Below are 72,089 nucleotides of genomic sequence, written 5' to 3' on the forward strand. Positions count from 1 at the left end.
ACACACACACACACACACACACACACACACACACACACACACACACACATAACACCTTCCCAATAGAGAAAAATAACAGAGATATGATTGTATATCCATGTAAGAAAATTAGTGCTTGGCAGCGAAGGGAAAGAGAAAGGGGACGGTAAGGAGTGTGGATAACAGTCGCATTCTAAGGCAAGGACACCAGAAGCTACAGCTGCACTTGCTTCATTTTATGCAAATAGAACTCTGGTGGGCAGTGGATACAATTACTCTTTAGGCATCCCCCGGGGAAAGAGAGGGAATTAGCAAATATTAGATACCTCTTATATAGCGAATTCCTTAAATTGTCCTATTTTAACTTCGACATGTCAAAGTAAAAAAAAAGTCAAAAAAAAAATTCCTGAAGATTAGGGAGGTTAACTAACTTATTCTCAATGAGGCAAGGGCGAGTATTTGTCCACATCTGCCTGTTTCTCTAAAGTCAGTTGTCACTAAAAGTTTTTGAAGATATAAAGCAGCCATTTTCAACACTCGGTGGTAAAGTTTAAGACGACACGAAGCCATCATAATCATCCAACTTGGGAAGACACTTCTATTGCCTATAAAGTTCCTTAATGCCTGCTGGTGGTTTATCTCTGAGTCTTTGCCCTGTGCTGGTTTTATAGAAATGGAATCATATTGTCATAAAGGCTCTAAGTTTTTAATCATATTGTCTAAAGTCACGTAAGTTTTTAAGAAATGCAAGCAGCAGTAGAAGTCCTGTCCTATTTGTTTTTAAGAGTACTCAGAAACTCCATCTCTTATTTTATAAGCAGCCAAAGAAACGAGTCTCTCCTACTCACACTGAATGTGCACATCTTCAATAAACAGAAAACATGGCTCTCGAGAGAGTTTCTAGTCTGCCAGCTCTATTAAACTTTTAAAGACAGAAAGATGAGAGATCACAAATCAAATTAAACATTTCCTTCTGGCTAATTGATTTTAAGTTATAAGGATGATTATTAGAATGTAGGGGGCACTCCCTTGTGCACCAAGCCAGAGTGATTGATGCAGAGACTAAACTTATACAGTGACTTAATTTCTCAGAACTTCAGGGACACTTGGTGTAACTGATTATTGATTTGAGGTGCCGACTGAAATAAGATCCTCTACATTTCTGAAGGAAAAAGGCGAATTTACAAGATGGAAAGCATTAGCTGCAGCATTTTGTTAGAGTGGTTTACTCTTGGTTTGCTTAATACAATGAGTTTGGGATAGAGAAACACAGGTCCTTTCCTATGGGCCCTGAATAGATTTCTTGACAGGAAAAACTCTCTAGGGAAGCATAGCTACACTGGCCTTTGTATACATGCTCCGTGTTCCATTAAGCAAAGAAGTTAGGCCACTGGCATTGCGGTTCCTTGCGTCAGCTGTTAAGAGTGAATGCGGATCCCAACAACCTGAGTCTTGGAACATTATCACCTTTCCCAGAGCCATTTGACTGAAGACATCTCCTTTGTTCCAACTTCATAAGCAGCACATTGTCTCAGAGTAACTTTCTTCTTGATTTCTCATGCTGTGGTTGCCAACACATTTATCTATCTGGCACCTGATACCTCACAGAGCAGCCATGCAGGAGAATACTCAGGACGCTCACCCAGCTTAGAGAGAGCAAACCTCGGGTGTCAGTTTTGCACGAGACGACAAGCCTGATGATGAATTACGTACTCTTGCTTTCTCTTCCTTAGCAACTAACAGATAAAACCTATTTCCCAGACTGATTTTTGTAAGGACTGTGTGGGGACGTAGCTGGGAAGCGTGAGTTTTGTCTGCCTCATGCTGGAGTCACGGATCTGTAGGTAAAAGTGTTTCTCCTCAGAATACAGTGATAGCACCTAGAGGCAGTGGGATGTAAACAGCTCTCCAGCCAGCAGAGAAATCGTTTTAGAGCAGGGCCACCTGGCAATGCAAGTAGCCTCTTGAATGCTTAGACCCAAAGAAACAATATTTTATGTTAAAGGTTTATTTCTTTTCATTAAAGATTTTAAAATTTATTTCATGTGTCTGTTTTGCCTGCATGCACGTCTGTGTATGGCGCCCATGGAGGCTAAAAGTTAGCATTATGGAAAGCTGAGAATATGTGCTCTTACATGTTCAGCCATCTCTCCAGACCCCGAAAGAGCTCGAGATGATTTTTTTATACATTGACTTTTGTTGCCGTTTATGATTTTTTTTTAATGGTATTCTCCATGTGCCTTTAAAATGTTTATCTCGCCATGAAAATTTAAGCCCCAAGGCTTATGTTTTCTTACCCGACTGACATCTTCTGGCACAGTACTTATTTTGGACTCCATAATCACGTGCCTTTCTCTACTTGTACAGCCCCTGAAACCTTATCTGCTAGGTCCAGCCATTTACTGTCCTGGAAGGCCTCCAAGTGACACACTGCTCTTTCTTATTTTTCTTAGAAGAAGGTGAGAAAATCAACAAGGTTGATTTGGCAATATATGTAAGAAGTTGTACTGGGTCGTTTACACTGAGACACTTTCTGAAGAGATTTATTTCATTTTATGAGTGTTAGTCTGCACGCTTGTGTGCTATGCACCTGGTGCCTTCAGAAGTTCAAAAGGTGTCAGATTCCCCTGGGACTGGGACTACAGATGACTGTGAGCTGCGTGGTGCAGGGAACTCACTGGAGTCCTCTGCAAGAGCCTTAACCACCGAGCCATCTTTCCAGTCCCTATATTGAGACGTTTTAGAGCCAGAACTCATTGCGCATTCTTGCCAATGCATAATTTTGTGAGGCGTTTACAATTAATATGTCCCTTATACAATGAAACGGGAGGAAGAGGTTAGACAGGCTGCCCCAGATGATGCAGTGTAGAGTAATAGTCCTTACTGGAAACCAGGCAGACAGCTTTGAGAAGAGAGCACGCCAGGCAGAGTACACACATCTGTAAATCCGCCATCACTGCTGTTCTCTAGCGGATCATTGCCAGTCCCTGGTAATGTATCTGTGTTTGCTATTCATCTGGAGAAAGGACTCTCTCATTCTAAGCTTTGACTATTTTTCTACGAAAGTGATCCTTTCACTCACTCTCGTCTTTTTCTCAGCTGTGAAAGGAGGGAGCTAACGGTGTGGAACTGGAGGTCATGATGTATACAAAGCAAGCCACCACGACCAGGAACACATACTCACGTTTCCATTCACACGTAAGCTAAAGAAGTCGGTGTCCTAGAACTACAGAGTGAAGGAGTGGTTACTGAAGGCTTGTGAGGACAGGTAGGATATGGAAGGTTTAAGAGACTGCTACCAAAATAGTCAAGACAGGATTAGTTCAAGTGTTCTACAGCATGGTAAGGTGACTATACAATTCTTACACATGTAATAATGAAGCGGACCGAAGGAGTCCAAAAGATCCCAGCACAAAGAAATGATGTTTAGAAGGGCAGAAACGTTAATTACCATTGCATCATGATACACTGTGCATATGTATCAAGTTATTACATGTGTGCATTATACATATATAAGTAAATGGGGAAAGGTAACTATTAAAAAATAAATTAAAAAGCTGGGTGTAAGGCTTGCCAGTAATCCCATAACTTTGGAGGCTAAGATAGGAGGATTTTGAGTTCAAGGACAGCTTGGGTTATATGGTAAATATTGACTCAAAAAATTGAAATAAACAGAATTATTTACTTTTCTCAGTTTTCTTTGGAGCTAACATTATGAGCATATATATATATATGAGCATATATTATATATTATATATAATATTATAATCTCACATTTAGAGGGCAATACATGGGCGATGGGATAACCACAGGAGAAAGGAAAGTCTGTATGTTTTCACAACCGGAAGCCACTGCTCTAAGCTGGTGGAAGACAAGGGGGATTACTTGTGCCACATTCACAAAGGTTTCCTTTGAGGACCAGCCTGCTTCCCTGGAGGACTGGGAGGAAGCTCAGGGAGACTGAACAGGAGGCTGCTGGGAAACTGGAGGCAGAATGTGATGGCAGACTAGGCTTGGGGACTGACAGAGTATAGGAATGCACACAGAAAACAGGAATCTGGACTCAGGTCAATGGCAGAGGGCAGACTATGGCACTCAGACAACTTGACTTCGAAAAAGAAAGGAATTGGTGGGAGACTACCAGCAGCAAACAGTCAGCTCACGATGTGTCCTGATACTAAGATAAGCAGGCAGTCCTGTGCATGGGATATGGGACCAACTCTGTAATTTACTGGAGAAAGACAATGGTTCTGCTAAACTAGATAAAGGTAGAACCATCCAAGTCAGTGGACGTTTTTATGCTTTATGGACCAGCTCAGCCCTATTTGGAAAAGACCATGGCCTCTGTGCACATTGCCGTGAAGTTATGTATGCTACCATAAATTATACTTTATTCAGGTTATTAATGGAACAATTCTCAAGGTATAAATATGGGCTGATAATGACTGTTCAATATATGCAGACAATAAAGACAAACTGGCAATAAGGTTAAATGATTCGTTATTGTTTCGTTTATTTGGCTGCAAGTGGGACTACATCAAAATTTGAAGTAATGAACCCAAACAGACTTGTTTTCATAGTACCTATATTGTATCAGAATGGAATTCCTAATTTTTAATATTCATTCTTCTTATTCCCCCTTCCCCCCCTTTTTTTTTTCTTTTTGAGACAGATCTCACTATATAGCACTATATAGTCCTAGTATTCCTGGAAGTATTCCTGATGTAGACCAGGCTGGCCTTAAACTCACAGAAATCTGCCTGCCTCTGCCTCCCGAGTGCTGGGATTAAAGGCATAAATCATCATGTCTGGTTTTTTTGTTTTTTTTTGTTTTTTTTCGGAGCTGGGGACTGAACCCAGGGCCTTGTGCTTGCTAGGCAAGCGCTCTACCACTGAGCTAAATCCCCAACCCTATGTCTGGCTTTCTTATTATTTTTAAATTATGTGTATAACTGTGCACATATAAGTACAGGTGACCATAGAGTCCAGAAGAGGGTGTGCGATCTCCTGGAGCTGGAGACGTTGTGAGACATCAGATGTGGGTGCTAGGAACTGAACTTGGGTCCTCCACAAGGGTACTATAATATCATAACTGCTGAATCATCCCTTCAGCCTCAGAATAAATTCCTCATAACTGGAACATATTCACATTGCTTGTGGGAGGTGGGGGTGGTTGCAAGAAGAGAGACTTTCCCCAGAACTATGAATTAGCAGCCTTGGGTTTTTGTCTCAATCCCCTATAAATACTCAAGTACTTCTGAGCCAATCCCTTTACGTTTATTTGTGCAAGGAACTAGGTAGGTTTCTTTCTAAGGCCCTGTGAAGTAAGGCATTAGTCTACTATTTTTGAAGGTCATCTTTGCTTTAAATGGGATTATGATAATCTTTGCGAGCACAAACTCACCCTTTGAACGTTCTCAGGGAAGCCAGCTCGTGGACAGATCAGAACACGGGGTCCAGGATATGATATTGTTATCTCGATGATCATAGGAACAATCCCTTCTGTGCGGTGGTGACTCCTGACATTGTTCACTTCTGTGAATGCCTGTGTCATAAAGACCAGGCTTGCTCCCAACACTTGCTTTTAATTCCTACCTAAGAGAATCGCTGGTAAAGTTGTTTGTTTGTTTTTTTTTATAACAATACATACGCTAATGACCATGATGAATAATTCTAAAAGACGAATATTGTTAAAGTTTTACATGACAAGCTAGTGCTATCGACTAGTCAATAACACCAAAGTAAACAAAATGAGCCGGCATCCTTCGGTTCAGAGTACCCCCAAATGCCAAAGGCTGTATGACTGTTATGACTGGTTTTGAACGGCTGACGTGTTAGCTTTCCTGAGGAGAAAGTTCTGATACTACAGGGTGTCGGAAATGGTTTCTGGTCCACCTGCCTCACATCTGCATGAAGAAAAGGAAGAAGAGGTTGGCAAGTGTATAAGATTGGGAGGCTTCCTTCTCTTGGCTCTTCTGACCTGAACTCTAATAACCTTGTGCTACTTACAGCTGTCACTAGAGATGGCCAATTACCTATTGGGAGTTGCCTGGCTTTTTCATCTGTTCTCCCAGAAATGAATGTCTGTTCTTTGTCTTTACACTTTTTGGCCACAGTGGTGGTGGTAGTGGTGTGTGTGCGTGTGTGTGTGTGTGTGTGGGGGGGGGGTGATAGTGTTCCCCTGAACCTGTTAATATGATTTCTGAGATTCCTGAATATGCAACCTCTTTGCCTTCCAGGACATTTAACTTACACTTAGGATCAAGGTCGGCCTTCATGCTACATACATGGCAGAGTCCTGCTTCTTCCTTCCAGGGAATCTACTAGCTAAGACAATTCGCCAAACCTGAGCCATCCAGGAGGTCGAGTTCAACTTTGCTAAGCCACCATCACTACACCGCTGGGTTCACACACCGTCACTCCAGCCCACAGAACTCACTGTCTCTGAGAAAGGAGCAGCTGCAAATATTATGCACTAAAATGAATAAATGGGAAATACGACTTGCTACAAGTAGGCCTTAATGACATCAATTCAGTGTGTCCCAGAAGTTTAACGTGTGGCAAGATTATCTTCCTAAATGTGTGGAGAGCTGAACTCAGAACCGGTTAGCTGGTTATAAACTTACTGGACTTGTTTATAGGATTAACAAAGATAAGTTCTGAAGACACTAACTACGTAGAGCAGCTTTCAGAAACCAAGAGTGAGGATTTTCCCCATGCGTTCAGGCAAACATAACATTTCTTATCTTTCTCATTCACGTTTTGACACACGTTTCAAATCTTGTGTGGTAGTTCAAGCCGGCTGAGAAGCTTCCAGCTCTGGTGCCAGATCCCAGTGACAAGCCGGTGTTTTCATAGATTTCCCTTCAGAAACTGGTTTTCCAAGTTTACAACTCTCTCCTTTTCTAACCCCATCCGCCAGTTCTTGTACTTTTAGGGTATTCATTCGTTTCTCTTCCCTTCATAATGTTAGGAGAAAGAAAGAATGTGCAACTATCTGTACATGGGACACTTGAAAGGTTTTCATTTTCATCTCTATTTTCGACACAGATGCGTACTAAACAAGCTTCCGTGAGGATCAGCCTAGGTAGACTGACATTTTCCATTGACTAAAAGAAATATCATCTGGTCTTCCCCACGGTTCCGTCGACCGGCTTTTCAAGGTAGGTGTGTTTCAATTTCGAGAACTTCAAACAGTTCACGGGACTGCAAACCCGGCCTTGAGTTTCTCAATTGCCCCGGCGACGCTCTAGGGTTTGGGTCTCTACGGCTAAAGCCCGCCTGCCTGTGCCGAAACTACCACCTTATTGGTTTAACCGTACGCCTGTTTCTTCACTAAACCAATCATAGCCTCCCTCCTTACCGGAGGGATTTGAGAAACCGGAAAGAACCTCCTTCTGGTTGCTGGCTGGAGGGCGGGGCCGTGAATGAGTGACAATGCTGCTTTCCAATACACAGCGCCATCGGTCCTGCTCGGTCTGGCTTCTGGGCTACAAAAGATCGTCGATGCCGGCGGTAGTGATGAATCCTCCCTGGCACCTGCAGCACGGCGTCGCTGAGGACTGGGTGCTACTGGTGGTTTCCTTGCAGGTGAGTGGCTTCGCTGTAATTGTTACAGTTGTGAGAATTTCTTTTCTTTCTTAAGTGGCTTGGTGTTCTATGGTGAGAAGGCCGGCTGCTACCCTGCCCGGCTTTAGTATCTGGTAGCAACCTGATGCCCGCTTCATTCGGGGACCCTCGCGGATGCCCCAGGTCTCAGCTGCTCCTTTCTCAGAGCGCATCTCTCAGGGACAGTGAGTTTTGTCGGCTGGAGTGATGGTGTGTGAACCCAGCGGTGTAGTGATGGTGGCTTAGCAAAGTTGAACGTAGCTACCTCTTGGATGGCTCAGGTGTGGCAAATTGCCTTAGCTAGTAGATTCCCTGGAAGGGTGAAGGCTAACCTTGATACTGAAAGTGTAAGTAATAAGGGGAACGGGAAAATGTCATGGAAGGCAGAGAGGTTACATATTCAGGAATCTCAGGAACCATATTACGGGATCAGGGAAACACTAACCTCTCTCCTTCCCCACCTCCACCTCCACCTCCACCCCCCACGAACGACCACCATAACCACCGTGACCAAAAAGTGTAATTTCTTTTGGTTCTAAGGGAGAGGAGGAAGCATTTCAGTACAGTAAGTCAAGAGATGCAAAACTGTAATAAAGTTTACTGTTAGACTATTATGACTCCCCCCCCCCCATCTCCCTTCTAAATTAGGAAGGATTTATAGCTTGTGAATGGTTCTAGAATGTTCACTAACAGAGTTCAGACTCCCTCGGAAGGAAATAAAAAGTAAACAGTTACATTTCACCAGCAGGTACGAAAGTTTCTATAATAAAAGAAGGAGAAGTCTTTGTCAATTTGTCTGTTAAACTGACCCTGAGTCCAGTGAGTAGGTTTTACCCATCTTCCTGTTGCCATGGTACATCACAAACCATAGATACTCCCAGAATGGTGTTGGAATTTTACAAAGTCTAATCCCAATAAATGGCATAGTGAGAGAAGAGTGAGTTAGAAGCCACGACACCAGCTTTAGTCCAGAAGCTGTTACTGTTTTGGTAATCTTAAGCAAACGCTTACTTAATTTTTACATTTAAAACATTTGTTTTATGTGCATGAGTATTTTGCCTGGACATATGAATGTATGTGTACTCTGTGTGCACCTGGTGTCTGTGGAGACCAGAAGAGGGCGTTGGACCCCCTGGAACTGGAGCAGATGGCTATGAGCCCCCATGCCAGTGCTGGGAAGGAAACAGGTCCTCTGGAAGAGCAGCCAGTGCTGCTAATCACTGAGCCATCTCTCCAGCCCAGTTTCCCCATCTTTTAAAAAAGAAGAAGTTACATTTCTAAGGCCCATACCTTTATTAAAGTCTACTTAAAGATAATTAGATAGTTTTTCACTATCAAGTCTACAAGGAAAATCTCAATGTATTGACCTGTGTATCAAGTCTGTAGCAAATAAAAATGCTAGGCCTCAATGACATTTTTTTTTGTGCCAATATTTAACCTGAACCAAACCAAGCAGATCATTGTAAAAGAAAAAAAATTTAAGAGTATAGAAATGTAAAAATAGCAAAAACAAACAAAACAAAAACAAAACAAAAAAACCCCAAAAACAAAAAACAACAACAGCCAAAAAAGCAACCCAAAATCTCATCTTTAATCTTATTACTCAGAGGCAACTACTATTAGTGTTTGGCTATTTTGTGTTTAGTTTCTCTTCCTCTTCACCGTTTATGGTCTGCTGAGATTAATAGGGTTGCTTCACTTTAAGAAGTGGTTGATACATCTAAGTTCATCATCCATAAATCCAACTTTGAATGTCTAGAGGACAAGACATTCAACATGCTAGTGGCTTCTTGGATGTTCTTGGAATTGAGGGCAAGCATGAGGTGATATATAGAGAAAGAGAACAGAGGTATTGATTTCTGGGCATGGTGCCGTGCTCCTGTAATCCCAGGATTTAGGAGGTTGAGGCTAGAGGATTGCTGTGAGACCGTGGCCAGCCTGGGGCACATAGCGAGACTCTGGGTCCAAAGATAGCAATAACAAAATCCTTTCCTTAAAAAGTTATGGTGGTAAACTATAGAATATGAATTTAACATTGACCTCTTTACTGACACATTTGGATTGCACACTCTAATAGTATTTGATGTGCTTCTAGGACTGCATTATTCCTCCCCCCTTCCCTTTCACCCACCTTCGATTGCAGCCTTCTTTCTTGTTTAAGTCTCCTGTTCAACCTTTCCCTTCATGTTATTCCTAGCTTTCATGTCTATCCATACTGTCAGCCAGTAGAATCCCTTTGGTGGGCCTGTGGTCTACAGCTGTCTTGATGAGTGAGTGAAAGCCTACTCCTTCCTGCCTCTCACTGTTTGCTAGAGTACCTCACCACAGTTCTTTCCACCCTTCCCAAGAGACTAGTGCTTTCCTCATTCTCATGCACATGGAACTTAGTGCCCCAAGAACTTAATGTACTCATTGTCAAACTGTTGCTAAGCTGTGCGGCAGCGCAGGCTTTCTACCTTTGAGCTTTTGGGCTTTGATGGGCACAGTTCGTATTGACAAGCCCACCGCCCTAGAGACGTAACCGGAGATAGAAAAGAAGGCTCTTGAGTGGGCGTTGCATGCTGTGCTGATTCCAAGCTGGCTGGAGCAAGTACTTGAGGCTCAGGCTAAGTCAAATCTCACTACTACACACGTGTAACTCCTTCAGGGAAAGAGAGCTATACCTGCTGTAATTTGTTGCCTTTGTAACCCGCTGTGTGTGTGTGTGTGTGTGAAGGGTGAAGGATGGGGGCAGGGGTTAGTGAGAGATGTTTGCGAGGGGCAGTGTCTGGTGCAGAAGTGTTCTTAGCACTGCACACACAAATGGAAAAGTTTCTATAGCAACCTTCAGGGAAGCAATAGGCAATGGGATCTTTAGTGCTGTCACGACTCAGTTTATATTTAAACAGCTTGGGTCTGGGGAAGGTGTGTCCTGTTAAGATACTTGAAACTCTTCAGGGTTTCATTTGCCTGGACAGCTGTTCCTTTGTAATTGATTAGCGATGTCAGCAGGTCTTCCTCGTCGTCCTCAAATACAGCCAGCTCATCTTCATAAGGTTAGCTGCCTCGGGCAGTGGGAAGTAAAGGTTGCTAAAAACTGTATGGGACAGTTAAAACTGTATGAAAAGACTTTTCACCAGTTACAATGAAGACTGTTCATTCTAACCTGAAGTTTCATCTCTATGTTGAAGTTCTAGATTATAAAACCAAAGTTTTTTTTTTTTTCCCCATTAAATGCCACCATCAAACTTAGATTCTTTGGACAAAGCAGAAACAGAACGAGCTGACAGGTGAGTGATTGGTGTGTAAAACCAATTGACTGAGGGGACGGGCTACACTGTCAGAGCCGTCTTTATTCTGAGGTGGGTTTTAAATGTTTAATTCTTAAAAGTAAGTTCCGGATTTAAGAGAGTCTGGTCCTAAATCCCTTATTTAGTATAACTTGACATATTATTTGCTTCTTTGAAAATGGAAGAAAATAGAGGTTTTGGCTTCTGTTTTACACTGTGATTTATCTGTCTCTTTTATAAGTTGTGATACAAGAGTCTTAGGTGTACTTCACTTTTCTAACACCGAGGGAAGGAGGAAGCAAAGTCCTAGCCGTGTTAATCTGTAAACAGAACAGGGAAAGGACATGCAAATGTATGTGGCTTGATGGTGGGCAGAAGGGGGAGGCAGTAGCGAGATGGGTGTGCACAGAGCTGAAGGCCCTTAGAGGCTCTGACGGGCAGCCGTCCCCTCAGCCAGTTGGTGTTACATACCAGTCACTCACCTGTCAGCTCGTTCTGTTTCTGCTTTGTCAAAAGAACCTGCGTTTGAAGTACAGCTTCATGGTGGCATTTATAGGGAAAAAAAAAACTTTGGTTTTATAATCTAGGTAGAATTTCAACATCTATATGGAATATAGAGATGAAATTTCAAGTTCTAATGAAAGGTCTTCATTATAACTGGTGAAAAGTCTTTTGAATCACCTGTTTGTTTTGCTTTTTGTCCTTTTCTGTACTGCCAAGACAACTGGATATGTCCCGCTCCTGAACAAATCCACATTGACTTTTAGTATGAAACACTGCAACATGATTTACCAAGAGGGTATGTCAAACGAGAGAGCAGGTTTGTGGGAGGTTAACAGACAGGTGAATCATTTTCCCATAGTTCCCCCACGCCTACCCCTCGCCCCTGTTCTTAAATACTGAATTAAGCACAGACTGGGTACTCTGACTTCAGTGTGCTCCATGTTTTTTATTCCTCACGGAATGAGGAATAAAAAGAATTGTGAATGGGATTCCAGGACCCAAGGTGCTTTGCATTTCTGGGCAAGGGTGGAGCTGGTGACTCCGCTTGTTTTGTTTTGTTTCTTTGAGACAGGGTCTCATTCTAAGCTGGCTGTTTTGTAATGTGGGGACTGTCCTCTGTGACCGGGCCCTTGGTTAAGGTGTGAAGAGTGCATTCTAAGTATGGAGCCTTCTGACCCTTTTTTTTTTTTGTAACCCACAAAATATGAATGGATTTTTTTCACTTTAAATTGTTGAAATTAGCTTACTAATAACAATACATCACATGGCAATGATGTGAAATTCTAATTTCGATGCCATCATCAAATCATATCCCATTTATTCACTCATGCATCGCGTACGGATACTTGCAGCTACGGAGAGAAAATTGTACAATTGTGCATATTAGAGAGCATGCAGTCTGCAAAGCCAAAGAAACTTCACTGCTTGGGTTTTTACAGGGACTATTGCAGCGTTAAAGTATTGCAGCTGTAGTTTCTCTCCCACTTCCATTTATCCCTTTCAGCAGCTGTCTTCTTGGCCCAGGTTGTCATTATGTTACCAGGGTTTCCTGCAAAACCTCTCACAGCTAATATTTGGACTTCCCTGTGAGGATAAATGCCGCTTGGCCCTCAGATGCGTGCCATTAAACCTTTAATGATGTCTCAGTGTTTATAGAAGAGTCTGCGTTCTTTGGCACGAGGCCCTCCTTGAGCCTCTATTCAGTTTTATCTTTCTGGACTAGTCTTCGCCTACTTCCTGATTACACCCTATAGCAGAGTGACCATATAATTTTCCAAATGGGACACTTAGGTGTGAAAGGGGCCTTAGTAATAATTATATTGGGGAAAGAAAAAAAAGCATAAAGCATTCCTGTTTTAGGCAAATCAGAGTGAATAGTCAGCTACGTCTAGCTCTTGCCATTTTGAATGGGCCTCCTGTTCTCTCCCTGCACCCGTTCCTGATTGTTACCTTAGGCTAGAACTCCATTTCTTTTTTATATCAACCTAAATTTAAATATCTTTCCAAATCCACCTTAAGTAACAATGTGTCCATAAAGAGAGATACTTTCTCCTTCCTCTTCCTCTTTTATGAATGAACAGCCTCTCCTAATGTTACTTTCATTTGTCAGGGACACAGTAGCAAGTGCACACAAGTCAGCTTTCCTCACTGACATTCTGAAGGCATGGTCCAAGCTGGAGCCTGTTTTCCTCCCAGGCTTGCCATTGTTCCCAAGTGGCGTTTCTGCACATCTGAAAAGTGAATCAGTTGACTATGCGGGGATGGCTGGTGAGGACTGGCTTGCGGTGTAGGAAGCATTCACTTTAATGTGTTGAAAGTAGTGAGAAAAAAATGTGAGGTTTCCAAGTTCGAGGCCAGAGCCTTGGGTTCCAGTGTGTCAGTGCAGTGGAATGGTTCAGGGCATGGGCGTATCCTTGGGGACCCCTGAGACTGCATTGTAGTTCTGCCACCTGGGCTACTTTAGGCAAGTTACTCCTTTCAGTTCTGCATCTGTAAAATGGGCACAATGGGAGGTACCCCATGGATAGTAGTTGAAGGTTTGAACATGCACTCTGAATTAACTGCTGTGGTTAAGACCACCACCACCACCACCACCACCACTACCACCACATAGCTGAGGTAGGATACAATGAAGATCCAAGACAGGAGTGTGAAAGTAGGAGAGCCGGAGGAAGTGCAGCACTGACCTCCTGGCAGGTTGTCCCCTGAGGAGAGAGTTGGCTTGGGAAGAGTCTGAACAGCAGATGAGTTGCCTTGAGAGAAGATGGTCTCCATGTAGAGTGACTGGACGCCATCTTTTGAGAAATCACTTCAGTAGAGTAGACAAGGCACACATATGCAGGTCCCTTCATAGAGGACAAAGAAAACAATGTCTAGGACTAGGAAGATGGCACAGATGTGCAAATATGGAAACCTGAGCTTGGAGCTCTCTCATTCATATATATAAACAAACAGGTAAAGGAATTGAACAAAACCACCCAGGATCTAAAAATGGAAATAGAAACATTAAAGAGAATACCACGGGGGACAACCCTGGAGTTTAAAAACCTAAGAGAGAACTCAGGAGTAACAGCATCACCAACAGAGTACAAGAGATACAAGAGAGATCAAAAAGATGGGGAATTATGTGTGCGTGCATACATACATACACATATACACACATACATACACACATACACACATGCATACATGCATACATAAACTTATAAGCTAGGCTTGGTGGTGTAGCCTATAATCCTCGCACTGGGGATGCCAACACAGGGGGATCCCTGAGGCTTCCTGGACAGCTAGTCTTGTTTAATCTGTAAGATTCAGGTTTAATATGGAGTCACATCTCATGATGATGATGTGAAAAGCAATAGAGGAAAACACATGGACGGTAACCTTTGGCCTGTGCGCACGCGCGCGCACACACACACACACACACACACGCACACACATACACACACACATACACGCACGCACACACACACATACACGCACACGCACACACATACACACACATACACGCACGCACACACATACACGCACGCACACACACACTTGTGCACATATATAAAGCATACACATATGTATTGTAGGATATTTGATTACACTGTAAACCCAGAAATTGTGCTATTTACTTAAAAAAACAAACAAAACAAAAACAAAAACCCAACTTTTTCTAGCTGTGTTGTGGCTCAGCCCTTAGCACACACCTTTAATCCCTAACAATAAAGGTAAGGTTTGTTTGTAGAAGGATGCACCCTAGTTTGGAATGAGTTCTAATTGAGGGGCAGACAAAGTGATGAGTTAGAGAAAGATTTGACAGAGTCAAATGAGTCAGAGCTAGGATATGCCCAACTCCCACAAGAAGAGAGGAAGGAGAAGCTACTTAGGAAAACAGTGTGGGGTAGGGGGTAGTTTTACTGGGACAGCAGTGCAGAGACAGGTGACAGAGAGAACAAGCTAGACACAGGTGAAGGAGGAGGAGCCGGAGAATGAAAAGGAGCCAGAAGGTCAGAACAGATTGCTAGAGTGAGGCCAAGCAGGGGTGTGAGAGAGAAGCCAGAGTGAATCAGTCAGCTTGGAGAGGAGCTTGGGCCAGAGCAGCTGAATAGAATCAGCCCGCCAGAGCTCAGAAAGAACTAGAAAAGGTGAGTTTATTCAACAAGGCTCAGAGGCTGAAAACATTCTAGGCCTAGATAAGACTGTACGGAGTCTAGAAGCTTCCAGGACTGGACTCAGTTAGCAGACTGAGGCAATGAGCCTCAGAGGGAACAATTGCTACAGGAAAATAAAAATTACATTAATGCACATGTCATGCACACATGTACCCTCAGATTATAATAAGGAAATGTCTGGAAAGGAGGGGAAACAGTGGAGAGGAAGGAAAGGGAAGATAAACTAGGGTCGGGTTTCTGATGAGCTATGTTGGTTTAATAAACTTTTTCTTCAGGCAGACCATACTCGGGAAGCTAAGGCTGGAGAGATGGCTCAGCAGTTAGGAGTGCTGGCTGCTCTTCCAGAGGTCCTGGGATCAGGTCTCGACATTCACATGGCAGCCCACAGCTGTGTGTAACTGCAGACCTGGGCGTCTGACTCCCTTTTCTGGCCTCTGGGCAGGAGATGTACTGTATGTGGTGCAGAGGCAGACATTCAGGCAGAACACAAGCTCACGAAGTGAACAACTCTAGAAACTCTAGGGAATGATAGCCCACTAACCTCTGCAGCCTCTTTTGACAATAAACTACTGACTGGAGGAACAGTGCCTGACTTTGGTGGCAGTAATTGGCCGAGGGATAAGGCAGCAGCCGGAAGAACGAGCCTCAGAGTGGTGGCTTTGCCCAGAACAAAGTGAATCAAGAATGAAGTCTGAGGTTTTAGAAGAATAGGTTTGATTTTAGGATGAGAGGAGTAAGTATATTCTTAGGTACAAAGGTAGCTTTTCCATACGTCGCAAAGACTACTTGGCCTGCTAAGGCTCGTTGCCAGCAGCGACAAGCGAAGCTTTTCTCCGTCCTTCTGTGTTTCAGTGCATTTTCTGAAATGGCTGTGTAGACCTGAAGGGACAAATTGTGACTGGAGGTGATTCTGTAAAATCCATGGAGCCTAGATTCCCAAGCCAAGACGTGCACGTACACACACGCACACGCACATGCACACGCACATGCACACGCACATGCACACGGGTTATAGAAAAGCTCTATATCTTCATAAGAGTTGCCTCCATTGTCCACACAGTGCTCAGCATTCAGCATTCCTGCACTGCCTGTCGCCCAGCCGCCCCTTGCTGGTATAGATGTTTGAGTTTGCAGACTGACAAGTGTCTCCTGTGTATTGCTAAACATTTGGTTGGCCAGCTTCAACAGATGCTAAGAGAGGTCTTAAAGCTTACAAACTCAACAGTGCCTTTTTGCACATGTTCGCCAACTAGTTAAATAGGAAACTAGTTGTACCAAATAAGAGTAGAAAGCTTAGTTTACCTGATACAGGTGCTCTAGTTCTGTATTCTCTGTTCACCTCCTGTATGTAAGAGTGAAGGAAAAGGTGTATTTGCATAGTTTTATGGCTGTAGTACCATTCTGCTACACTACTTGTATTTTTAATAGAAAGAAAATCAGAATTGTTTTGTTTTTTCAAAAATGTGGAAAGAGTTGTAGCAGATTAAGACACTGGGAAGCTTGGTGTAGATGTCTTGAGTACTGAAGCTTGGTGGTAGGTGTCTGAGTACTGAAGCTTGGTGGTAGGTGTCTGAGTACTGCTAAAGACATTGATATTTGTTTGGTTCCCTTAATATAAATTGTAATCCAAAACTGATTGAAAAGAGTTTTGCTCATAGAATTTGTCCACATGCCTGTCTTCGTTTCTTTTTCATTGATGTGATAAAATACTCAGATAAAAGCAGTTGAAGGAGAAAGGACTTATTTAGCTCACAATTCCAAGTTACAGTTCATCACTCGAAGCAAATCCAGGCAGCCGGAACGTGAAGCAGCAGTCACTTCACATCCACAGTCAAGAGCAGAGAACAGTGAGTTAACACATCTGTATCAGGGCGCTCTCTCTGTTTTCACATAGCCCTCAGGCAGGGAATGCCCCCACCCACAGCGGCTGAGTCTTCCTAACCTCAGTTACACAGTCAAGACCATCCCACAGGCATCCCAGAGGCCCATCTCCTAGGCAGCTCTGAATGTCAAGTGGACAGCTAACGCTAAGACGATGCTGGTCTTCCTCTGAAGGAAAATCCCGTCACTAACTGTTCAGCCTGGAGGCTTCTTACTTGGCATGCCAAATTAAAGGCTGAAGTAGAAGAACAGTTGATCGCATGCTTCTCATTTCTTACCCACAAAACAAAACACATGATTTGCAAGATTGGATATGGTTTTCAATAGGCTTACAGCATCTATTACTTGGCTGATGGAGACTTTTGAAAACAAGAACATAAAAATACCTTTCTTGGGGCCGGAGTGATGGTTTAGCATTTAAGAGCACCAGCTGCTCTTCCAGAGGACCTGGTTTCTATTCTTAGCACCTACATGGTGGCTCACAACCCTCTCTAGCCCTTGGATCTGTCACCTTCTCCTGGCCTTTAGCAGTACCAGCCAGAGACATACACACTGACAAAACATACATCCATCCCTCCGCTGATGAACAGAAAAAGGTCTAACTCTGTACCACACACATCCATATGAATTCATTGTCTGATCTTTCCCAGGTGAAGCCGGAACTTTATCAGTCTGATTATCCCCCAGGCATAGCCACTGGGCAAAGCACTGCCCAGATGACTTCCATCCCCTCGCTCTTGGCCACCTCAGTGCCCCCTAGAGTTTCCCAGCCTTGGCAGGTGCTTCCTCCTGAGCCTTGGTTCTTCTAGGCGCTGGGTGCATCTATGTTCCATGTGCACCCAAACACCAAACCTGGTGCTCAGCAAGAAAGAGAATTAATTTCAATTCTTGTAGCCTTTCAGCTGCTCACAAACCACTTCAGTCACCACCACTACTTATTCTTTTTTTTTTTTTTTTTCGGAGCTGGGGACCGAACCCAGGGCCTTGCGCTTCCTAGGCAAGCGCTCTACCGCTGAGCTAAATCCCCAACCCCACACCACTACTTATTCTTGAAGCCTTATTTTATTGGAGTGTTTCCCCTTCAGAATCTCTAGGAACTCTTTAAAAAGAGTAGAGTCAAGGTAGCGTCCACTAAACTCTGTCCCCGGTTGTTATGTAACTGTGGGTGAATCACAGCTCAAGCAGTACGGAACATCTCCAGTTACTGGAAGTTGCCCAGAATGGCAGAAGCCAGGCATGCCCTGGTGTTCATATAATCTTTGCTCCCCAGTGTGGAAAAAAACAGTGGGTTGGAGCCGGAGAGTGCCAGCTGAGCACCGCACCTCAGTGAAGCGCTCTTCCAGGGGTAGACTGATGCAGCCGGCTCTCCAGGTTCTCCGGAGACAGAGTAGACAAGGGCAACAGCAGAAGGGAGTTCAGACTCGCATAGCGTTGTTGTCCAACTTTATTAGATTCTCCTCACAGTATGTGGCTGATGTGAGTAGAATTTCTGCAGGACGGGGGGGTAGGGGAGGGAGGAGGCAAGGCCGCCTTATCAGTGCAGTTCCCTCCACTTGCAAGGACCTATTTCTGTTCATCGGTTCCTGCAGGCAGCATCTCTCAGCTGCTTACATTTGATAGCTTGTTTTGCACCCGGATTTATTCCTGCCAACAACAGGTGAAAAATTTGCTTCAGTGACTATTATATTCACTCTCCTTAAGGCCACTTTATAGCATTTATAACTTTATTCGAATGTCAAACTACACCTTATATATAGGGTCTGAGTGTCTGCCTGTACCCTAGATCTGTGAGCCTGTAGCATCAGAGAGCTGGTTGCACCCTGTCAGTATGATATAGATGTAGTACTCCATTGAGTTAACATGTTTTATAGCATCCACAACGAGGTAAGGCTGGAAAAACACTGAAAACCCCAAGGGAGAAGGATGCTTTCAGTGTAGAATCAGCTGCTGGAAGCTGGGTGTTCCCAGGTACTAGTTTTTCTTTTAGAGACTATAACTCATTCCATTTTGTCTTCTCCCTAATGAGCACAAACTGCCTACTTGGTAGAAACACACCATTAGAACAGAGCGTTGTCATTTTATGTCATACAATTAACATACTATCTAGCCATCAGAAAATCTATGTGGCTGTCTGTAATTACCTGAAGAGTATTCCAGTATGTGCCAAAGTGTATGATCACCGGCTCTGCTTGACGTCAAAACTGTTGAGAGGAATTTCAGTTTATCTTAGAGCCTGCTGTTGTATACTTAATTGTCCCCATTACTGGGTTGTCATTTGAGGAAGGAATGTAGGTATGTGACATGTGTTTCTGTCTTCTCGTTCCAGCTGTACTGCTGTTCTCGAACCTCACCCAATTGAGAACTCCAGGGCAGCCCAGCCACCAGCATGTCGAAGCACAGACTTATTATACTAAGACACGGAGAGGGCCAATGGAATAAGGAGAACCGATTCTGTAGTTGGGTGGACCAGAAACTTAACAGTGACGGACTGGAGGAGGCTCGGAACTGTGGGAGGCAGCTCAAAGCTCTCAACTTCGAGTTTGATCTCGTCTTCACGTCCATCCTTAACAGGTCCATTCACACAGCCTGGCTGATCCTGGAAGAGCTGGGGCAGGAGTGGGTTCCTGTGGAGAGCTCTTGGCGTCTGAATGAGCGTCACTATGGAGCCTTGATTGGTCTCAACAGGGAGAAAATGGCTTTGAATCATGGTGAAGAGCAGGTAAGGCTCTGGAGGAGAAGCTACAACGTGACCCCACCTCCCATTGAGGAGTCTCATCCCTTCTTCCATGAGATCTACAATGACCGGAGGTACAAAGTGTGCGACGTGCCCTTGGATCAACTGCCACGTTCAGAAAGCTTGAAGGATGTTCTGGAAAGACTTCTTCCCTACTGGAAGGAAAGGATTTCTCCGGAAATCTTGAAGGGCAAAACCATTCTGATATCTGCTCATGGGAATAGCAGTAGAGCCCTCCTGAAACATCTAGAAGGTACTGGTTTTCTGTCCTGCTCCAGAGCTTGCTAAGTGTTGTGGTTGGGTCTTACTCTAGAAATTGAGCTGTAGTGTTTCATCCTCCAGCACTTCCTTCCTCACACCCCTTGTCACTTCATATTTAAGAAGCCATTGTTGTAGAAACCAAAGCTTCCGTAGTTCTTGGTGCTCATTGTGGCTGGAGCAGAGGTTTTCAGACACCACTGTGCGTCACTCAGGCAGGGAGTTCAGTGTGAGAGTGGGGGTTTGGAGTTTCAGAGCCAGGGAGGTACAGTTAGGACCTTGCGTTTCTGAGCAGTTATGGTGTTAACTGCTGCTTGGGGGCTCTGCACTTTAAAGAGTTCTGATCTGAGGGGTCACATGCCTTCTGCTGTAATGAGAAGAGGCTAAGAAAGGAAGCAATTTCACAAGTTTATTTGAGCCTTTTAAATAAATTATCTAGAATTCAGTTTCGTCCGTTTTCCCATGTCAAACAACTGTGGCTGTGTTTTCAGATGTGGATTTCCTGAGCAATTCTTTAGTCCCAGTTTTCCAGACCAGGCTTAGTCACTGCTTGGGAGAATGTTAGAGGGAAGGAAAATCAAACTACAAGTGGCGTATTCCCATATCTCTGCTAAAGGCTTGGAGAAGACCAGGAGCCTCCGTTTATTTCAGTCACTCGATGCTGTGTGGCTCACCCAGAGTTCTGAGGTGCTAGTGACTGAGGGTGATGCTCCTCACCCCCACGGCTGTTCCTTTGACTGTTGTGCACCATGCTTTCCCACAGAACCGGAAGGGCTGAAGCTCTGTGAGCTGAGTGGAGCTAGGAGGCTGACCACAGAGCGATGTGGATCTCTGGGAGGGAACATTTTACTAATGGCTATCTCACCCTAATTGTTACGGCATTATCTAGACCTGATTGATCACTTGGTGATCACTTGGATACCCGACATCCACTAATCATGCAGAGACCTAGAATCTACAAACTTTATTAGCTATTACTAAACTTACAGGGTAAGATGGTGGTTATCCTTTTGTGTCTGTGTATACATTACTTATTCAAGCACATACAAGATTCTATTTTTAGTTGTTCAGAAAAATCAAAATGTGGTTAAATAATATGTAAGTGCAATTCTAACAGACTACAGTCATTTATTGTTTAAAAGATTGAGGGTCCTGTTAAAAGAACAAATTGAAATGTAAAATTTCAATGTTTCTGACAGAATTTGTATTCTGTGCCACCCCTTTTACAGAGATGAAACTTATATCATGTTTTGGCCAGGCTCCCTTCCACAAAGAAAACACCACTCTCCTTCAGGGGGTTCCTTTTCCCTTAGCAAGGTGAGCCCTGAAACCAAACAAAGAGGCTCTCTGCTGTCTAGTACCGTTCACTTCTCACTTGTCTGAAGGTTCCCTCGCTTTAAGATGCTTCTGAAGCCGCAGATGCCTACCCACGCCACCTCCCACCCCCAACAGCACATTAATGATTTACTATTGGTGAATGATGTTGGTAAGGGAGCTAGGAAAAAGCTCTTACCATTGGTGGTGAGAGAGGCAATTGCCATGATAGAGGTGAAGGGAAAATATCTGTTGAAGGCGAGGTTAAACCATGGTAGAGGTGAAGGGAGGCAGAGGCAGGCCAGCCTGGTCTACAGAGCAAGCTCCAGGACAACCAGGGCTATACAGAGAACCCTGTCTCAAAAGCAAAACACAAAAAGACCAAAAGACTTGTCTACAATTAAGGGAAATGTTTAATGTATTAATAATTTATTTTTAAAAATTATCCAATCAAACAGTATAATGTGTAGCTTCCTAAAGGGACCAAGTGCACTCCACTCAAGACCCAGCTGCCCCACGCCCACATCACATCACCAGTGTCCTGGTGTAGCTGTGAAGTGCCAGAGCAGGGCACCTTACAACGGAAGTTCCCTTTATGAGTCTAGAGTCGTAAGTTTGAAGGGATAGGCAGGGCAATCCTTATGTCCAGCATTGCAGCTCTAGGTGCTGGATTGCTGCCAGCCTTCCCTTCAGTGTTCGCTGGGTTTGTAGACCATCATTCCTGTCCTCTTCCCATGGAACCTGTGGGGTTTGGGGTCCTTGTCCAGATTTCTTCATACTACTGAGATGGAGTCTGCCCTACTGACCTCATTTTAACTCGATTGTTTCTTTTAAAGACCTGATTTTCAACTAAGGCCAACACTGAGGTTCTGGAAGTTGAAGCTTCAATCTCAATCTCTCTGTCTCTCTGTCTGTCTGTCTGTCTCTGTCTCTGTCTCTCTGTCTCTGTCTCTCTCTCTCTCCAGGGAGACAGGTCAATCAACACCTAAGAGAAGTGAAAATCTCCACACTAAGACTTGTTTACAAACTTTAATAACAGCAGGTTCCTAACAGCCAAAAAATAGAGCAACTCAAATGTCCAACTAAGGAACAGGCAAATCAAATGCTTTCTGTCCAAAAAGTAGTATATTTTTCGTCAGTGGAAAGGAATGAAGCACTGTATGTGCGAAGGGGATGAGTGCTGAGGTCATTCCATTGTGGGAAAGCACAGTGGGCACAAAGGGTTCTTTATAACATGTCCAGAGCAGTAACATGTCCAGAGCAGAGGCTGGAGGGACGACTTGCAGTTAAGAGGACCCAAGTTCTTCTCCCAGCACCCATGTAGCCTGTAATTCCAATTCTAAGGGATCCGATACCTCTTTTGGCTTCTAAGGGCACCCACACATGTGTGTCATATACTTATGCATCCACACATATATACACATAAGTAAAAGTGGATCTTTAAAAAAGCATCCAGGATGAGTGTAAATCTAGAGCGTAGAATACGTGCATATTAACAGGACTGGGGATGCCTGGGATCTGTGAGCGTGGCAAGTGAGAGTGACTTAATACTGAGTTGCTTGTTGGGTGACAAAATTGTTCTAAAATTGATTATAATGATGGTTGCACAACTCTGCATGTGTGAAAAGCTATCGAAATATACACTTTAAATGGAGAGCTTATATGTGAATTATAATTTAGTAATGCTATAAAATTCAGTGAAATTAAAAATAAAAGGGTATGTTATTCTAATGAAGAATGACTTAGGCAAGTATATGGAAGTGATAGTAACACAGGTATGCATAGATAATGAATATAAAACCAGAAAGGCACAAACAGACAGAGAAGGGCTTCCAGAGCTTCCTCAGAAAGGAGCAAGCTTAGGCCACAGACTGCTTCCAGCACTTCGGGATGCCTTTCTAAGAGTCGGCCATGTAGGATTCAGTGAGCTTTCAGAGGCTAACAAAATTGAAGTAATCTTGTTATAACTTCAGTCCTTACCTACAGATAACTTTATAAAATGGTTTCATTTTGTGATTCGAGAAGAGAAGACTTACATGGGCAGTATGGGATCATGAGAAAGACAGAGGGTAGAAGACGTCTGCAGGGAGAGAGTCAGGTAAAAGGAGCTAGAGCATAGGAGTGGGAGGCTTGGTGAAGGGAGAGTGAATTGCCTGTTAGTGGGATGCATAGAAGCCAGCAAATGCTTGTAGACATCAGTCCGTAACCCAGGCAGCAGCATAGTGGATACGCTCATTGAAATCTGACTATAGGAAAATATAAAGGGAACTTTAGGCTTGACTCTTGCCCATCCTTTGAGGTTTCTTTTTTTTTTTTCCTTTTTGGCCTGGAGTAGCCCCTGTTGGAACCACTGTTTGACATTACCAGGCCTCCCCTTTGAGGACCGCCTCCTAGCGTGAAGAAGTTATTTCAGGTGTGTGAGATAGGCTGGGTTTATTTCATAGGCTGGTTTGTTTCACTCAAAACACTTGTCTCCACTCGTTTTCACCTACATATTGAAATTAAAATCCAGTGTGGGTCAGAAACCCATATGCAATTGAATCATGACATAGGACCCTGCATAACAAGGTAAGGCTATGGAAAGTCCAGGAACACTGGAAGGTTTCTGAATGTACAACAATAGCAAAATTAATTCCGAGTCAAATGCATAATGACTCAGGCGTAGCAGTGAAGGGTTTTGCTGCAGCCTTGATTTTGAACACACAAGGAAGAGTTAAGCATGGCTGTGTTCCCAGGATCTGAAGAAACGGTGTCCTGAAGGAGAGACAGTGTTTCTTCTATATCATCTCTGTTAATTTGATGAGATTTCAGTGTTTTAAAATGTGTAATAGACATAATTCACTCACCAACATAGGAGCACCAACCTAGGCCTGTGGTATGTAGCATCTTCAGAAGCTTAAGCTTATAGGTTTTATGTGCTATTTGATAAAATATATCATTGACTTTAGAAGCTACCCTTTCTCCAAAGAGTTGAATGACTCCTCTACTTGGGAGATGGGGGCACCTCAGTTCCCCCATAGGAATCAGAGTTTATAGTATGTGTGCTTATTATGAAAATTACCACATTACCAGTTTACATTCTGTACTTGTTTGCCCCACAAGATCCATTTCTGCTGTATTCTAACTATCTTGATATAATTACTATCACCTTTTACTTCTAGTGTTACCACAGATCAGCCAGTAAGTTACAAGGTCACCCTACTGCATGGATGCTTTCCTTAGATTTAACAACTAACCAGAACTCATTAGAATTGACAGTCTTTGAAATGCATACTTCCTGTAAACACAAAAGTTGCCAAACTTACATCGATTAAAAAAAAAAAAAAGGTAAAAGTGTTTGTTGTAGATGCATCTGATTCCAACTCATGCTTTCTCTAGGAATAAATATTTATATAAAAATTTCCCCTATAAAATAGGGACTTTTAAGAACCTGGGGAACTTTCCCTGTATTGTCCTTAAATGGCTTGGCAGACAGAAAGCATGTTACCAATTACAAAACTACTTTCTTAGCTGTTTAAAAACTCAGAGATGGGAATGGTGGTGACTCCAGTTAGTAAGTAATTATCTTTAGTGTGCTCAAACATTCACCCGCCCTCTGGTCTGCAGGGGCAGCGTCTGTGTACTCCGGCTGTGGGAGTGTTGATTTTAGGATGCTCTATTTTCTTCTCGTGTATTTGGTACTGCGGTGTTACAGCAGTCGGATCCTGGCTGTGCTTAGAACCAGGACCCAGTGTAGTGTAGAAAACCCAAGAAGGCCTCGGATGGCTTAGCCATGATGACCACAATCTTTAGTCAGAATTGTCAGCTCTGCCCCAAATCCAATTTACTCAACTTCTAAGCAGGATTGCAAGCAGGATTTTTTTTTTTTCATTTTAATTTTTTTCCCGAAAAATAGCTCTTTCCTTGTTTATTCTTTATCCAGAACATTATAGTGTAAGCCGCAGAGTCAAGAGCATCTCCTAGCAGGTAAACCAGTTTTTAAATGGTAATTTAATATGAGGAAATGAGTCTTTAATTACTACTGCCATTGTAGCACCACAGTCTGTGAATGGCACCCCTGGCACGGCTGAACAAAGAGACTTTGTTTGTGGAGCTCATGCTTCCTGCCAAGCATAGTTGTAGACATTTTACATAGAAACATTTTATATAAATTTTATTTTTCTTGGATAATTTATGTATTTACATTTCAGATGTTCGCCCCTTCCCCCTCTCTCCCATATCTCTCCCCCCTCCTCCTGCTTCTATGAGGATGCTCCCACTCCCACCCACCCACTCCAACCTCAACTCCCTGGCATTCCCCTACATTGGGGAAACGAGCCTTCATAGGACCGAGGGCTTCTGTTGATGCTTGACAATGCCATCCTCTGCTACATATGCGGCTGGAGCCATGGGTCCCTCCATGTGTACTCATTGGTTGGTAGGTTAGTCCTTGGGATCTCTGGGGGGTCTGGTTGGTTGATAATTGTTGTTTTTCCTATGGGGCTACAAACCCCTTCAGCTCCTTCAGTTTTTGATATCTTGTTTCATATAGAAACCCGAATGTGGCTTTTAGCTCTCTGGAAAGCAGTAGTTCAATATTGGGTTTTATTCAGTAGTTTACCGTCTCCATATCCTATTTCTTTATTTTTGTGGGATCAATCACTGATCAGTAAGCTTAATGAGCTGCTTTCATTACAACAAGCCAGCTTTTCATACCCCAGTACCGTGTTACATCATGCTACACGAGGAAAGCTTGGCCGAGAAAGCTGTGTACTGCCTCAGCCCATGCATGTGGTGTGTGGAAAGGAACCAAGCTATGGGGAAGAAGCAGGGCTGAGTAGCAAAGGCAGGCTGCATGGCTGCAAGGCGACTAGGGGCAGCGGGTGCCGGGCTCCTGGGTATCAGCAGTGCAGGTGCTTGTGCCTTTGTAAGCAGACCTTAACGGAGCTGGATGGTAGATGTTTGAGTGTTAGTGTGTGACGGTGCCTCTGAAGAGACCTGCACTCAGGAGTCAGTCAGTAAAGTGCCCTCAATTGGGACCTTAGTTTGAGTTCCACAGAAGTGATCATCAGAGTGTGATTCAATCCTAGACCCATGACACCTAACTGGCCACCATATTCTGTAGCCCCATGCTTCCATTTGCTCCTTCCACACACATTAGAGTGAGATGAACATACCTCCCTGTGCCTTGAAACCTCGCGTGGGCTTTGTTAAGGCTTTTTCAGTCTTCTGGAGCTGCGTGGTGCCGACCCTCTTCAGTGTCTCAGCCATCGGCAGCACAGGAGATGTTACACTTAAGACGTGGAAGAGTTTGTTTATAATTGTGTTTTTATGGTGCTGGGGATTGACCCAAGAACCCCACACCTTCCAGACAGGTATCCTGCCACTGAGCGACACCTAGCCCAACTGTGGATTTTGTTAGTCTTGCCAGTGTTACTTACACAGATTGTGAAGCCCTCTAATGACCTTTCAATCCCAGACCCATGACCTCTTCTTTACCGCTGTACGCTTTCATCTGCTCTTGCCCCATGTGCACACATGCACGCTTCTAACATCATCTAGTCTAGAAGTAAGTTATGAACCTCTTAGAGTCAATGTGTGTGAGCCATATAGTTGAAGACAATGTTATTGGTTGGAAGTTAGCTAACATTTCTTACCCAAGGGCCACCATGAGCCTTGTGGTAACATCGGTGTCAGCCTCCCTGTCTGATGAGCCTGACCTGTAACCTGCCAGGTAACTTATCTGTATGGTATCTTGACTTGTAAATTGTATGTAATCTTGAGATGGCTTTACTTTAAATCTGAGAATGCTTCATACTCTCAAAAGACAAACAAGGCATGGGATATTATATAGTAAGAAAATTCCTCCTGGGACTACTTCACTGGGCTTTGGAACCATAGATAATTACCTACCCTTTGTCAGTAAGTCCAGGTTAAAGCAGATCTCAGCCCTGACGGACTCAGATATGCTCCTCACAAAGCTGCAAGAGAGCTTTCAATGCCAACAGGAAAGCTAAAAGCAACCTGTTCCTCACAATTCCAGACAGGCGTTGTGTTTCTTTTTCTTGTGGTTGGCACAGTCACTTCCTGTTTGTTTCCTGCTGGTCCACACTGAAGGAAAAGCCGAGTACCTCACTGAGTGCTGGATGTGGTCTGCACCTTGCCAGAGGAAGTAGATTGTTTAGTCTGGGTTTAAGCACAGGATTAGGCAGCTGCAAGACTGGGGTAAGCAAGAGTGACAGCAAGAAGTTTGTGTAAGACTTGGACTCTGTCCTTGGAGAAGTGTGCAAGTCAGAACAAGGTGATGTGAAATGAGAGAAATGGGAAGAAAGGTCAGCTAGAGGGAGCTGGCTGCTGATGGTGGCCGAGGCGTTTGTCACCTTTGGCATTTAGTGTGATATTTTCAGAGCCATAGAGTGCAAGCCTTCTTTCCTGGGAGACTAAAGTTGCTTAGTGGTAGAGTTGAGCTTTTATGTAAACCTACAAAATCTAAAGTAGACTTTATTTTTAAATAGCATAGGATCTTAACTGTAATTCAACTAAGTAAATTATAATTATTTGAATACATTATTTAAATTATACATTATTTAAGTGAATAAATTTGGTTAAATTATGGTCAATTAAAAGTTAGCTAAACTTGGAAGGTAAATACATTTCTCTGGCTTTATCTTAAACCAGCAGTTACTCTGCCATCGGGTTATGGTATTTAATACCCTGTCTGTCTTCTTTGGTTCCCCGGGCTATCTTTTAATTGTATGTATGCAAAACTAACATTTTAAAGGCCTGAAATTACATTTACTTGTACGGTAACCTGTAAAGTACAGTCTCGTCCCTCAGCCCTTACCGATAATAGAAGAATACGAAGTTCTTGTCCCGAAGACTGGTGGGGACAAAGAGGGGTGGGCGGGCTCTCACAGCTAACTGTCCCTGGGTTGAGTGCAGCTGGGTTTTGTTTTTACTTTTTTGTTTTTGTTTTTAATCCCAAAATAGGAGCTTTCCTTTTTGTCCCATAGCAAATCCTCCTATGTCCCTGAATGCTGCTTTTCCCATTTCCTGCTGTTAAAAGATATGTAGGCAGTTTAAAGAAAAGCCAGAGAACACACAGAACACATTTAATTTGTGCTGTTCACTCGATTAGCACTAGGTATAAACAACTTTTTGTTCCAGGCTAAGAACTGTTTAAATGCCCCCCAACCTCAGGCCCCACGCACCCCTTTTCTTGCTCACTTCATAATGAGAAAAGTCTCTAATCAAGGCTCCAACAATAAAGACTAGACTTGAATGCCAAGAAAGTTAGAATTCATTCTGTGCAACTATATGCCCAGGGACCAGTGATTCAAGTCCTGCTTTTGGTTCAGGGGTTAGAGCACCCACAAGTGAGTGAGGCACACCAGGTCCTGCCTGCTGTGGGTCTTACCCATCCCTTTTTCAGAAATGTCACCAAAAATGCACATCTCACAAGACTTTCTTTGGAGTGCTCTCATGCAAAAGGTTTATGCTGTGGGATCTATAACCTTTATTCCTTATAACCTGCAATCACATGTAGAAAGTATTCTTGGTAAATCCAGTGTGATATACCTTATGTATTCAGCACCCGTACATCCCCTTATTCTCTGCCTCCTAGCAGGCAGCCCCCCAAAGCGCTGCTCACAGATGCACAGACACCGATTACATTCTTGTAATGGTGGCGAGGCACTGCTCGAAGAGCAGGAGTCACAGAGCAGTCACAGAGCAGAGTTTTCATTGTCAAAGAACTCAAAATCCTGGCTTCTGAGCCAGGACTTGTTCAAGTGCTTCTCCCAGAAGGCAGTGAGTGGAGGAGCATTGTGGTTGAAGCAGTGTCCTGTGTTCTGGTCTGTTACAGTGACTTAGAGGGGGGTGCTTGCAAATTGACTTTCTGAAGTTACTCCTGCACATAGGAAATAGGTTATTTACGTTTCCCATTTTGGGTATGGATTTTACTCACTTGGTTTTCTCCTAAACTTTCATTATTTCTTACTTGAAATGCTTCCCTCATTTCCAGTAGTTGTAGGGAGTTCCGAGAAGCTCTTACATAGAGATTCAAAAATTTAAGATGGTCTAGGTATTATGGTGCTTGCCTGTGGCAGTCTAGGCCCTCCAAAGGCTGAGGTAGGAAATCTCTAGTTCAAGGCAGGCCTGTACCACGTAGTTAAATGCTGAAGACACCAGGGGTATAATGAAGAGACGGCTTCTGGTGGACCACGATGGAAAGAAGGTAGACAGAGAGTAAGAACCTGATGCCATTTCCAAAAAAAGGTTCCTGACCTCTGTTAAATGTGAGCTAAAGACTAGGGTGGTGCCCTGCTAGATAGTGCAGGAAGCCCAGCCATTTGGTCCCCAGCTCTGCATAAAACCGGGTGTGGCAGTGCAGGCTTGTCTTCCTAGCCCTTGGGGATGGAAAGAGGAGAATCAGAAATTCTGAGTCATCCTCAGCTACAGATTGAGGTTAAGGTCAGCCTGGGCTACGTGAGACCTTGTGATTTCAAAAGGAAAAAGAAAAGAAAATCAAAAGCGGAGCTAGTTACCAGACAGGAGTCTGATACGTGTCCACACGCGTCAGCTTGTGTTTGAATCCCAGTGGGTGATTCAAGAGGACAGTGCATGGCCTCTTCTGTGCTGGTCCAGTTCGGTTTTGGGTAGTGGAACTGCATTGTTCTGACTAAAGCTAAGGCTTTCTCCTAGGATGAAGCATTTAGTATAAGCCAAATGTTTGTAACAAGTAATGGCTTCCCTGTGGTTTTCTTAATTTGCTATTTTAAAATGTCAGCTGCTTAGGTCTCATTGACTGCTTAGTAACCAGTCTAAGTATTTTAAGAATTTGTAAGTAATTAGTTTACTCTGGGAATAGCTTGAGGCATTATTAAAATAGAATGTTAACTTCATTGGAAACATTTCCTTTTTTTTTTTTTTTTAGCTCTCTTTTTGTTAGTGGCATGCTATAGTCTGGAGGCCTTTGTTTAGTGGACTCACACAAGGATGGGTCACTAAATAAAAGCAAGCCTTGGGCAAGGACTTGCTTGGCCTGCTGGATCCCGTTGCATCCAAGTCAAACCATCGAGTGCCATGTGGTGTGCTCCAGCTACCTGATGCAAACCTAGAAGTTGTTTCTAAGATCGTACAGGTGACCTCTAGACCTGGCCCATCTGCTCGCTGGGCTTAGCTATTTTAAACTCAGACAGAATTGTTCTTCCCCTTCTCCTGTGAGAGCATCGGGACCGATGTCCAGTTAGTACCCAGCCCTTCACCAGAGCTGAGCAAAAGCACAAGCATTGTCTTTCTCTTCAGTGTTAGAAGCAGCAGTGGACAGGCAGGTGGCCAGGGTGTAAGTACTGTGTGTAAGAACAGTTGGTGTTTATAGCCCTGATAGCCTTGAGACTTGAACAGGCCTTATGGGTCTGCCTGGTGTTTTGTAACCACTGTACTGAGCTGAAATCCACACGCAGGCTGCCCCTAGAATGGCGTTTAGTGTATAGTTAGCTGTCTTTAAGTAAACCAGAGGACAGTTGCAGTTACCAAAATCTGTAGCTGGATGTTCAAGTCCCTTCTGTGAAATAGCGTGAAGTCTGTATGAACCTATGTATGTTCTCATATTCCTCAGGTTGTGTGTAATGCCTGGGACTGTGTGAATCGGGGCTCCACTCTAGTGCTTAGGGGGTGACAAGGGGAAAGGCTTAGATTGGTGCAGATGCCTCTGTTTCCCAACACTTTCCATTGGTGATGGATTGAATCCATATGTGAGGGTCCCGTGGCTATGACTGATGTCCACAGTCATCAGTCCATCCACACCATGTTTAGAAGGAAGAATTAGGGACAATGGTGATCAAGGGATATTAAGTTGCAGTTGTAGCAGAGAAAGAAGTTCTGTCGTGTTGTCGCATGGTAGGAGGACAGCAGCTCACTTACGTTCAGGATTGCTCAGACAACTGGAAGAAAGGATTTTGAGTGTTTTTATTATAAGAGATAATAGTAATAAAATATGTCAGGTATGCTTAACTTGAATCAAACATAGAAAGATTCTTTTAAGTTCTTCCAAACTGCTCCTCCACTGGCAACATTTCGTTCTCTCAGCCCCGGGCAGCTGTTAATCCACGTTGAGCCATTACGGGCTTATCTACTCTGAACACTTTCTGTTGATGGATTCATACAAAAAGTAGTCTTTTGTGACTGGCTTTTTAGAAAAACATTTACTTACTGTTGGGAACTGAACCCAAGGCCTTATGGGTTTTATGCAAGCACCACTGAAAGCTCTACCCCCAGCACTTTTTTAAAAACTCACTACAGTGTTCTCCATATTATAGCATGTATCAGTACCTCATTCCTGTTCAAACTGATATCCCAGCACACTGCCCAGTCACATCTGTCTGTCTTGTTGGTTGGTAGATACTTCAGTTGTTTGTGTATTTTGGCCAGCAGCAGTAATTCTGCTGTGGAGATTACATGTAACTTTTGACATGGACATGTTATGTTTCTCTTAGGCACATGCCTGAGGTAACTTTTGACATGGACATGTTATGTTTCTCTTAGGCACACGCCTGAGGTATTTTCAGGCTATTTTCCAAAGAAGCTAGAGCCTTCCGACCTCCCAATTTCACACTGTATTATGGTTATAATTTCTCCACATCCTTGATAATGCTTGTTGATAATCTGATATTTTACTGTGGTCGTCTCACTGACACAAATGGGTATCTCCTAGTGGATTGGAACTGCATCTCTGGAAAGACAAGGCTGCTGCTGGCCGTCCCCTCCAGTGCTTTCCGATGGATTGTCCTTGGAGAACAGTCTGCTCAGATCTTTTGCCTGTTACTTCATCTTTCTGTCACTGTCACTCGTCTTTCTATGTTGTCTTCTATCCTCCTCATGAAGATCTTATCTCTAAAAGTTATCTTCTTGGTAGAGTTGAGGATGGACTTCCTGTGCATCCTAGGCAAGTACTGTCCCTGGGCTACCGTCCCAGACCACACGGGAACTGAGGGAGGCCGGCAGTGCTGGACCCCCTCAGGCTGGAGCTCAGGTGGTTATGAGCTGCAGGTGAGCTCTGGGAACTGGACTTGGAAGAGCAGTAAGTGCTCTTCACCACGGTGCCAGCTCCCCAGACAAAGTCTTAATTTTGAGGCACGGGAGTTCTTTATGTAGTCTTAATACATGTTCCTATGATTTTGTAAAAATAAACAAAATTCTCCTCTCTGGGTGCTTTTCATCTTCTTGATGGTGCCCCTTGAACCTGACGATTTTATACACAGGCTTCATTTTCCTTCTCTTCTGTTGCTATGCTTTCATGTTGTCTAATTCACGGTCAGGAGGATCTTGCTCTTCCCTGTGTCTCTGTGTGTGTGTCCTGTTGCACGTACTCGCCTCGTACACGTGTTGGGAAGTAATTGATTGCAAATGTGAAGGCTGATTTTGCTCTCGCTTCCCTCCTGGTGATCTGCTGTCAGGCCTTACTGTGAGAGCCAGGTAGCATCTGCAAGGACTGTGCTCTCCTGAGTCCTGGAGCTTCAGAGGACTTCTCTGTTTGGGGAGCTACTTTCCTAAGCGTTCTTTGGGTTTCCCTGTGAATTTTGAGGTTGTATCTTTTTATAAAAAGAGCTGAAGTTTTGTTAGGGATTGTGTTGGGTCTATACATTGACCTAGGAAAAAAATTGACATTTTTTTAAGAGAGAGAGAGAGAGAGAGAGAGAGAGAGAGAGAGAGAGAGAGAGTGAGTGTGTGTGTGTAAAAGCTAGAGGTCATCCTGAGGTGCCTTCCTCTTTTGTCCAACACCTTATTTTTGATGCAGTGTCTTTCACTTAACTTGGAACTCCTCGACAGTTCAGGTCAGTGACCTCGGGGATCAGCTTGTTTGTGTCCTTTGAGCAGTGAGGTCACAGACACACTGCCATCTGCAGCGTTTTCCCTGGGTGTTGGGGATTCAAACTCAGGCTGTCATCTTGCATGGGAAGCACTTTACAGACTGAGCCACCATCTTCCTGTTAAGGCTTCCAGCCCTTAAATGCAGGATTTCTTTGAATAGAGATAATTCAAATCATATGCTCTTTTTCAATTCATCGGATAAAATGCGTTCTGATTCTGATACCCCTGTGCCCGGGACTCGGGAGTAATTTCACTTTGCTGTTGGGCGTCTGTACTGACAGTGGAACTGGAAGAGAGGTGGTGGCTTCCCGACCCTCAGTGGCTCTAATCCATACGCTGTGGGGCCAGCTCTCCTGCCTCCTCCAGGGGAGGCACATGGCAGGCAGCCGCTCCAAAGCCAGCTCGCCTGCTTCTTCTCTGATGGAGTCAGAGGGCTCTTGGAATCCAAGGCTGCCTTCTCTCTGCTGAGCAGCCAGTGCCTTTGCTCTTGCCAGCTTCGGGCTGGGGTGGTAATCTTGGTGACATTGCTGTGTGAGGCAGGGGCTCTGTAGGGCTCAGCAGTGGGCCAGCTACATTCTGTCTAGAAGAGGACACACAGACGGGAAAGGAAAAGCACTCCTGCATTCCTTCTGTGTCACTCTCACCTAAGCTATGTCTTCTACCCACAGCCCTTTCCTAATGTGAGGTCAGAGGGAGAGGGGGAGGGGGAGGGGGAGGGAGGGAGGGAGGGAGGGAGGGAGGGAGAGAGAGAGAGAGAGAGAGAGAGAGAGAATATGAATGAGAATATGAATGAGTGGACATGAATTTCTGATTATGAACGTGTAACTGAGATACGGGAGTATTTGGAGGCTCAGGAAGGCCCCTTCCCTCAAACCCATGGCATAGCATGTTGAAGCTCTGGGAAGGAGAGCAGCTTTCTAAAGTTAGAACGCTCCCCACCGTTCCACAGCTGCACATATGTGGGAAGCTTGTGCAGAGGTGGCATTAGGGAGCTCTTCTGGGCCTAGACGTGAAATTAGAATAAAGAGCTGCTCCATCAGTTAGAATACAAGACACAGTTATAGCTGGTAACTGTTTATTCTGCCATTGCCAAGTGAAGACAAACCCTTACCCCCTGCTCAGAACTGCACCTCGCTCCCTGACGTTAGTGTGGAAGAGAGCCCAATGGTTAGAGTCTACAGGTCTGGAAAGGTGTGGTGTGACCTCTTACTGGTCTCTGACTCTTTCTCCCTGTGTTTTGAACTCATACTTTGGTAGGTGCAGGTACCCTTATTTGAATCCAGGCCTTGCCATACTCTGTGCAATCATAAATTCCTTGTACCACACCTCATTACTTGGAGAAAGTGAATAGCTTATCTCCCTATAGGGTGGTAATGGCGAATACATGAGTTATTTACACATAACATAGAAAGGGCTTAGAAAAGTACTGTCCTGTAGAGTGTTGCCAGGATTTTAGATGTTTGAGTTAAAAGTAGTTGTAAAAATAAAAATTTACAGCCATAGCCACTACTGCTATCCCTACTCCTGTACTCAAAAGTGGATTGTCTATAATTATATTAAATGTGACCTATACCACCTCCCCCTACACACACACACACACACACACACACACACACACACACACACACACACACCTCCCTTCTGGGGATGTTAAGGGCAGTAGGAGAAAGAGGCCCTGTTTATAGGCATCCCATAAAGTCTTTTCCCGATTCCCCTGGGCTGTGCTTCCTTCCAAACCCACTAAGTATTAGAAAACCCACCACATTCTAGTCACGTGAGTTAGATTCAGTGCTTAATGAAAAGCCCTCGTTTTAAGACTAGCATTCAGAAGAGTTTCTGTTTTCTTCAGTTTGGTTAAGAAACAGCCAGGGATAAGTTGCCTCAGAAGGAACATACAATTCCAAGACCTAGCACTCTGTCTAAACTCTCTCTTCTCTTCCGTTTCTCGGTGTTCTGGAACTATAGGTGATCCCCGCATGGTTTTGGGCATGGTTTTGGGCATGGTTTTGGGCTCACAGTTAATATGGGACAAGGTCAGCGTGCAGCTCGACAGTTAAACAGAATGGCCTGCCAAGGCTGCCTGACGCCCTGTTCCTTCTCTCCTGCACAACAGGTATCTCAGACGAGGATATCATCAACATCACTCTGCCCACTGGAGTTCCGATTCTGCTGGAGTTGGATGAGAACCTGCGTGCCATTAGGCCTCACCAGTTCTTGGGCAACCAGGAGGCCATCCAGGCAGCCATTAAGAAAGTGGATGATCAAGGGAAAGTGAGACAAAACAAATAATAAAGTACGACCAGGAGCAAGCAGAGTGCGGGGTGGTGTGCAGTGTGTTCCCCTGTGGGCTTCTCCCCTCCTCCCACTGGCTCACTTCCTCCACGGCTGAGTGGTAGAGTTTGTGTAGATAACTAGGTAGTTGTCATGGCCCAGACGTGACCTTTGGATGTCTAAGTCTAACCTAACTTCTGCTCCTCCCGTTTGATTTAACATTGCAAAGTAGTAGCCAGCAGGGTTTGACCAAGGTTGTTTTTTGTTTTAGAGACAGGAGAGTAACAGGATGAAATTGTTTATCACTTAACAAGTCATCACTGAGTCCCCACTGGCAGTCACTGTTCCAATGAGCAGGTCACTGTTTTATTCCACAATAGTTCCTGAGAAGAGTGAACACTACTAGGTAGCACTTGGGCAGTTTACACCAGAGGCCCATCGAATGGCAGAGTCATGGATGGGCCCTTGGGAAGGCATCCGAGAACCACAGTAGTACAAGGCCCTTTGATTTCCCCCAGCCCACTGCCATCCTGTTTGCCGTCAGTAAAATCAACTTCAGCCAGTGAGAAGGACCGGGATTGGCACAGCCGTAGCCGTTTATGTTCTTCTGTTTCTCTTTGAGCTTTTGAACTTTAACCTTTGGGGACTTAGCAGTTAGATGAAAATAAAGCTTTGTGACTACAAACAGCACGCTCAAGGTGTCTCAGGTGTGTGATGGATTTCAGGTGGGTCTCTGAACCCGCCGTGGACGCTGTCTCCTGGAACACTCCAAGGGTTATACTTAGTTCAACACAGGCCACTCTGGAAGGGAGGGCTGGCTTGGGGGAAGGTGATCGGGGTGCATGTGATTTTATTCACCTGAGTGGGATGATGGCATATGAGAGCCTCTCACATACATTAGCTAAGGACAAAAGAGTCCAGTCTGTATTGCAGTTCATGTGGGCTGTGAGCAGACATGCAGTGTGTGTTCAGGGGCTGTGAAACAGCCACCATTTCCTTAGGCCGCTGTCTCCCTGAAAGCAAGTCATGGATATTCCAGTGACACTCACATGGACATTTTGCAGACAGTACCTACTATAGATTTTTATTATTTTTCATGCTTTCTCCAAGGATAGATTAGTTCACTAGGATCCAGTTCTAAATCCTTGCTGCAGCTTGGTTTTTGAGTCAGTATCTTTGTATCTTCAGGGATTGGCAGGAAAAGATGGCTGAAGAGACTAAACAGACCATTTGGAATCCTCGAGACTCCCGTAGGCGATTTTGCCAATGCTTTCTGATGCTCACTGTTTTTGAGATTTGACAGAAATACATATGAGCAAAGGGATTTTTATGGGGGAAATGTACATAAACCCACTGCTAACAATTGCACTGCCTCAGGGCCACTGTGAGGCCGGTCTCTCTGCCTTGTTAGCAGGGATCTAGGATTTCTGGAACTGGGTCTGACCTGCATACTAATCTCTTTCTGAAACTGGGACAGACTTGGGCAATTTTTCTTCTAAAACGAAGGAAGACAGCCTCTCTATAAATGTCCCTGGAGTGAGTCCTGGGTTCCCTGGGGCCAGCTTGACGGGCTCCTCTGCTCGTTCAGCGTGGTAAGATGAGGCAACAGCCAGCGCAGCAGCACCTCCGGAGTGTCCGCTGAGTCGAGCATCCCACCACACTGCAGATAGGTCTTTCCGGTTCTGTTCCAGAACATGAGTGTTTTTTCACTAACTTGCCATTGAGATGATGATACCCTCTGATGGGATGCTTTCTGGTGCTTTCTGATTTTTTTTTTTCCCTCAGCAACGATATGCAAGAAAATCAGTGTGATCTATTTCCATGGTGCTTGCCTCCTGTCAGTCAGCAAGCTATTTCTCATCTTAAACTCCTGCCCACTCTTACTGAAATGCAGTGTCTTCCTCTTGGCCCCCTTGTTCATTCTAGCAGAGGTTTCAGACCAAGCATCCACCTCCCCCATAGACACTTCGTATTGTGCAATTATAGTTCTTTATTTTCTTAGCCCCTTTCTGACTTTGACAAAATGAACCCAGAGGAAATCAGCGTTACAAGACAGAAGACTTCTCATCCACACTGTCAATTTTACACATTTTTATTCTATGGCAACACGTAAGAATCTTCACAAAGTTCAGCTCCCCGTAGGAAAAAAGCTTTCCTTCTCTCAGAACCACCCCACCATTTCTTCCACAGGGCAGGTCCTGGTCATATTCTCTGGTTTTATCTTTCGTATGATTGGCTTCTCACAAAATTTGGGCTCACTTATTTAAGGCATTTGTGGCAATAAACTACCTTGTCTCCCAGGAGAGCTAGTTGTGGCCATTGTGAATCCAATGCAAATACACATTAAAAAAGAAATAGACGATTTAATTATCCAAATAATTATCCGACAGAATTCAAGGTTGAACTGAGTTGTTCATTCAGGAGTACTGTGGTTGAATGAAACTCAACCCCCTGTGTTGATAGGCTTGGAGGTGGGGCCATTAGGCAATTAGGATTAGATGAAGTCATGAGAGTGGGTGGGGCCTGATGGTGGCTTTAACGGCTTTATCTTAAGGGAGAGGCCTGAAGTATTGTTGTGGCCCCAGTTTGCCATGCATGCTCTGCAGTCTTCAGCTAAGCCCGCACCAGCGCCTAGCATCATGCTTTCGGTCCGTCTGGCCTCCGGAACCAGGAGCTAAAATTAGCCTCTCTGTACAAGCAGTAAACATAGTAACAGGAATGAAGACGGGGTGCGTCAGCTCTTCAGTCTTTAAGACCTTAGAACCATAAGTTGAACCTGACATGTGTTATGTTACTTTGACAAGGCTTTGTGTCTGTGTGTCTGTCTGTCTGTCTTGAGACAGGACCTCTCACTGGTTTGGAGGGTAAGCATGCTAGGTGGGCTGCCCATTCCCCCACCTCCCCAGAACCGGGATAACGAATGTGTGCTACTGTACCTGGCTGCTGCCACCTTTTTTTTTTTTAATTAACATGAGCTCAGACTCATCACTTGTGGTAACTCCCAAGTTCCTACTTTGACAAAGTTTTAAAAGCAGACTAGAGAGCAGTACCACTGCTGTGTACACATAATAAAACCACAGCTTAACCTCCCACTTGAGTTAAGGCTAACCATTTATTGTAAATTGCCTATACGCTGAAAATCTTCTCATAACAAAGCGCGTGGTGTCCGAGTAAGCAGAGAAAGAACAGAAGTAGCACGAAGAGGTCTCACGCGGTGGCCACATTGCTACCGTGCCAACTTACAGCCATGTGTTCCTTCTCATTCGTTTCCTCCATTCCCCTCGGAGGAATACATTCAAACAAAACGAAACAGCAAGGGTGATAAGGCTCGAAAAAGACAAAGAGCTTAGTCTTCTCAGGTGAGGTGAAAGTCGCTGGCGCGTGCTCCTTCCTGGTGCCCCATAGAACCCAGAAGCAGCTCTGCCCAAGTATTGCCACTCACGTTCCGACCTGTGTGTGGTGCGCGTGATTTCTGGTTGCTGCCGGCCGAGAGGCCGTTCAGCCTGCTAGGCTTGGTTTCCGGAGGACCGTGGGTCCCTCCAACGTGAAATGTGTTGAGAGATAATGTTGCGGGGCCGCCTCTTGGCTTGCTGTGTGTGATCTGTGGAACATCGTGGTTACCTCCACCGGGCATTGTAGAGACTAGCGTACCCCAGCGGGGCTATTAAAGGTGAGTACATTTACCAGTATTATAAATCTCACGGCATCACGGAAGAAGAGACACGAGACAGAAGAAGGCAGAGATGGCCCCTTTGCTACTGTTTTGGACTGGAGGCATTTGCATGAACATGGGTATGCATTTTCATGCGTATATTCCGTTGCCTCCAGCCCTGCCAACTTGGATCCTCTGAAAGGGCCTAGCAGCCATAACCCACTAATCCTTAGCATACCGGAGCCCCTTTGATCTCAGTTCCTAAGTATTTTGACACACAACTGGGGATATTTAGGGTAATGGTTTCAGATCTGAAACAGACGGGAGACATGGTAAGCCTGAAGCATCTATCAGGCAGAAAAGAGACGTGCCCCAAGACTGATGGGACAGGGAAGCTGGCCTGAAGGTATAAATTTGGAACAGTTTAAGAAAATTAATTTTAAAAATAATGCTGGTAGGGGTTGGGGATTTAGCTCAGTGGTAGAGCGCTTGCCTAAGAATCGCGAGGCCCTGGGTTGTTCAGTTCCCAGCTCCGAAAAAAAGAACCAAAAAAACAAAAAAACAAACAAACAAAACAATGCTGGTAATGGCTTATAGGACATTTAAAAATAACCAGTAAAATTGTAGATTTTTAAAGAGAGGAACAAAATGCTACAATTTTCTAAAATGTAAAAGCAATTGCAGGGAGGAAACACTTGATACATATAGTTTTGTGTTGTGTTCAGTCCTGAAATTTGCTTTATTGTATGAAGTAGCCAGATAAAGACAGCGAGTTTCTGTCCCTTTTGTCTTGAACTCAATCCTTGGTAGATAAAGGAGATAGAAAACTTCTTAACCTTTATTCTGTAGAGTATATTATGTACTCAGGCTAGTGAGACACAAATCTGAAAGTAAAGGCTAAGTCTGGGCAGCATGGTGGGCAGGGAGAACCAGCTCCCCAAAGTTCTCTTCCACATACATGCTGTAGCACGCATGCATGGACACATGCGCACACACACTAAAGGAATATAAGACAATAGCTGTATAGTCTGTCACCTTTTCTGCCTTTGAGACTACAGCTATGCATGTACCTGATTCGCTTACCTGCTGATGTAACTCATCAGGAAGATGGCTATGATTGGCATTACCTTTCAGCTGAGTATTAACAGAATCTCTCTCCTGAGGCAAGCATTTTTTTCCTCCACAGTATCTTGAAGTGACATGACTTCTTAATGCTACTCCGTGGCACCTAAATTCTGTTTAATCTGAGCTCCCCTCATCAGGCACCTCCCTGATGATGTCCCTCCTGTCACTCAGCTCAGTGTCACATTCAGCTTGACTCTAGGTGACTAGGAAACAGTCATCATCCCTGCTGCCGTCAATGGCCCGAAATGGATGTACCTCATTTCCTACAACAGAAGCCAAGTGCGGTCTGCCAGCATTAAGGGTTTTCCTTACCCCATCCCCCCTCATCCCCCACCCCCTGTGCAGCATTTAAATCTGTGTTTTCAGCTCTCCATCCCTGACAGACAACCCGAGGGAAACAATTGAAGATTTTCTTTGGCTCAGAGGTTTCAGTTCATGATCACTTGTCCCCAGGCTGTGGTAGGCAGAACATCACGGCAGGAAGCATGTGGAAAAGCAGAGGTAGCCAGGAAGGAGGAGGGAGGCAGAGCTGGGAGACAGGTTGGAGACAATATACACACGTCAAACTCATGCCACCAGTGAGCAGGCTCAAAGCATGCTCACACCCCACAATTCCCATTTCTTAATAGTCCAAATCAGTTCTGTCTGTCCGTGCATTAGTCTTTCTCATTGTTTCAGAACTATTTGGTTTTTATTTAGTTTTATGCTTTAAAAAGTAAAATACCACCTTTCCCTGCATTTCCTATGCCCCATTCCCTTCCATCATTGTGTATGTGTGCATGTGTGTGCACACATGTGCATGTGTGTGTTTGTGTTGTGTGTGTTTAACTCGCTGTTTATGTGGGGGTATGGGATCATCTACTGGAGCATGGGACTGCATCTCTGAAGGAAACAGATCCTTCCTCCCCAAGAAGGGATTTCCTGACTCCCTCACCCACCCGTGCTTGGACTTTTTTTTGGGTTGATTATGTGTTAAAATAAATATTGTGTGTTCATGTGATGCACCAGCCTTCTTATGCAGGGAAACACTTGCTTTTTGCAGTTAATAATTGCCTCTGCTCTTACAGTCGTCCCGTCTCCTCTTCTGTGATGATTCCTAAGCCTCCAGAGGAAGGGAATTCAGCGTCTACTTCATTACAGTTCACAGAGCAATCAAGCTGTTTCAGATCTGGAAGTTTTATTCCTCTTGGCTTAGCTTTCATAATGATAGAAGGCTCTATGCTCACTCACTACGGGAGTGAGAAAAATAAGTTTTACCCAGCTGTGAACCCTGAAAGCTACAGCAACATTTGGCCTGGCAAAATAGACCCACTGGTGCAACAGGGGTACAAACATTAGAAAGGTAACCATCCACTTTCTGATTGGATGTCAGGCCCACTCCAGAGTATGTAACGCATGCCTGGCACCATTAAATGAGCCAAGAACCCATGGCTGGGTAGATCATGGGCTCAGAGGGAGAACATACTGACAAATAGTAGGTTAAATAGGCATAGTTTTAACCTGCCCCCAACTTTTAGTACTTACCTTTGTGCACATAGGCTGATGCATGTATCAACCCTCATCAGCTAAGCTTCTGTTTGCAATAGATGGTTATTAACACAGACTCACAGTCAGTGTGCAGAACAAGAAACCGAGAAGTACTCCACATTTTTATTACATATTTGTAGGGATACATGCATGCCAGTGCATGTAGCATTGGGTACTGGGTTCTCTCCTTTACTAAGTGAGTCGCAAGGATCAAAGTGAGGTTATCAGGCTTCAAACAGGTCACTGGGCTTGGTGGCAAATGCATTCACCTGCTGAGATATCTTGAAGACCCTCAATGCATTCATCTGTTTAGATCAGAACCCTCAATTCATTTAGTACCCCGAAACCCCATCTTTTTTATTTAACCTTGGTTTCATTATTTTTTCTTTTAATTTAAATATTTAATATATATATTTATATATATAATTCACAAGTATGTAAATACAGCCTGTTGAGCTCGTTTACTGTGGCCTGTATGCACCTGATTTCAGGGCTGACCACTTGGTGTATAACCAGTTAGAGGACCAATTCTCTCTCTCCTGGCAGTTATCAGTTGCCTGGAGTTCTTAGTCTAGGGTTGGGGCCGCATCAGACTTCCCACATCGTTAACATAATTATTGGTGGTGTCGTTGTTCACGAAAGCCTCATCTTAACCCAGGTGAGTTGGGGTGAAGGGGCATTTCACATCCAAGCTGTAACATCTAAGTATTCTCACTTTGAAAACTGTAGTTTATGGAAATGAATTAGTTTTCTTGAGATGAGACTGATGTGTACATCCAAGGTACCAAAGAACCAGTGCCCAGAAGAAGGAGCCATTCATGGGCAACCCCGCTGACTCGAAGCCAGGATCTTAAGTGGCTGCTCTCCTCGTGAAGACGCCACCACAGCTGAAGGAGCTGCTGCCCAATTTACCTAAGAGGCTTCTATAAATGGAGTAGTAAAGTTCGCCACTCATTTGAGAAGGGACCATCTGCCCAGTTTCCTCACTTGGCACCTCCTTGAGAGGAAGTTTCACTGGAAGCCTTATTGAACTAGATGGACTGTCAGGTGGAGCTAGAATTTATCTATTATCTACTATTTCACACCGATAAGATTAAGAAGCAGCTGAGATTGGGCCTTGGCAAATATCAGCACTGCGCAAAGGGAAAAGCTAGCACAGACCTCTGTACTCATAATCAAGGCCATTGATCTGTTCTGACAGATTCTGTGGACACCCACAGTCCTCCAGGCACCTCTAGCCATAGGCTCACTACTTGCTGTCTAGAATCCTGGATCCGATTTAAATTTTATTTCTGCACATGGACACTGGGGGTCAGTATTTATTCACAAATGTGTCTATATTTGCCTCTGACCCTACCTCTGGTAATCTGCTACAACTGGTCGTGTGCAGGGAGGCCTGGAATTCCTCTGTGCGATTTCTTTCTGTGGTCATGTAGCTAGAGAGCTCCGCCTACATAACCATAACCACAAATAGAAACTCTGGACCCCCATGGGGCCTGGGAAAGAGGCAGTTTTGAATCTAATATATAGACTAATACCAAGTCCTTCCTGGTTTCTGGATACTTGTCTGGCACCATTGGCCATAGCAGGGTATTCAGCCAGCATCCTGGCCACCACCCCTGACTTCTCTCTTGATTAATTGTTGTGGTGCCTCCATTTATGATTTTATTCTTACCCATTTTATTCTCCATACCCATCGCTGCTCTTAAATAAAGCCCTCATCTTCCCCAGAGCTAGTTCAGCCGCTCTCCTGTCAATTCTCTCTCTCTCTCTCTCTCTCTCTCTCTCTCTCTCTCTCTCTCTTTTGATTTATTATTTAATGTATGTGAGTACACTGTCGCTGTCTTCAGACACACCAGAAGAGGGCATCAGATCTCACTTCAGATGGTTGTGAGCCACCATGTGGTTGCTGGGATTTGAACTCAAGACCTCAGGAAGAGCAGTCGATGCTCTTAACCACTGAGCCATCTCTCCAGCCCCCTCCTGTCAATTCTCTTGTCTCAACATTTTCTACTCTTCTACAGACAGGTGTCAGGGTAACACTTCCCAAGTCCTGCCCCACAGAGGCTCATGCAGACTCCCAGAAGGGCTAGAGTCCTTCCAGGCTCTTCCCTCCATCTCTTGCCTCTCATTGGCTGCCTCCTGTCTGCTCATCCTTCAGGGCTGATTGGGCAGAAATTCAAACTAATTTCCCATTTGTGATGAGGACAAACACAGAGCAAATGATGTGGGTGAGAAACGTTCATAAACGCAAAATATTGATGCGTAGTAATTGTTTTCAATTTCGCTAGGAATTTTGCATTATACATGAATGCAATATCACTTTAAAACTGAAAAGTTAGGCGGCCCTGTGGTTCACTCTCACAGAAGCTCCTTGTTTGTCTGTCTCTTTGGCTGGCTGGCTGGCCAGAGAAGTGAATGAATTCATATCTAGATACCAAAGACGACACACACACACACACACACACACACACACACACACACACACACACACACACCACTCTAGACTTCCCAGGGTTTACTCCCCTTTCTTGCCGGTTTGGTTTTTAAGGGTTTCCTTACAACCAGCCCTTGATCTTTAACCTGTCAGACTCTGGTTAGTTATCCTCCCTGCAGAGATGATCCCCTTGCTGCTGGTGCCCAGGAAAGCAAAGGAGGCCTAATATATAATCAGCTCAGAGGATTTCCCCTCAGGCAGCTGCTACAATGCCACAAAGAGAGGTTATTTACAGAGACCTGCCATGTTGGTTCAGATTACAGAGTGTAATAACAATAGACCTCTCCAGAGCAGAAGGTGTTCTCCAGTTTTGCCCTAGCAAGCACCATTTTCATTTATTTCTGTCTACGTTTCACATGGATACATTCTTAATACATAGTCCACATTGTATTCTTTTATTTATCAAAAGCATTTCTCCACGCTTCAGAGCTCTATCCAACTGAATAGAATTCTACATCTGAATGCTATTCTATTGTTTGGATAGAACTTAAAATGTTTCAGAGGCAGTATTTGAGGGTTTTTTCTATAATAAATAGTAATAGCATTTGGGAGGCAGAGGTAGGTAGATTTCTGGGACTTTGAGGCCAGCCTGGTCTACAGAGGGAGTTCCAGGGACAGCCAGGGATACATAGAGAAACCCTGTCTTAAAAAACAAAACAAAAATACTAAAGCCACTGTATATGGCTACAACTGGTGGAATTCTCTGAAGAGGGTTCAGACACACTAGACCTTATGTGATCTGTATGTGTGCTTGTGCGTACACTTGGGTGAGGAAATAGCACCCAGGTGTAACCCCAAGACAGAGTGTTTAAGGCAACTCTGAGCATTCAATCCCTAGCATTACAAAATCAAAACAAACAAAACCAGGTACTAGAATCCAGAGAGCCGGTTCCAGGAGTAAAAACCCTTGGCTTGCCAGCCCAATGACCTGAGCTCATTGCTTGTGATCTACACAAAGAAGGAAGGAGAAACATCTGTTCCACAAAGGTGTTGTCTGATCTTCACAATGTAAATCCACACACACATAGTCATGCACACAATACAACAATAATGGGTTTTTTTTTTAATTTTTAAAAGTAGATAATTGTTAAGATCAGGATCGTTTGACCAGGTGTGACCTTTCCTCTCAGCCCTCAGTAGAGGGAGAGGCAGGTGTCTATCTCTGAGTTTGAGGTCAGCCTGGTCTATGTAGTGAGTTCTGGGATAGCCAGAACTATGTAGAGAGACCTTGCCTTCAAAGAAAAAAAAAGTTTGGACACAGTAATGAGGTCTGATTGGTACGGGATGGGATGGATTGGAAAGACGCAGAACAAACTGAGCATGAGAGACAAGCCAGGTTTTCTCATTAAAAGAGAGGCCAGGTAGCCCAGACCCTTTTGCCAATGGGGAGTCATCATATAAGAATACAGAACTCCCCTCAGCGTAATATTGCATGCCTCTATTATAAGATACAATTTCTATGAGAACTGGAAGTCCTGCCATACTTAAAGGGAGATCAAGAGGGAAACTTTACTTCTTCACTGCCCCTAGCTGCTGCACTGCTTCCGGTTAGCATCCCAGCGCGAGGAAATGGTAGTAACTGTCCGCATGACTGTTGAAGTCAGAGAAAAGGGTTATATTTAAGATCTTGATTTTAGGAGCTGGTTAGATAGCCCGGTGGCTAAGACCACTTAGAGTTTCTTTGTAAGATAATTGATTGAGTGTGTATGTGTGTGTCTGTCCATCTGTCTGTCTGTCTGCGTGTGCATGCACATGCCACACCATGTTTGGAAGTCAGAAGACAACTTGAGGCAGTTCTTTTCTTTCACCATGAGGGTCCTGGGTAATCCTCAGCTCTTCAGGCTTGCCAAAGAACAACTTGACTGACTGAACCATCTCACCAGCCCTTTGTACTGTTTTTAGTGTGTGTATGTGTGTGTGTGTGTGTGTGTGTGTGTGTGTGTGTGTGTGTGTGTGTGATGGTGGTAGTGAGAGAGAGCTCCACCCAAGATTGAGGAAAGAATAAGGTGAAGCTACAGCGAGCATGGTTTTCTTTTTCATTCATTTGCAAATTAGCACAATGCTGCTCCCCTCCCACAGGACACTGTGGGGAACCAGAGAGCTGAGATTTTCTTCAACATGAAATTTAAGTTGATGCTTTCCTAAGTGGCTAAATGTGAGTTTGCGTCTTGTCCTTTTCCTAAATTTTATCTGTCTTGATGTTCCGAGAATCCAGAGCATGTGTGTTAACATCTGACTGAGACACTGGAATAGGCAGAAGCAGACCTATAAAATGCTGGACATTCCGAAAGGGAAACAAAGCCGAGTAAGACTGTGCTTTCTTCGACACGGAGGGTTAGAGGCATTACCCTCCGGCCTGAGAAAACATCAGTGTCAGACCCTGAGAAGTGGTTGACACTGTACTAGTTGGTCCAAACTGACACGGGTATTAGGTGGCTCACAGACTCTTGCCGATGGCCAGAGAGCAAAGCCTGGAAGGACACACAGCTTCAAGTAAGACTTGGTTCACACCATGGGATTGCTCCAGCAAGAACTCAGGGCCCTAGATGCCAGGCACACACAATGCCCTCCTGCTGGCCGTGCCAGCCACTGGCTCTAGAAATTAACTGCTGCTCTCTGCTTAGCGGTGGTTTTAGAAATGGCCACATCATCCTCTCTCCTGTGCCCATCCACTTTCCCTTCTCCTGGAACTTTGTCCTCAGATAACTCGGCTCTTCACCTGTATGCTAGGTCAAGGCCAACACTAGGACTTACCAAAAGGACTGTGCTGGTGCCAGCTAACATCAGGGCTCTGAGCAAGGGCAGAAGATGCTTCCCCTGTGAGGGCCGCCTACACACAGGTTCTCTGTACGAAGTCTAACTGCTCTGAGTCCCCCATCTCCCAGCCACCATTTGCTTTTTCCAGCTACTTTATTTTTTTTTTTTTTTTACTAGAAAGTTGAAAGAAATTTCTTAGCAAGAGGTACCGGGGAATGCAGGCTCTGAGGGTGCTCAGTTCCAAATGGATGAGATTTGCTCATGGGCAGGCCTAGACCTCAGAGGCAAAGCCATGGTGGCAAAAAAAAAAAAAAAAAAAAAAAAAAAAAAGCTGGCTGTGCCCACTTCCTTCTCTTTATTCCAAGTCAGACTTAAATGCCTGCCTTGCCCACGGCTCATGCTGAGACCTGGACCTCAGTAACTCCAAAACACACACCCTTTTCAGAAATCTGTAATTTCATCATATTCTTGACCAAATGAATCTAGCCACAGAGACACAAACTTTCCATTGGGATTTATTCTGCCGCTCTATTTTGGCAAGTATGATTTTTTCCCCTCCCTTTCTTGCTTTTGAAACCCTATTCATTACGAGAAGTATAGGTTTTTCCAAAAACTGATTTTTAAAGTAAACTTATTATTAAACACATACATCTTGCCTTTCTAATTCTGGCTTGTAGGTTTGAAGACTGAGATTCAGAACAGTGTATGGCTTAGAAAGTGAAATTCAGGTTGTTTGGCCGCACACAACCCTAATCTGGACTTGGAAGTCTAAAGATCTAGGCTGACCCGCCTGCCTCCCCTCAGTTCCAACAACCAGAACCTGCCCCATGAGGCCAGGAGCCTCAGCACCCGAGCACAGGCAACCCAAGGCTTCCAGCTTGTGGTTGCAATTGAACCCCAGTAAATTTAGGAAGCAACATGGAATTGTTTCTCATACAGAGGAACAATTTATAACAATTACGGAGTATGAAATTGATGAAAAGCCATTAACCAAAAAGCAAGTTCTATTGCAAATTTTCATCTCAAAGTGACTATACAATACAAATGTAAGTCAATTAAAAATAAGGAAGAGAACAGGAGCTATTATTTTTTTTTTTTTTTTGGTTCTTTTTTTCGGAGCTGGGGACCGAACCCAGGGCCTTGCGCTTCCTAGGTAAGCGCTCTACCACTGAGCTAAATCCCCAGCCCCGTAGGAGCTATTATTAAATATGGAATCAGCCAGTGTGTGTGTGTGAGTGTATATTGTGTGTGTGCACACACAACACACACAACACACAATCAACACACATCACATAACACACACAACACACAACACACACAACACACAACACACAACACACACACACACACACACACACACACACCAGAAGGTGGAAGGAATGTAGAAGCCCTGGGGCAGAAGGAGAGATGTGCTGGGAGGACAGCACGAAAGGGGGAAAGAGAGATGGTGCTGGGATGCTCTGACGAGTTGAGGCAGGCTCCTGGCTGTCTCTGAGTTATGCTGAGGGGGAGGGAGAGAATGGAACTATAGGCTCCTGTTAAGCCCCCAGTTCTCTAAGCTTCCAACTCACCCCACACAGGGAGGAATCTCATGGCATTCTCCTTATGAAGCAAGAAATGAAGACTGACCTGACTCTTCACGTCTTCAATACTCCAGACCACAGGGGAGTTGGCAGAGACTGGGGACAGTTAAGATTCAAAGGGGAAGAGGGTGGGATGGAAGGCAGCACCACCACCCCATTGACCAATTCTGGTAAAATGAGTGGAGTTGATTTTGAGAGCTGGGCTCGGTGACTTAGACCTATAATTTCAGCACCAGGGAGGCTGAGGCAGAAGAAGGATTATGGCAGCAGGCTTGACTAGAGAGAGACTTTAGCTCAGCATCCCTACCCGGCCAGAACAATTAACCAAGGATGCTCCAAGTTGTACTCATAGGTCCAGATTAAGAAGGAAGGATTTCTGCCTTTAAAATACCAAAACAGTTGTTGGGGGGAGGGCGGTAATGGGGGGAGGGTGGGGAGGGGAAAACCCATATAGGAGGGGAGGGGGAGAGATTAGAGGGATGTTGGCCCGGAAACCGGGAAGAAGAATAACAATCAAAATGTAAATAAGAAATATTCAAGTTAATAAAGATAAAAAAAAAATCAAAACAGGATTCGGTCCTAAAACTACCCAAGGATGCCTCTTCTCAACAACTGATATCATCTTGAGATCTTCCCCAACTTTACAGAAAGCACTTTCCCTTCGCTATCACAGACACCTGAAATCGTTGTTTTTAATTAATTGTGTGTGTGTGTGTGTGTGTGTGTGTTTGTGTGTATACCATCACGTACGTATATGCACAAATGCATTCGCTGCCTGCAGCAGCCGCATCACCTGGAACTGGAATTACAGATGGCCATGAGCTGTCATACGAGTGTTGGGAACTGACCCATGGTCCTCTGCAAAAGCAGCCAGTGCTTTTAGCCTCAGAACCATCTCACTCCCAGAGATAAAATCCTGACATCAGGTGGGAGGGAATAAAAGAGCGTCAACACAAGGACTGTGATCGGTTGAAGCACAGACAGGATGGCTAGTGACAGACTCCTCCTGTGACAAAGAAGGATGCTGAAGAGGTGGGGGATGCTGCTGGAGAAAGGCCTGGGAAACCAAGTTGTGGGCCAGAGGCTCATACAAGGGTTTGGTCTTGGTTATCTTCACTTGGGTGGAAAGGACAGAACAAGATATTGCCACGCTGGGTGTGGTGACACCTTTGTTTTCTGGACTGCTGGGGACAGATAATCATGTGTTTGTCCTCGTCGGCATTTTCAATGTCTGTCAGGCCCCAGTGTGTCCCATAACATCATCAATTGTGGGATGTGTGTTTCTGAGCCAATTTATACACAGAAAATGAGCTGAGATGTGCGTGGACACAAAGAGCCCGGATCTGGGCTGTCTGGTCTCTACTGATGAAGGACAGCGGGTGGACTTTCATCTCTGAGGCTTAGTGAATCGAAAGTAAGCTGGGCCTGGGGCACATGTCTACGTGGGTCACTCAAGGCATGCCTGGGCTCCAGAGCAAGTTCAAAGCCAGCCTAAGCAACTTTAGTGAGACACTGTCTTGAGATTTAAAAAAAAATAAAAAGGGAGAAAGGAGTTTGCTCAGTGGTTAAAAGCTTGGCTAGCATGGGTAGGTTCTCCATTCAGTCTGCAGAACTGTTAAGTTCATGCACTCATACACAGACACACACATGCACACAGCAAGTAGTGGCCCTGGATGATGCTCTTCCTCTCATCTGTGAAACTTTCTTAAGAAGTAAGCCAGAGGCTCTCAGATCTCTGCCCTTGGGCAGATAGTGGCTCCCACATGCTCTATGCTTCCTCTGGCACTGACATCACGGGCATCACCCACAGGCTTCAGAGACTGCTGGGCTGCTATAGAGCAGACCCGAGTCCCATGCACAGGAGTTGGGACACACCGATGCCAGAGGGCCTTGGGCTGGTCCAACAACGGAGACTTTCTCTCCTGGCTGCATAAGCTACCAGAGGGCACAGGAATGCTGGCATCTTCATTCTTTCTTTCTCTGTCATCTCATGCAGCCTGCGGTATTCCCACTGTGTGTCACAGCTGGCTCAAGTATCAGAATAAAGTCACCTCCTGAGTCACCTAGGTAGAGGTGTCATCCCTTCATAGCCTATTCCTACCACACAAAGGATAGAGAGAGGAATGTCTTCCAACCCGGAGGCTGCTTGCTGGCTCCTCTTAACATACAATTTTGGAGATATTTGGTATGTGTCAATCATCCTTGCTGTGTTCCTGTCCTCTCCGTTGGCAGTAGACATTTATTGAGAACCAACCCTTTTGGGAAGGTCGGTTGTTAATCACCAGAGAGAATACGTGACATAAAATTGAAATCCTACAAAACTGGTTTTCTTCTTGTGAAAGTCAGACACGCGAAGCCACATCCCACATGAGAGAGAAGCCAGCAGACCTTCAAATGCCAGAGTGGGGTGAGACAAAGTTGGTTTTGAGCAAAAGGATTTCTGCAAAAGAGAGATAAAGAAGGAGAAAGCCCCAAACTCCCTGTATTACATTACCCAGAAACACAAGCCGTGATACGGACCAGGCCCAGGCAGTGCAGCTTTTCCTAGGAGAGACAGCCAAAGGGGATGAGAAGAACGAAGTCTGAGGACTGGGGCCAGGAGACCCAGGGGCCGGCACCAGCCTGCTCTCAATTTGTCACCAGGTTCCAGATAGGTATAGAGCCTTATTGTCTGAATTCCCTGACCCAAATAGTCCATAACTCCCTTCTCTCCTTCAGCCCCGACCGTGTGTATTTGTGTGTGTGTGTGTGTGTATACATATATGTGTGTATGTGTATATGTATGCACCATGTATGTATTTGTGTATGTATGTATAATTTTTGAGTCCCTCTACATAGCCCTGGCTATCCTCAAACTCTCTATGCAAACCAGACCAGCCTCAGAGAATCCGCCTGTTGCTGCCTGCCGATCGCTGGGACTGAAGATGTATGCCACCATGCCTAGCTTAATAATGACATTTTAATATAAGTTTCAACACAAGGCTTAAGAGGAAGCGAGGTGCTCCTCAGAAAGTAAGACATACTGACAGCATGACTGCGGGCTTCTGAAGAAGAATGCAGAAGGTAAGACACACATAAGCATCGGTCCAGGCTCCTAGAGTGGCAGGACTGTTTCTCAGCTTTTCCAAGAAGGTAAGACGAAATGACTGTAGGAGAGTCACAGAACCATTAGACTGCTTTCCCCTCAGTCTCTGCATACATTTTAGCCTCTCTTTAGATCATTCTGGAATCTTCAGTGTTGGTGATTGGAAATCATGGGTGATTCCCAGTTGTACAGAGCAAAACTTGGCAATGGTGCCTAGCCCTTATCCGTGTATGCGACTTGTTCTGTGCAAGCTTTGCTCAAGCACACACGCATTAGCGTGTAAAACATGTACTATTATCAACACCACTTTATAAATGAGGAAACTGAGGCACAAAGCAGTCATACAAATGCTACAGCTTGGTTCCAAATCCAGGCGGTGTGGCTCTGGACGCCATGAACACTGCGCTTCAACCAAGTCTGTGTTATAAAAACACAGAGGCTCAGTAAGGCTCATCAGAATTTCTCAGATTTTCTGAGTAAGGGTCCTGGAGCCCTTAGGAACCCACGAACAAGGAGCTAGGTGGTGTGGAGTTAGGGTACCTAGAATGTGCTTAGAGGCTCTGAGCAGGGCAAGTATCTGCTTATATTAAATGTGCCTATTTCTCACTTAAAATTAACAGCCTCAAAGAAACACGAACATTTGCAACTAAAGTAAGCAAGAGAAAGAAAGGGGGGGGGAGGGAAGGGAAGAAGGGAGGGGTGAGGGAGAAAGCAGCAGCAGCAGCTATAGGAATCTGGAAATAATATCCCCTAACTCAGGGGACTAATGGCGAAGGTTTAAAAGGGACTGACTTTAAAGCTGGTATGTGAATTTACTGGGGCCATTGGCAGGGATGCTAACAATTTATGGAATGCATTTTTTTGGGAAGGATTAGGGGGGAAACATGTTGTGTCTTACAAACTCAGAGTTAAGAATACAGCTCTAAGGGGTGAGCATTAAATATCACTCGCTCAGTATGCGTAAGTTTTTTTTTTTTAAGGGAAATGGTTTGCTTTCTTTTTCTTTTCTTTTCTTTTCTTTCTTTCTTTCTTTTTTTTTTTCAAATCTTACCCTAAGGATCAAATTCAGGCCATACCGGATATGCCCAAATCATTTCCATCTGCTGCCCAGGACGACCCAGGAGGCCTGGCCTTGAGGAGCAGCTCCCAGTGAGAGCTGTTTATGAAGGGACCACATTAGAACCACGTCATTCCTTTCTATTCAGCCTGGGCCTGGGCCCCACCAGCCCTGGCTGGCTTCTGCCAGCTGAGTTTTAAAAAATGAACCGCTTTTCATTTTAGCCACAGATTGAAGTAAGGAAAAAGAATCCCTTTGTTGCTATCCTGCTTCCTTCCCACCCCTCCCTCTGCAGTATATAAAATGTCCTCCCCACAGGGAAGCTTAGAGCGGATAAGTAAACTGAGTTACAGAGTTGACTGACGCGTCCTTGATTGGGCATAGATCTCTCTGTCCAAAGCAAAAGCACAGACAGCTGCTATAAGAGTGTCAAACCAAAAGAATCCCAGGCCTTTTAACAACAACAACAACCAAAACCACCACCACCATTTTGAAGAAATCCTTTCGTGGCTCTTTCGAGAAAAGCTGTGGGGAGCTGTCCCACCCAGATTTTGGCCCATCTCCTAACACAGAAGCTCCCCTAGCTCCCTGCTCACCTTCACCCTGATGAGACATGACTAGACAGAACACGCCTGGCAGGAAGGTTTTTCAGCGTTTCCTGACAACTCTGCAGTCATTATTTCTGGGCTGCAAATTGGATACAAGAGCATGGCCAGACTTCCATATTATGGGATCCAAAGCCACGGATCCAACCTTGGAGCGAATGTGTGTGCACAAGAGCTGTGTCTGAGCTGAACACGTGGACTCTTCAGAGCCCTGTTCCCTAAACACGGCACAGCACCTGCTCACAACAGTGTTTCTGCCGTATCAGGTGATACGGGTGACCTAATAATCACTTCAAAGTGTATGGGAAGAAGTATGTGAAAAGTTATAGGGAATTGTTACCCTTTGGATATGGAATTTGAGCATCCCAAGATTTTGGTATCACAGGGAGTCTCGGAATTAATTTCTCAGAAGGTGTGCGTTTGTGAAGATGGCAGTGACCTCTACATCCAACCTTCGGTTTTTCTTTTAATTTATAAATTTAATACTATGAGAGGCTTTATTTTCTCTTTGAGTCAGGGTCTCACAGAATAGCCCAGGTTATGTCACTATTCTCCTGCCTTTGTGCTATATTTATTTATTCATTTTAAGAGACACTAAGTATTCCAAGCTGGCCTTGAACTCACTATGGAGTTGAGGTGATCTCAGCCTTCTAATCCTACTGACTTCACTGCCAAGCATTGTGATTATAAGTGTGCTACACCGGGCCCAGTGTACGCGGTACTGGGTATCAAGATCAGGGATCTGTTCTGGCTACACCCCTAGCCCCTTCGTGTTACTTTTAAGAGTAAAACGTTGCCATAATTTTTCATTTATTTGGTTTTGGTATTTAAACTGAAAGACCATAGTGACACTCAAACTTTCCGTGTCACATAACACAATCTCCTCAATGCTGGTCACATTTTCAATTGTCTAGAAATCAAACCACTTCAAGGACTACTTATTGATAGATAGATTAGCAGTTAAGAGTATTTGCCTCTCCTGCAGAGGACCTGATCCACTTCCTAGCACCCATGTGGCGGCTCACAACCTCTAGTTCTAGGTGACCAAAGCCCCAGCTTGGGGACCTCTTCTGCCCTTGGTAGACATCAGGTATCTCCACAGATGCATAGTGCATGCAGGCCAAGCATTCGTATACTGTTGAAAAGGTATTATCAAGTGCTGCTTAAATGCCTTATGTCAGGGAAAGTGCCAAGCAGTCATCTCCACGGTGGGCTTTTAAACTTTCTAGTTTGATAGAACTTTTTTAAGTTCAAGAAGTTTGCTAAAATTCATGCAGACGGTTGCTGTACCCCACCCTTCACCCCAATTTTCTCCTAGTGAGGACCATGCAGAACCATTGTATAGTATTAAAACTTTTAAACTCTTCTAGCTTTGTAGATAAAAGCCCACTTGCCCAAAGGTCCACAAATGAGAGAGAAAGAGAGAGAGAGAGAGAGAGAGAGAGAGAGAGAGAGAGAGAGAGAGAGAGAGAGAAACACTTTTGTTGCGGTCCAAGTTCCTTAAACTCTCAGTTCATAGGTTAACACCTTAAACAACAGGGTTAAAGACAGTACCTACATTGAAAGATTGTGCTGGAAACAGCAGAAGGATGTGTACAAGATTTATGGTACACGCCTGGCAGAGATAAGAAGTCCGTGCCCCTTCTGTCCCTGTCATGGTTCTAGGTGGTTTATATGCCAACTTTGTCTTTTATCGCAAACCCAGGGACACAGTTGTTATTTTCATCATGAGGAAACTGAGGCCCAAGGATGTCAGAAACATGAGAGTCAGGACTGGGACGCGAAGCAAGGCCATCTGGGCTGGGACAGGCTCCCTACCCTCCGGGTTGAATGTCTGAATGGCATTGCTGTGGTGGCTGTCCCAGCAGAAGGCCTCTGACCTGTGAGCTCTGGCTGGCTGAGCCACTTGCCCAAAGCTCTCCCTGTGGGCCATGGGTCATGGGAGTGAGCTGCGTGCAGTATAGGCACAGAAGTAGTTTCTGGCTATTATCTGTCCACCACTAGTCTTGCAAGGAAATAGTATTGCATTGAGTCTACAAGCTCTTTGTTCTAGAAGAGGCCCAGTACTCTGTGTGGGGATCCCCATTTTCCCTTCACCAGAGACTCTGTTTGAGCTCTCCCTGCATCCTAAGAACTTCCTGCTAATCTGCTGATCCGTGTTTCCATATCTTAAAACAATTGTTCAAAGATACCCGCTCGTCTTACCAAGTAGAGAAACTGAGTGACAGTGTGAGCTAGCTAGCACTATCGCCCTGGGCTAATGGAATGGTAGCTCAAAGCAAACAGCAGTTGAGCCTATGTGGGCTTAGCAGGCAGAGCTGGGGCTCCAGTGTGCCTTTAAGAAACCACTGGAAATAGTTTGAAGACTCCTAAGGGTTCAGAAGTCCCAGGGACTTAATCCAATCTCTAAGGACTCTGAAGATTTCAGAGAATCCTTCTGCAACTAGAAATGTTCTTTATTGTGTATGCTTTATGTCATACTAAGTCTCCTCGTCAATATCTTAATCCTGTTACCTTAAAGTTTGCTATTTACCTGGGAGTCTCTGAAATTTAAGGCACCCCAACTGCACCAAACATCACCCTGCACACAGGGCACCCAAGTGCTCAGTCAGTGGGGAACTGTTGGTTTAAGGTGGTGGTGTGTAGGCTCTTTGCTGGTTCTCCAGCTCTCGCCCTCGATTTCTTCTGAAGCCAAGCTCTGTCTCCTCTGCTTTTAGTCTCCCTCAGTCTTTCTTTCTTTCTTTAGGAAGGTCTGGGGTTCAGCGAGCTGGTGTGTGTGTGTGTGTGTGTGTGTGTGTGTGTGTGTGTGTGTGGAGAGTGTGTGTGGAGAGTGTGTGTGTGGAGAGTGTGTGTGTATGTGGAGAGTGTGTGCAGTGTGTGTGTGTGTAGAGTGTGTGTGTGCATGTGTGTAGTGTGTGTAGTGTGTGTGAGTGTGTGTATGTTGTGTGTGTGTAGTGTGTGTGTGAGTGTGTGTATGTTGTGTGTGTATAGTGTGTGTGTAGTATGTGTGTGAGTGTGTGTGTGTAGAGTGTGTGTGTATGTGCAGAGTGTGTGCAGTGTGTGTGTAGAGTGTGTGTGTGAGTGTGTGTATGTTGTGTGTGTATAGTGTGTGTGTAGTATGTGTGTGAGTGTGTGTGTGTGTGTGTGTGAGAGTGTGTGTGTGTGTGTGTATGAATGCATGGACTCATGCATGCATGTGTGCTTACACACTGGTGTTTTTCCTTTGGCACGTCTACCTTAACAACTTTTAAATTTTTACTTTTAAACAATTTCATACACGTTTACAGTGTATCATAGTCTTCCCCACTCCTGCTATCCTTCCTCAGAATTCCCTACAACATGACCACTCCCACCACGTAGTGCCCACACCTACCCATACCCACCACCTATGGCCTTTACAACCTGTTTTAAAATAAGTGAGCCTTGAGTCTCGGTCTGTCTGTCTGTCTGTCTGTCTGTCTGTCTGTCTCATCAGTATCTCTCATTGGTCTGAAACTTGCCAAGTAGATTTAAGCTAACTGGTCAGCACTTGGAGCTTACAAGTTTACCTCACCACAACTACTTTTCTAGGGGTTTGGGGATGAGTGTGTCCCAGGGATCTAACTCAGGTCCTCTGAAACATTTTACTGATGGAGCCATTAAAGTTCAGAGCTTTGAAACCAGATCAGAACCACTCTGTGCCATCAGGTGGCAAAGTCTCCAGAACTTTCCTTTCTTTGCTTTCACAAGCCTGGTTGTTAGAAAATCGACCTGGGAAGATGACCCTGGCCAGAAGTCTCTCCCATGCAGCAGTGAATGCCGTTTCCTCACATGGTTGTCACGGGCTGTTTCTAGAGACCGTTCTGCAGCTTTATGAGATCAGAGTTGACCGTAGGGAGGATGAATCCCTCTAAGATGTAAATAAGGCACCATGGAAGATGTGGGACAGACTGATAGTTACAAAGTCCTATTATCGCAAATGGGGACCACGTATCTTAAGATACTGTTTTATCAAGAAAACCCAGGGGGGCCCTGGACAACCCAGTGACAAAGCAAATGACTGATACTCTGCCTCCGGCCAGGTATCTGTAAGAGTCAGGAGGAGCAGCCTCCAAGGGTCAGGGAGAGATGGCCTTCAGGCCTCATCACTGTCAGATGACAGGGTCACAGGGCCACTGAGCTCTGTCTGTTGAATACTGATGGCTTCTTAGAGAGGAGAAACTCCTAGAAGGATGCCTTATCAAGACTCTTGGGTGACCCCAGGTGGTTCTGTCCCCACGTGCAGCCAGCTGACAATATGGATCCTTGACACAGGCAGAACACTTCTGTGGATGATTAGGGGAAGGCAAGAACTGTGAAGGTTCTCCATTTCAGAAAAAGTGGGCTTATGCATCAGCCCAAGACGATCCTTCGTTGGCATATGTAACCAAGCCATTCCTCATCACCCTCTGGGATATGAAAAGCCACACAAATTCTCTCCTCCCCATTCATCTGCTGGCCATCACCCTTAGCAATCACAGTGAAAAATCTCCCCAGTTGACAAAGCACTGCTACCCAGAGAGAGGAAGTGATGTGCCCCGCCCAGCTGGGAAGCAGGCTGCTCAGTTGAAGGGGGCTGCTGTCCTGGCTACACTGCCGGCCTCTGCTTGTGAGTTATGGGCAAGAATGAAGTGAGAGAAACCAAGTGATCTGCAACTAGGGCTTTACTCCTCTCTGCGATGTAATTGGTGCTTATAAATCATCCGGATAGCACATGGCTTTGCCTTTTTTTTCTACCCCAATGCTGATTATGTAGAACTGAATTACAAGAAGAGCATATGGTGGGCTTCGATCCCCAGCTGGACATGTGTCTTCCTGACATTGTTCTACAGTCTACCCTCCATGCTTTATGTCTGGCCTTCCCATTAAATCTGTAACTGTAGGGCATTCTAGTTACAGGCATGAGAGCCGGGGTCAGCGCAGTGGCTCCCACACCTATCACAATCCCTGTGGGCTGTGTGACTTCTGACAAGTTTCCTCATCTCTCTTATAGTTTTCTATATAAACACTAAGGGAATAGAACCAGATCTCCATAATCACACAGTGTGTATGTGTGTAGGGGGGAAGGGGTTACCAAAAAGCCTTTTCTCTCAGCTGCAGTCCTCTCATTTCTCTTGGGCCTTGTATTGGGGATGCTGGACAACCGAGGAAGAGGAACACAGGAACACTGAATTGTTGCTATTAACGCAGACGGAGTGCCACAGCCCAGGTTTAATCAAACATCAATGGAGCAGTGACTGGATTTGATAAAGAGACTCATATCAGATATTCAGCCTGAAATCAGGAATAGATCAGCGAGGTCTGAAATCTCAAGCTTCATCAGCTGGGGAGGACTCAGTGATCACCAAGGTCACTTCAACACTGGTCCGGAAGCCATTTGAACTCAAGAACTCAAGTCTGTAGGAAAGGACCGAGGGGTTGAGATCTTAATCAGCACTTCAGAAGAGTTTTAGAACTTAAAGAGTTTTAATAACCTCTTCCTTAAAGTAAGGACTAGCTCTCCTTTCTTTATTCCAGACTAGACTTGTTCAGTGTAGAGAAGAGACAGAGCCCGGCATCACTCTTTCTGAGGCGCCATCCCAGGAGGACAGGGAGTCCGCAGAGAGTAGAATATGGAGGAACATCGAGGCTGTGTTCCAGGTCTCAGGCTCGAGCCAGTCTGGTTTCCTTTTGCAGATTGGGTTAATGCTGGTGTCAAAGGAGACTCAGGTGTTAGTAAAGGAAGAAGGTATCAGGGGAGAGTCCCTCGCTCCTCATGGGTCCTATGCTGTAGGTCAGAAGGTGCCTCCACACCCAAGGATGATGCTGAACAGCTTCGTTACCAGAAGCAGCTGCCTCATACAGCTCTGCAGAGGCCCAGACTCTCCTAACAAGGACCAAGAATGAACTGTAAATAAAAGGAACAACCTTCTCTGTAGCTGGCTTGCTCCGAACACCCTGAAAGCAGTCAGACCCTGTCCAGGGCATGGTGAACGTGGCTTAGGGCATGCATAAGTTAGGCACTATGTAACACTAGACAGCAAAGTAATTGGTCGATTTATTTGCAGAGTGGATAGACGAATTTGGCATTCTGCATGCTCGGAGCTTTAAATATTTACAGCCAAGGAATTTTGGGGAGTGACCTGTTTCTGGAGGCTTTTCTACAGCATGTACTTCAGAGAGTGCTTCACTAAGCCTTCCCTGATGCCATTCCACACTGTCTGTAAGTATTGGCTGGATTTTCCTGGTCACTCAGCAAATGCTGTATGGTAATACTGTGAACTCTCTCAGGTGTTTAGGCTGCACCTATAACCCAGTGGTAACTACCCAGTAAAGAGGCCCCTTTGCTCAGCAAAGCAGAGAGAAGGGCTCAACCTCTTGCAATGTACCGCTCTCCAAAGCACTTAGGTTGAGGTGGCTACTGAGAGAGCCCTTCTAGGAAGTAGTTCAGAAATGTGGATTATATTGGAAATTAAAACATCCCTGTCCTTTTAGAAAAGGTCTACGTTATCCCCATTCCTGGCAAGACTTTTCTCTAGTTAGTGCACTGACAGTGTCCCAGAAGCCCATATGTCAAAGTCTTTGTGCCCAGAACAGTGCTGTCAAGAGGTCATAGAACCTTTGAGAAGTGGGGTTCAGCGGGAATTCCTCAGTTTACTCAGGAGGCGTTCTGAAGAGAGAGTGTGGAACTCTGGCCTTTACTTCTTTCTCTCTTTTGCTTCCCAGCCATGAGGTTAGCAGTTTGTCCTTGACATGTCACCACCACGATGCGTTTATCTCACTATAGACCCAACGCATGGGCCAATAGTTCATCAACAGAAACTTCAAATTTGGGAGCCAATGTAAACCTTTCTTCCCCCTCAAATAAATGGGTTTGGGATGCAGGGATGGAGCAATAGGTAAGGTGCTTGCTGAACAAACATGGCATCCTGACTTTGGATCCCCAGCACTGGAGTAAAAAACTGGGTAGTTGAATGCGCCTCTAACCCCAGTGCCTGGGGAGAGAGAGGTAGGAGCATCCCAGGGGCTCTCCTACTAGGCATTCTAGTGGAATCACTGGGCAGATTCGGTGACAGGCTATGTGTGGGAAAAATAAAAATAGAGACCGACAGAGGAAGACATCTAATACTGGTCTTTGCTTTCAATGTATTAACACACACACACACACACACACACACACACACACACACACACACACACTTTCGTTAAGAACTGTAAAACGCTGACTAACAGGCTTCTTGGAGATGTTGGTGAGATTGACAACCACCTTGCCACGGTACCTTGGATAGGGGAAGAGCTGACTGAGAACCAGATAGACCACTGTAGCTCCTGGAAACTCTCATGCTCCAGTACGCACCAGCGAGAGTGGTCTCACTGCACCTGGGGAACAGACCTAGGAGAATTGAGCATCCCATTCAAAGTCCCACTAAAGCGATCTGGCAGCGCACTGCAGTAGGTGATCGATGGTAAGTGCCAAGGGGGACATCTTTGAGCAATTTTGAAAGTACTATGATGCTTTTGATGATAGAAGGATGCTTTATGGAGCCTTTGGTTCCTTATCAGTAAGGACAATCGCATCCACCCACTGCAACCAGATCGGCACTGAGTTAATGGGTGTGCTGAGCTCCCAACGTTCTACATTCTTTTTTTTTTCTTTTTTCTTTTCTTTTTTCTTTTTTTTTCTTTTTTCTTTTTTTTTCGGAGCTGGGGACCGAACCCAGGGCCCTGTGCTTGCTAGGCAAGCGCTCTACCACTGAGCTAAATCTACATTCTTGAATGTAGAGACTCCTAACACCCAACAGCTATGGTTTTTACTGTTAGAGAGAAACAAAGAAGAGGCTTAGTAGAAGAGTACAGAGAAAATGTGGGAGAACACACACACACACACACACACACACAAACACACACACACCAATCAATCAATCAATCAATCAACGAGCTTCCAGAACTGAAAATACCAACCTCTCACTGAGGCTTGTCGACTCTTTAAGCCTACTGACACACGTTAAAAATCATGTTCAAGGGTGGTTGCAAGGGACTAGATAGTTATGTGCCCAGGTGTATTTGGAAGAGTCAAGCAATGTGCTGACCCGGAGATGCAAACGATAAGGGTCTGAAACAAGAAACAAACAAATGAAAAAACACATTTGCCAATTTGCCAAGGCAGAAGGAGAGCCCATCCTTCATTGAACAAGTTGTAAGCAGCCTGGTGCCCAGCAGCCTGGGCCAGTGGGAGCTCTGCCCCTGACAGAACAGTTTTGTGAGGACAGAAGAAGAGCACTGTAGAGTGCCCAGGATCATGGAGGACCGCAGCACGGCTGAAAGTGTGAACAGGACGACTTCCTCCACTGCTGCTCTTACCCCCTAAACACAGTAACGTTGTGAGGAAAACTTCTGCACATATGATTTTACAGAAATCTCGGCATTTGATGCTAAATGCCAGTGCTGTTTATTTCCCCACATCTAGGTCCTCCTTGAGGAACTTCTGTTGGAAAGATGTGATTTTTTTCCCCTAATAATCAAAAGAAGGAGGGAAAGGTGGTGGTGGTGGGGGGGTGTTTTTCTTGGTCCTCTTACACTTATTTTTCTATTGAAGTTCTTTGGAAAAGAATAGAAAACAAAATAGTTTCCAATTTCTGAGAGCCTGTTGCCAAACATTGTACCATTCAGAGATAGCAGTTCCTCTGAGAAGTGAGTCACTAGATCCAGTAAAAGCGGCTTCCACCATTTGAATGTTCTGTAAGCCAGGGACCCTAGACTTCTAGAATTTATGAGCCAGAATAACTTAATTCTTCAAGTTGGGGAATGCGGAAGCTAACCAAAGATTGATGGTGTCTCATTTTGCCAAATCATCTGTTGTGAAAATTCCTTCTCATAACGTTCCCCAAACAAAGAAAAGTACAATTTTACCCAAGTTCCCCCTTGGAAAGCAATGAATTTATTAGAGTTTATGCATTGTTTAACATTTAGAAAGTTTTTGGTACCTTCAGGGAGACAGTTGCTAATGTAAGTCCTCAGAGAAGATTTGCCTCTCTCTCTCTCTCTCTCTCTCTCTCTCTCTCCCTTTTCTCTCTCTCTCCTACTCTTATGTTAAATGTAAAACAAACCCCCAATATTATCAGTTTAATTTGGTGATAATACGGACTACTAGTTATCCATCTGGTAACCTTTAGGGAATACCATATTATACATGGACAGAGTCCATTTAGTATGTTTTCTTTTAAAAATTTATTTATTTTTTATTTTATATGCATTGGTGTTCCATATGACAGTGTTGGATCCTGGAATTACAGACAGCTTTGAGCTGCCATGCTGGAACTGAACCCGGGTTCCCTGGAAGATAACTACTGAGCCAGCCAGCCATCTCCCCAGCCCCATTGAGTACTTTTTCAGTGACTTAGCTGTTGGTGAAGTGACCCTTTCACTACATAACACTTTAGTCTAAGGGGTTATAGCTTTTTCTATAACTCAAACTATCTTCAAACATGAGGTAGATGTGGGGGTGAATAAAGCACCCTGTACAGGATCAGACTCTCTCTCTCTCTCTCTTCATCAACTATGTGCTCTTAGGTAAGTACGACCTCAGGACCTTGGTTACTTTATGCCATAGAAGTCGTACAGATCTCTAAGGCTCTTCTGATAAGGAGATAATAATGTAACATTACATCGCACAGTGTGGTGGTATATTATTGATATTTAAAGGAATGTATATCGCCTGATCAAATAAAGATTTCTAAATATGTTCCAGCCCATGGATGTAAATTTGAATATGTTGTCTAATCTTCACAAAGCAAATAGCTCTTATTTGCTGGTTTGTCTTAAAAGTGCTAGCTAAAAACGGAGACACACTACTCCGACCTGGCAACTTGACAATGGCTTGCAGTTTCTAGCTGTTCCTTTACGTCTACAAGCACAGGGATGCTAAGGCTGGAATGGATGGGAGGTGCAAATTTAAACTGGAAAGTACCATGACAGGCATCTGAAGTTTCTTTAGGATTAGCCGCTGATTAAAAAATGGAAAATACTTTTGCAATGAAGTCTTGTCAGGAGGCCAAACACCTTTACTGGATTAACTTCCTCACAGGGAGCCAAGCTTGATCTTGTCTCAGCAAGGCATCTCTCCAGGAATCAACACCCACCTGCGGCCAGTCTTCAGTAATCTCTCTAAGCCGTAGGTTTCTAGAAGTCAAATTAAAAACTAGATTGGGTTAGAATTAAACTGCCCACAAACACTTAAGTGTCTTCATATTCAACTCGTGTTCTCATTACAGAAGTATAACATTTTGTGTCTTTCTGTATAATGCGCGCATGTTTAATTAAAATATGTTTACATATTTTAATCAAAAAAGAATCATATTGTATATTTTTTCTATAAAATACATTTACATGTTTATTTGTAGAAAGCTTGAACAATGAAGAAAAGCATAAAAAACAAAATAAAAATTACCTATAATCCTACTCCATTTTAAACCTGTTTTGTAGGTTATATATATACATATATTTGTAAATATGTATCTATGTATCATATATGTGATATATGTAATATACATTTTCAATAAGCTCATTTTTACAAATGGATAGGAATGGACTTTTTTGCATGTGTATGTGTGGTATACATACATGTATGTGGCCACACCTACACATGTGGCTCGTGCACCTGTGTGTGGAGGTCAGAGGTTGACAGTGGGTATGTTTATAGACCACTCTCCACAGACAGGCAACCATGCCCTCTCAGCTTTGCATGTGACCGCTGGGGATTCAACTTCCTATTCTCACGGATTCATAGCACTGCTTTCTTATCTATGGAGCCATCTCCTGGGACTGTCTGTTTAATGTGCATCATGAGCATTTCTCCATGTCTTTGATAGTCTTTCTCCAGTGACTGCAGACACCTCTTCATACTGATTTCTGCTGTGCTTCGTCTTGGGAGTCAAGAAAGCCCTTCACCAGTCACACTGAGTCCACACTTGCCTGCCCACTCTGTGTCCTGGAGAACACATGTTCTAGAGAGCACATCCCATGACGGGATGACATGCTCTGCTGTCTCCATTGTTCTGCTCCTGGGCTGTTCCATGAGTTTCATGGAACCCATGAGCAGTGGCAGTGTCTCATTACTGAGGACCTTTACAGCCTCAAATTATCTGTTCGAGGGAGATCGGGGAGGCTGTTTTGTGTTGGAGTTATCCTGCACATGAAGCAAGGCAGCCTGGTCTAAGAGTGAACATCCCAGGCTCTGAGGTCAGGCTGGCTGATTTGAACTGCAATCCTATCATAGAGCAGCCAAGGAATCTTTGAAAAAACTCTTACCCTTGTCAGCTGAGGCAAGATAGAAATGCATAGAGTTTTGATGGTCTATTTATAGATAGTCTATTAAAGATGGTCTATTCACAGAGTTCCTATGTAAATTGACTAAGAAACCCATACAAAATGTCTTTTTTAAAAAAAGAATTATTTTATGTGTATGTTAGTACACTGTAGCTGTCTTCAGACACACCGGAAGAGGGCATCAGATCTCATTACAGATGGTTGTGAGCCACCATGCGATTGCTGGGAATTGAACTCAGAACCTCTTGAAGAGCAGTCAGTGCCTTTTAACCACTGAGTCATCTCTCCTGCCCCATACAAATGATGATGTCTGACAAATGGGAGGAGACCAGTAAAAACCCGCTAGGATCATTGTTTCTTCAGTATCTGAGTGGGGAGGAAAGCTCAATGAGGGAACAAGGTGTGGTAAGTCCAGAGAAGAGTCACAAGGAGAAACTGAGTCTAGAGTTGATCCTGGTGGGAGGTGCAGTCTTGTTTGCTGAATAGAACCCTCAGACTGAGCACAGGGAGCCCAATGGAGGACTTAGAGAAAGGGCTGAAGGAGCTGAAGGGGTTTGCAACCCCATAGGAAGAACAACAATATCAACCAACCCACCAGAGCTCCCAGGGACTAAACCACCAACCAAAGAGTACACATGGACAGACCCATGGCTCCAGCTGCATGTGTAGCAGAGGATGGCATTGTCTGGTATCAATAGGAGGAGAAGCCCTGGTCCTGTGAAGGCTTGATTCTCAGTGTAGGGGAATGCCAGGGTGTTGAGGTGGGAGTGGGTGGGTGGGAAGGGGAACATCCTCATAGAAGCAGGAGGAGGAGGGAAGGAACATGGGAGAAGGGGAAAAGGGATAACATTTGAAATGTAAATACTTAAAATATCCAATAAAAATAAATGAACTTCTGGGGGAAATCACCAAAAAAAAAAAAAAAACCCAAACAAACCAAAACAAAAAACAAAACAACCCCCCAACAACAACAACAAAAAGGCCAAGATACTTGGCTAAACAACACTCTAGATACCACTGTATATTTCTTAGATACCTAATATTTCAGCCATTTAGACTCTGAGTAGATTATCCTCCAAGGTGTGAGTCAATATCATTCAATCAGTGGAAGGCTGATGAAGAGGGGGAAATCCTGATGCTCTCCCAAGGGGAATACATTCTGTCAACACGCTAACCTCGGCCTTTGAGCAGTGCGGTACACTCTGCTGGGTTGCCAGGCTGTCTTCCTGCCCTACTGATACTGAACCTGGCAACCTCCACAATTGCATGGCCCAACTCTGCAGGAGAGATCTCAACCTCACACAGGCAAGCAGATAGGTAGATGGAGAGCTAGACAGACAGACAGACCGACCGACCGTCTGTTACTTCCTATTGGTCTGAGAGTCTGGAGACCCCAATTGACCCATAAAGTCATATAAGCTCCAGGAAAAAAGTAGTCAGGTCAAATGAGAAGACAGACATTCCCATGGAGTCTGCGGAGGAGAGGAAAGAAGGGAGGAGAGAAGGGGATTATTGGATATATTCAGAGCAGGGACTAAGCTTTCCTCATCTGTAGCCCTAATACAGTTGCTGGTGTGTAAGGGGCGCGGGGGAGGAAAGAAAGAGGAAGAAGACAGGGAATTTTCCTGAGAGGTTTGAGGCAAGACTGCTCTGGTTGTTAGGTTTTTTTGTTTGTTTGTTTGTTTGTTTGCTTGTTTTGGGTTTTTTGTTTGTTTGTTTGTTTTTGGTTTTTTCCCCCCTAATCCTTGAGGTAGTGCACAGCGCTCCCTCTCGAACGTTTAAAACAAGCAACACAGGTATTTTACAATGTCATCCAAATTCTTTGCTTCACCAGACACCTCTCTCATCTCCGCCACTTTAATGCCTCAGCAGTGAGATCTCCTTTTTAAATTATTAAGTCAGATTCTTCCTTAGCACTTCTACAATGTGTGACTTTGATGATGGATTATCGTGTGTGTGTGTGTGTGTGTGTGTGTGTGTGTGTGTGTGTGAGAGAGAGAGAGAGAGAGAGAGAGAGAGAGAGAGAGAGAGAGAAGGAACCAGGACGATTGGTACCAAGATTGCTAGGCAGCTCCATCCTGGACACCAGGACTCCCATCCAGGCTTCACCACATTGGCTTTCCGTCCCTAGTACGTACCATAATCACCCAGGGCACAGCCACATTCTTGTCTAGGGTCCCAGGAGTGCATCCCTGAGAAAACATCTCTCTCAGGGCAGTTCTCTGCATGGATCTTCTGGAACAAAAAATAGAAGCAGGAGGAGATGAGGTAGTAACTCACAGTGTTAGTGCTGTCCCTATTCAGAACTCTGGAAGGGATCTCTCTTACTGTAGCACTGTAGCACTCTGGGAAGTTTGAAGTTCCAAGACTCTTCTCACCTTCTAGTCAGAGGGGCAGTCTTCTGGCTGAGATGGGATCTATATTGAAATGACTACCTTTGGGGTTGGAGAAGAGCACTTTCAGACAAGAGCACGTTTGTCTAAGTGCGAGGTTTTCTCTCTCTCTCTCTCTTTCTTTCTTCCTTCCTTCCTCCCTTCCTCCCTTCCTCTCTCCCTCCCCCCTCTCTCTTTCTTTCTTTCACACTCCAGATTTTATTTCCCTTCCAGTCCACCCTCCAACTGTTCCACATCCCATACCTCCTCCCCATGCCCCTGTCTCCATAAGGATGCCCTCACCCCACCCACCTCACCAGACCTCTAAAGTCCCTGGGGTTTCCAGTCTCTTGAGGGTGAGGCGCATCTTCTCTGACTGAACACAGACCTGGAGTCCTCTGCTCTATATGTGATGGAGGCCTCATCTCAGCTGGTGTATGCTGCCTGGTTGGTGATCCAGGGTCTGAGAGATCTCAGGTATCCAGGTTAATTGAGACTGCTGGTTCTCCTACAGAGTCACCCTCCTCCTCAGCTTCTTCCAGCTTCTTTCTAATTCAACCACAGGGGTCAGCAGCTTCTGTTCATTGGTTGGGTGCAAATATCTGCATCTGACTCTTTCAGCTGCTTGTTGGGTCTTTTGGAGGGCAGTCATGATAGGTCCCTTTTTGTGAGCACCCCATAGCCTCAGTAATAGTGCCAGGCCTTGGGGCCTTCCCTTGAGCTGGACCCCACTTTGGGCCTGTCTCTGGACCTTCTTTTCCTCAGGCTCTTTTCCATTTCCATCCCTGCAGTTCTTTCAAACAGGAACAATTTTGAGTCAGAGTTTTGACTGTGGGATGGCAGCATCATCTCTCACTTGATGCCCTGTCTTTCTGCTGGATGTGGGCTCTACAAGTCACCTCTCCCCTCTGTCGGGCTCCCCCTTTGAATCCTGAGAGTTTCTTACCTCCCAGGTCTCTGGTACATTCTGGAGGGTCCTCCCAACCTCCTACCTCCCAAGGTTGCCTGTTTCCATTCTTTCTGCTGGCCCTCGAGGCTTCAGTCCTTTCCCCCCACCCAGTATGAGGTTTTCACAATGGAGACAGTGACGAGAAGAAAAGCACTGACACCTGAGGGTGAGGAAAGCGAACACTTCCTGCCTTACCTTCTGTCTTGGATCCTTCTCACTCCCTCCCTCACAAAACCCAGCCTAAAATAAACAGGATGATCGAGTATATATTGAGGGAAAAGGTAGAAAAAGTAAAAGGAGCTTTAAGTCCACTTTCACATTGATAAATGAAGTTCTAGAAACCATCTATGATTATTTTCAAACAAGTCAGCACTGAGAGATAAGTGGTCCTGCCTTCGACCTTCTCTCTCTCTCTCTCTCTCTCTCTCTCTCTCTCTCTCTCTCTCTCTCTCTTTTCTTCATTTCCTAGACACTCTGTAGAACTACACCTTTGCTAATTCTATTTAGTGACTTCCTAAGGTCATCCTTAATTGTTGATTTCTAATTCTAATGCAAACTTACCGCCCTCGATTCTGCTCCTCATCGCTTGGATGACACCGTGGGAAATAACCCTGGAGGAGGATGTCCTTTTAAGAAGTTTAGTTGGCAATGTCTCCCCAACATCTGATTCCTTCTGACTGTGGAAAGGATGGTAAATTATAACTAAGCATTTGTATTATACGTGTACGTAATAAAACATATATAATATATGCATATACACATTTGCATGGACAGATGGCAGAAGGCCTTGAGGGATTATGTCACATAGTATGTCTAAGGTTTCATGGAACAAGAGCCTCAGGAGATGTAAACAGGGATGCTACAACAAAAACAAAACAAAACAAGAAACCTTGAATGTAAAGGTATATAGTAAATATGACATATATCTTTCCTGGGGGCAGGGAATCTCTCCTATCCCGACTTAGCATGGGAAACTCTCAACTACAGTGAAGAAACCCATTAATTTATGTATTGCTTCACACTAATCCCACATGGGGTTCTTCGACCCTTTATGAAAAGATAGTCTTCAGGGCAGCAGCTTGGGAAAAACATGCCTACTTTAACGAATTTCAGAAAATAAGTAGACACTGTGATATTTCAGATGACCCCAGGGAACACAGAGAAACATCTTGAACTGAGAGGGCTGGTTCATAAGGGAGGAAGAAGCTGGGAGTGGTGACGCAAGCTTTTAGTCCCAGCACTCGGGAGGCAGAAGCAAGTGGATCTCTGAGTTTGAGGCCAGCCTGGTCTTCAAACCAAGTTTCAAACCAGCCAGGGCTACACAGAGAAACTCTGTCTTCGAAAATCAAAATCAAAATCAAAGCAAAGCAAAACAAAAGAAAAAGAGGGAGGAGGAGATTTAACGACAATTTAATGGTACCCTGAGGTGACTTTGGGTGGACAACTAGCATCTTTCTTCGTCTGCAACCAGCTTGCCTGTATCCTTTGGCAAGTTTTCCCCTCACCGCTCACCTTCAGACACCATCCCTGTCCCCGTTGCTCTCTGCAGACACATCTCCATGTCTCCTCGTGCAGTTCCAGGTGTGGTTTGACCTTTGTGCACAGGGAGAGAGGAGACTTGTCTTCCTGATTGCTCACGTCTGCCTTTTCCTCATAACCACGTTACCTGTGGAGCAGGGTCAGGCTTTGTTTCAGACTCCTTAAGTGTATAGTTAGCAGTCTCAGGACGGCCTCCCCTTCAGTCTCTGCTCCACTCTTTGTTCCTGTATCTCCTTCAGACAGGAGCAATTCTAGGCTAAAATTTTGAGAAGGGTGGGTGGCCCCATCCCCCAACCAGGGGCCTTGCCTGATCTATGGATATGGTCTTTACAGGTTCTCTCTCCCCTTTGTTGGGAGTTTCAGCAAATCTTATCCCTGTTGGGTCCTGGGAGCCTCTTGATTTCCTGGCATCTGGGACTTGCTAGCCCACCTGGGGATCCATCTCATATGCAGCCACCGAACCCATCACTATTGCTAAAGCCAAGAAGTACTTGCTGACAGAAGCCAGCTATGGATGTCTCCTGAGAAGCTCTGCCAGAGTCTTACTGATACAGATGAGGATGCTTGCAGGACTGAGCATGGGACCCTAATGGAGGAGTTAGAGAAGGGACTGAAGGAGCTGAAGGGATTTGCAACCCCATAGGAAGAACAACAATATCAACCAACCAGAGCCCCCAGAGCTCCCAGGGACTAAACCACCAACCAATGAGTATACATGAAGGGACTGGTGGCTCCAGCAGCATATGTAGCAGAGAATGGCATTGACTGGTATCAATAGGAGGAAAAGCCCTTGGTCCTGTGAAGGCTCATTTCCCCAGTGTAGGGAAATTCCAGGGCATTGAGGTGGGAGTGGGTGGGTGGGTGAGCATCTTCATAGAAGCAGGGGGAGAGGGGATGGGAGAGGGGGGGAACAGGGAAAGGGGATGACATTTGAAATGTAAATACATAAAATATCCATTAAAAAAAACCCTATCATCCATAAAATGTATATAGTTAGCTTCATTTTAAGATTATATGTGTATACTCTAACTATTTAAAAAAGAAACTATGATAAGGAACACATACTCTAGTTTGACATGTGTCAGGTTTAACATCCTGGAGACCACCACTCCAGGGGCCCCGCTTCAGGGCAAGCTTGACGGAGTTCAAACCCAGAGACAGCGCTTCTCTTGACATCTGTGTACATATTTGAATGTTTTACTGATGTGTCTTTGAGTAGAGTTTATATCTCTACCCTGATGTGCTCCTAAATTCATATCTGTGCATGTCCCCTCAGGTGAATTATTGCAAGAATATACTCCTTATTAATGCAGGAGTAGCTATGTTCTGTTCTCTCTTGGGAAAAGCTTGGATCCAGTCCTCTGTTCTCTCTTGGGCTGAAAAATCAGCTGCTTGACAAGTGGACACATTGCACCACGGCGGGAGCGGATTATAGCAGTTCCATGAATTACATCATCCTCTTTCTCTGCCGTCATAAGTATTTTACATAAATATGTCAGTGTGTACAGCAGTTTATTTGTTCTCATATTGACTCCCTTCTACATTATATTTTGTAACAGAAAGAGAATCAAGATTCAAATGACTCGTCTGACTAGACATTGAACTTTGCCATTTGTGGGAAGGCAAAGCAAGCAAATGACCATAGTTATCTGTCGCCCGGCTCGTCACCTTTTATGTTACACACCTCATGGAGTAAAATGTGCAAATAGGTTTCCTTCCGCGTCTGCCAAGTCCAAACCCGCCATGGTCTTTTGACACACAATATAATGAGATTATTAGCATCGCACACTGCTGCTGTGCCTTATTGTTCCTGGCGAACAGAACATGGACCCCGGTTACAACTCATCATCAAAATCAGAGTAGACGCTCTGGGAAAGAACGGAGTGTTCCATTGTGGAAACTTCGCTAACTTAAATAATCATGCGACTGACTGCTATGAGAATTCGACCTCTTGCCGTCACCCAGCAAGTGCCCACCTGAGGACTTTATTTTCGTGACATCTTTACAGCTCCAGTGTGCGAGATTTCAATTTTCTTCGGTGTTACAAAATCACGCGGGCGAACATGGGGAAATATTTATTGCTTTGTAAAACTCCTGACAGGTGTGCCACAGAAAAAGACGGGTTTTCTTTACAAATAGGTGTTTAGATGAGGTTTTAGTATCGTCAAATATATTTGACAAAAATATAAACTAGCTGAATAAGCCCCGTGAAAACAGTAGCAAAGAAAAGCCTCCGGTGGGTCCCCGTGAGCTCCATTTTCCGGTCCACACCTCTAACCACAATCCCAGATGCCTGCAGCCAGCAGTTCTACCAGGTGAGGCCCCTTCCCTAATTCCCTGCCTGCTGCCCCTCTAGGCAAATCCTGCAACAGCAAGCTCCGCCCTGCTCCCTCCGCACTTCATTTCCGGGGCCACATCTCCAACCGCATCCCTGGAAACCCGCTGCTGCTCGGGCCAACCAAGTGAGACTCCCAAGTCCCGAACTCCTGCCTGGGTCCCTGGCAAGCCCAGCAGCCTTAAGCACCCTTCTGCACTTCCGGTCCTCACCTCTAATCACAATCTCAGATCCCTGCAGCCAGCAGGGACCATCAGGTAAGACTCCTACTCCAATTCCTTGCCTTCCAGGCCCTGCGGGAAATCCAGCTGCAGCAGCTCTTGCCCTGCCCCCTCTGCACTCCATTTCCTGGGT

At 44.7% G+C, this 72,089-nt stretch overlaps 1 protein-coding gene across 6 annotated transcripts; it reads left to right on the plus strand.

Annotated features, from left to right (window-relative positions):
* Positions 1 to 7,499: 7,499 nt before the first annotated feature.
* On the plus strand, positions 7,500 to 36,020 carry Bpgm (bisphosphoglycerate mutase). 6 transcript variants are annotated; one of them, XM_087656537.1, is made up of 5 exons: positions 7,500 to 7,569; positions 10,820 to 10,856; positions 19,230 to 19,474; positions 19,589 to 19,890; positions 35,173 to 36,020. In XM_087656537.1, exons 3-5 carry the CDS (start codon positions 19,290 to 19,292, stop codon positions 35,346 to 35,348), a joined length of 663 nt encoding a protein of 220 aa, XP_087512663.1. In that variant the 5' UTR covers positions 7,500 to 7,569; positions 10,820 to 10,856; positions 19,230 to 19,289; the 3' UTR covers positions 35,349 to 36,020.
* Positions 36,021 to 72,089: the final 36,069 nt, after the last annotated feature.

Source organism: Rattus norvegicus, chromosome 4 (genome assembly GCF_021556685.1).
Source record: "Rattus norvegicus strain SHRSP/BbbUtx chromosome 4, alternate assembly SHRSP_T2T, whole genome shotgun sequence".
In the NCBI taxonomy this organism is placed as follows: domain Eukaryota; kingdom Metazoa; phylum Chordata; class Mammalia; order Rodentia; family Muridae; genus Rattus; species Rattus norvegicus.

What these genes read in the sequence shown, in the direction of transcription:
- Bpgm (XM_087656534.1), top strand. Translation starts at nt 19,290, where the DNA reads ATGTCGAAGCACAGACTTATTATACTAAGACACGGAGAGGGCCAATGG. An exon ending in CCTCCTGAAACATCTAGAAG is followed by an intron (nt 19,891 to 35,172) that starts GTACTGGTTTTC and finishes CCTGCACAACAG; the next exon opens with GTATCTCAGACGAGGATATC.